The sequence below is a fragment of the Lotus japonicus genome, chromosome 1, assembly GCF_012489685.1.
Source record: "Lotus japonicus ecotype B-129 chromosome 1, LjGifu_v1.2".
In the NCBI taxonomy this organism is placed as follows: Eukaryota; Viridiplantae; Streptophyta; class Magnoliopsida; order Fabales; family Fabaceae; genus Lotus; species Lotus japonicus.
Window position 1 is genome coordinate 7243083 of NC_080041.1, and position 69054 is coordinate 7312136.

At 35.2% G+C, this 69054-nt stretch overlaps 10 protein-coding genes and 2 pseudogenes across 11 annotated transcripts in view; 7 read left to right on the forward strand and 5 right to left on the reverse strand.

Moving 5' to 3' along the window:
* Window positions 1-6425: 6425 nt before the first annotated feature.
* LOC130733315 (vesicle-associated membrane protein 711-like) lies at window positions 6426-9508 on the reverse strand. The gene is made up of 4 exons (XM_057585451.1): window positions 9106-9508; window positions 8839-9029; window positions 8506-8669; window positions 6426-6918 (listed from the first exon to the last, which is right to left on the reverse strand). Exons 1-4 carry the CDS (start codon window positions 9320-9322, stop codon window positions 6831-6833), a joined length of 660 nt encoding a protein of 219 aa, XP_057441434.1. The 5' UTR covers window positions 9323-9508; the 3' UTR covers window positions 6426-6830.
* A 6206-nt stretch (window positions 9509-15714) lies between these two features.
* On the forward strand, window positions 15715-21383 carry LOC130733316 (protein CLT3, chloroplastic-like). 2 transcript variants are annotated; one of them, XM_057585452.1, is made up of 10 exons: window positions 15716-16318; window positions 17685-17830; window positions 18233-18270; window positions 18836-18951; window positions 19174-19273; window positions 19359-19394; window positions 20027-20077; window positions 20190-20313; window positions 20460-20585; window positions 20872-21383. In XM_057585452.1, exons 1-10 carry the CDS (start codon window positions 15900-15902, stop codon window positions 21042-21044), a joined length of 1329 nt encoding a protein of 442 aa, XP_057441435.1. In that variant the 5' UTR covers window positions 15716-15899; the 3' UTR covers window positions 21045-21383. The 2 variants fall into 2 exon arrangements, with proteins under 2 accessions (XP_057441436.1, XP_057441435.1); XM_057585453.1 differs by lacking the exon at window positions 18233-18270 and having other exon boundaries at window positions 15715-16318; window positions 17797-17830.
* A 9080-nt stretch (window positions 21384-30463) lies between these two features.
* Window positions 30464-34883, forward strand: LOC130733317 (rhodanese-like/PpiC domain-containing protein 12, chloroplastic). The gene is made up of 8 exons (XM_057585454.1): window positions 30464-30756; window positions 30891-31016; window positions 31165-31256; window positions 31872-31972; window positions 32163-32273; window positions 32670-32778; window positions 33200-33250; window positions 34472-34883. Exons 1-8 carry the CDS (start codon window positions 30558-30560, stop codon window positions 34550-34552), a joined length of 870 nt encoding a protein of 289 aa, XP_057441437.1. The 5' UTR covers window positions 30464-30557; the 3' UTR covers window positions 34553-34883.
* Window positions 34884-37747: 2864 nt separating this feature from the next.
* LOC130733318 (calcium-dependent protein kinase 17-like) lies at window positions 37748-41144 on the forward strand. Its single transcript, XM_057585455.1, has 8 exons — window positions 37748-38663; window positions 39165-39308; window positions 39461-39613; window positions 39743-39858; window positions 39958-40125; window positions 40222-40349; window positions 40452-40551; window positions 40699-41144. The coding sequence occupies exons 1-8, from the start codon at window positions 37970-37972 to the stop codon at window positions 40792-40794; spliced, it is 1599 nt and encodes a 532-aa protein (XP_057441438.1). The 5' UTR covers window positions 37748-37969; the 3' UTR covers window positions 40795-41144.
* LOC130733319 (splicing factor 3B subunit 6-like protein) lies at window positions 39124-43039 on the reverse strand. Its single transcript, XM_057585456.1, has 2 exons — window positions 42592-43039; window positions 39124-39538 (listed from the first exon to the last, which is right to left on the reverse strand). Exon 1 carries the CDS (start codon window positions 42969-42971, stop codon window positions 42594-42596), a length of 378 nt encoding a protein of 125 aa, XP_057441439.1. The 5' UTR covers window positions 42972-43039; the 3' UTR covers window positions 39124-39538; window positions 42592-42593.
* A 2318-nt stretch (window positions 43040-45357) lies between these two features.
* Window positions 45358-47685, reverse strand: LOC130712771 (probable methylenetetrahydrofolate reductase (NADH); annotated as a pseudogene).
* An 828-nt stretch (window positions 47686-48513) lies between these two features.
* On the forward strand, window positions 48514-50272 carry LOC130733322 (uncharacterized). Its single transcript, XM_057585458.1, has 3 exons — window positions 48514-48680; window positions 49409-49702; window positions 49916-50272. The coding sequence occupies exons 1-3, from the start codon at window positions 48666-48668 to the stop codon at window positions 49961-49963; spliced, it is 357 nt and encodes a 118-aa protein (XP_057441441.1). The 5' UTR covers window positions 48514-48665; the 3' UTR covers window positions 49964-50272.
* Window positions 50046-55660, reverse strand: LOC130733320 (dihydropyrimidinase-like). Its single transcript, XM_057585457.1, has 12 exons — window positions 55484-55660; window positions 55171-55390; window positions 54471-54740; window positions 54175-54386; window positions 53715-53835; window positions 52774-52861; window positions 52584-52662; window positions 51911-51998; window positions 51771-51811; window positions 51608-51660; window positions 51289-51445; window positions 50046-50533 (listed from the first exon to the last, which is right to left on the reverse strand). The coding sequence occupies exons 1-12, from the start codon at window positions 55598-55600 to the stop codon at window positions 50342-50344; spliced, it is 1638 nt and encodes a 545-aa protein (XP_057441440.1). The 5' UTR covers window positions 55601-55660; the 3' UTR covers window positions 50046-50341.
* Window positions 55661-55946: 286 nt separating this feature from the next.
* On the forward strand, window positions 55947-56892 carry LOC130712909 (F-box protein At2g26850-like). The gene is made up of 3 exons (XM_057562741.1): window positions 55947-56135; window positions 56265-56280; window positions 56678-56892. The coding sequence occupies exons 1-3, from the start codon at window positions 55947-55949 to the stop codon at window positions 56890-56892; spliced, it is 420 nt and encodes a 139-aa protein (XP_057418724.1).
* Window positions 56893-65274: 8382 nt separating this feature from the next.
* Window positions 65275-66463, reverse strand: LOC130712985 (dihydropyrimidinase-like). Its single transcript, XM_057562817.1, has 3 exons — window positions 66356-66463; window positions 66044-66263; window positions 65275-65591 (listed from the first exon to the last, which is right to left on the reverse strand). The coding sequence occupies exons 1-3, from the start codon at window positions 66443-66445 to the stop codon at window positions 65275-65277; spliced, it is 627 nt and encodes a 208-aa protein (XP_057418800.1). The 5' UTR covers window positions 66446-66463.
* A 71-nt stretch (window positions 66464-66534) lies between these two features.
* LOC130713052 (F-box protein At2g32560-like) lies at window positions 66535-67766 on the forward strand (annotated as a pseudogene).
* Window positions 67767-68257: 491 nt separating this feature from the next.
* Window positions 68258-69054, forward strand: part of LOC130733323 (uncharacterized) — a 1949-nt gene continuing 1152 nt past the window's right edge. Inside the window, exon 1 of the mRNA XM_057585459.1 lies at window positions 68258-69054. This exon is cut by the window's right edge and continues 826 nt beyond it. Coding sequence (XP_057441442.1) covers window positions 68341-69054 — 714 coding nt within the window. The 5' untranslated portion in view covers window positions 68258-68340.

The window sequence follows — 69054 nt, forward strand, 5'->3', positions numbered from 1 at the left end:
CATATTACTATTGATGAGTTTTCCTACAGCTTTGTATCCCTTGCTGACCTTTTGTCCCCTGGCTTTGATTCGGCTTATCTGATTGGTAAGTCTTGCTATATGAATATATGTTGTAAGCACCTGTATAACTTAATTTTTCTCCTTATATAACCGGTTTTGAATAATGTTTGCAGATGTCATTGGCATTTTGACTGGTGTCGGAGTTGAGAGGGAGATTGTGACTAATGGAAAGAAATCTAAGATGAATGTCATTGAGATTGAGTCTGCCGGGTAATTTTATCAAATCAATGTTCTCTTTTAAACAAACCAAAACATGTTACTGATTTTTTGCATTGTATCAGGCTTAGGGTTGAGTGTGCCCTATTTGGAGCCTATGTTGATGAATTGGCAAATTTTCTTGCCGGTGGTGAACTCAACAACCCGGTTGTCATTATTCAGTTTGCCAAAGTGAAATCATTCCAGGGGAACAACAGTCTTCAGAACGTTCATGGTGCTACCAAAATAGTTTTTGACCCTGATGTTCCTATGGCAACTGTGTTGAAATCAAAGTATGTATTTAATATGTTAATGTATATCATTTGTTAAATTTAAATGTATCCGATGATGAATACTGCATTGTTCATTCCCAGTTATTTAGAAGCTAATGCGAGTGCATCCCATTCACTAAGCCAGTTGTCTGATTCGAAAACCGTATTTGGTGAAGATGACTTTTTGGTCTTGACTAGCCCTAAGTCCATTGCTGATCTGAGGGATATTAAAAAGGTAAACAAGGTGTTATGTTATTTAAGTTTTCTTATGGTTTGTTCGAATCTTCTGAGAACATGTTCAATGTAATCTGGTTGTTGTAGGACTGTGTTTGTGTTGTGTATGGGACCATCCTCCCTATGGAAGAAGGTGTGGAATGGTGGTATACTGCCTGTAGATGCAGCCGTAAGGTTTAGTGCATAACCTTTTTGATGATATAATTCAGTGTAGTTTTACTTAAGTGTGTTCCTAAAAATGCCAGTTCCAGTGAACATGGTTATGAATATGAATAAAACTAAGGTACTTTGCATCGTCAACATGGATTATACCAGTATGGCTGATTTATATGTCTAATGTATACATTTTTTTATATACTAATTTCATTGTGTAGCCTGACTAAGTATAGAGTTGGTTACTTAAATTAAGGATTGATCTGGAAACACTAAATTTCTTACATTCTAACTTCTAATACCTTAATTCCTTACAAAAAGATGGAATAGTGATATCTCACTAAGTAAGTTATTGTTAAGCACAATTGGAGAGTCTAAACGACAGCAATCGTAGTAGCCAAGGCCAAAATGGGTATATGATTGTGATTCTATCATTTTAACTTCATATCAAATCACTAGAATAGACATATCCATCAATAGACATATCCATTCAATTGATGCTTTTTTTTATTCCTCTACAAACCTAAACATGTTTCATTAAATTTAATGAGTATAATTTTATATAGCAATGAACAAACAAGGCGGTGGTTGGTGATTTGATTTGATTTTCGTAAAGCACAATTGGGAAGTATTAACAACAAGAATTTTAGTAGCAATTTCCAAAATTGGAATATAATTGTGATTCTATCTTTTTAACTTCATATCAAAACAATGGATTAGTCATTTCCAACAAATAAAGTTTCCCTTATAATAAAAGAGAAAAAGTTTGATGCACCGACGGTGTAAAGTTTTTTTACACCGTCAACCAATCAGATTTCAAGAATGTGAGAAAATCTCTCTTTTTATTTAATTTCATAAATTGACATGACACATTCTTGAAATCTGATTGTTTGACGGTGTAAAAAAATTTTACACCGTCGGTGCATCAAATTAAACTCATAATAGAATGATTAATTTATCTAACTATGTCAGTTAATCATATCCCACAAAGTATTTTACTGTTCTAATTGAATGATTCACTTATCTAACTAAGTAAGTTAATCTTAAAGTAAGTTACTTTTATCAGATTTCAAGAATGTTAGAAAATCTCTCTTTTTATTTAATTTCATTAATTGACATGACACATCCTTAAAATCTGATTGGTTGGTGCATCAAAATTAAACTCATAATAGAATGATTAATTTATCTAACTATGTCAGTTAATCATATCCCACAAAGTATTTTACTGTTCTAATTGAATGATTCACTTATCTAACTAAGTAAGTTAAATCTTAAAGTAAGTTACTTTTATCAGATTTCAAGAATGTGAGAAAATCTCTCTTTTTATTTAATTTCATTAATTGACATGACACATCCTTGAAATCTGATTGGTTGACGGTGTAAAAAAACTTTACGCCGTCGGTGCATCAAAATTAAACTCATAATAGAATGATTAATTTATCTAACTATGTCAGTTAATCATATCCCACAAAGTATTTTACTGTTCTAATTGAATGATTCACTTATCTAACTAAGTAAGTTAATCTTAAAGTAAGTTGCTTTTATAATAAAATGATTTTTGTAATTTCTCTAAAAACCTAAACATGTTGCATTAACCATGTTGAGTCTAATTTTAAATAGCAATGAACACACAAGGCCGTGAACTTTGAATTATTTATATCAATACATTGATATTTGATGCACTCCTTCAGTTGGGACCAAAAACTGAGCGTTGAATTTTTCCCATCAATAGTTAAGATAATTTTAATAAAATCACCATTGATGGGAATATCTCTGGTTGCCTCCACTGCATTTGCAAATTTTAGTTATGCATCATATCATATAATTAATGAAGGGTAAGAACTAAAAAAATTGTAGCACCTACAAATAAGAAGGGTAGTTGTAGTGTAAGAAATGCAGTTAAGGCTTATGTTTTCCATTCTAGAGTTCTACTCACAAATCCTTGGCTGTTTATAGTGAACCCTCCGCCAAAGACATACTTCGATCGTGTACGTGTACATGCTGTCTATAAATAGTGAAAATGAAGTTTGCTTTTAGTTCTCCTTTAAGGGAAGCTTCGAATGAACAAATGGGTGATGCATCTAATAATAGTATTCTATAGTTCCCGAATCAATATATCTAAGTTTGGCAATTATTCTCCTGACATTTTGCAGCAGTGTGCGGCTGATTAGACAGCCCTGGCCTCCGCTTCATTGGCCCCAACAGAGATTTTCTTGCATAATGCTCTGTTTGCTAGATTTAGTATATGCAAGATCATGTCTCTAATAAATTGGGTTAGATGGGGAGTGATTAGTGCCATTTATTACATTAGTTATGCCTGTAACGTTATACAGATGGGTGGTTGTTAATAGGGAAGTTTGACATTTCTTTTAGTTGTATGATGTAAGTTTTTTTCTACAAGATTTTGCAATTAGTTTTACATGCAACGTGTGACATCCTTTGTAAAATACATTAGATGTTTGTACTTGGGTAGGTTAGAACATTACTCCAATATCTCTCATTCTATTTAAAAAATTTATTTATTTTACTATAGTGCCTTTAAGGTGGGTTCTGAAAAATTAATTCTTGCCAAACTAAATTCCAATCATGTGGTTTTTATTTCAAGGATGCGAATTATGTGTAAAATCTGTAGAGTGAGAAGCAACACAAAATTGCCCTTCACTTGCACACTATTGCTATAAATATGCCCCTTGGTTAAGATGCATCTCAGGATTTTGCATGATACACTTGCTCTCTCAAGTAAAGCTCATTATCATATTTCCTCTACACAATGGTTCACTTGGTGCCATGGGGTGGGTACATGGATGCAATAGGCCTCTTCCCGCACAAACACGACGTACGCGTTTTATACTTGCTTCAACTTGAGATTTTGTTCTGTTTATTTGTTACATAATGGAGTAAATATAACCTTACCATAAACATGGAAAAACCACACATCATGCTTAGTTCTTACTTTGTCTTGAACACTTTGTTTATCATCAAAACGCTATATCATCACCTGTAGGTAATGGAATATAAACTGCCAAAATATCAAATATTTGATAGTTTTTCAAAAGTGTTACAAGACTGTGTATAGAGTCTATTGATGTTTAAGATTACGTATTTCACGGAGAAGATTTATGGCGTGATGCCATTTGTTCATGGCATTTTGTGCAAAAACCTTCAAGACATTGTGTAAATTTTCATTTTCTTTATGATTGTTGTTGTAGGAGTACGTGGTCATTGAACAAGTATTGGCACATCCTGGATTTCTTGGACCTAAGTGGCTGATTGAAGACCCTTTGCAGAGGTTTTATGTGGTGGATTTTAACATGGATTTTGAAAAGCCCGTACTGGCACATGGATGGAGGTCCATAGTTGACGCATATGATTTGGATCAAACTCATGTGTGTATTCTAAACATGTTTGCCCCGTCTCATTTTCATTTGAGAGTATATGATATGTACCAGCAGGAGATAAGCTATCTTCCATCCGGAGCTGTTAGGGAAGGTTATGGAGATGCAAACGAGGAAGAGACTCTTCGTGAGAGAGTATCTTTAGCATCGTCGGAGGAAGAAGAGTTGTCACAAGCAATGGCCTTGGTACTTTACGACGGCCAGCCCTCCATCGAAGTGTCACGCGTTGAGCCCGATCATGTGAATAGCTCTGCTACTGAATCTTATCTTCTGCCATTAAATTTGTTGGCATCAGTTACGTGCATGGTTATTTAATCCTGCCAAAATAGTCAATATACCATTGTCAAATTATATAGACAAACAACTATTTGGAAATGCATTTCATGCTGCTTAAGACTATAACTAAAACATATATTAGGAAATATATAAGCTATGTTTTTGTAATCCACCGAATTAAACTGGTTTCAACAACTAAAAAAGATACCCGTTTTTTTTAATTTCACACCTGGTTGTCAACGGGTATACCTCATAACTTATACTATGCAATACTAACTTACCAAATTTTCCAAACGAGGTATACTCATAACGCGTTTTATATACTATGGTAAACTAGATAGATAAATTTGACAAACTTGGTAAGGTGAATTCAATGCATGTCATACAATGGTAACATATCATTTGAATATCATTGACTTTTTCAAAGCTTCATTCATATGTTTTGAACCATATTGTCAAGAATAATAAAATCGGCCATAATATAGTAGTGTATTGTCGAGTACTTATATATTCAGCTTTAGACAAACGGGATTGCAGGCAAGTGATTTTCAAAGATCAAAACAAATCTCTGTAAATGGAGCTGAATTTCGTTGATGATCTTCTAGGATGTAAAGATTCAATTGCCATTCTATCATTACCTGAGCAGGTGTCTACCATTATATAGCTTAATTGTTTTATGTTCTAATTTAACTAGAATCTGTCAACAGAAATACGTATTTTGATTTTTCAGGAAATAGCATTCGTTTCACCTAGATTTGCTGAAGAATTTGATCATGAACTAACTCAGCAGTGGAAGTTGTTTGATCCCATTGGGAAGATGCATTTGGTATCATATGAAAGAAAAACTGAAAAGCCTTTTTTGGGACAAGGGTTATTGGAGATCCGTAAGTATTATTCATTGGAAGGCCTGAACTAGTGCCTTCTTAAATACCGGGGTTTTTCCAACTTTGATTTATTTATATACAATGAAGGTATTGAGGAAGTATGTTACCTCCCCCCACCTCCACCTCCAGTTATAACTCCCCCTCCTCCTTCGATTTGTGATGCAAAATCCACAGAGTCAGACTGCAAAGATATCCTAACACCTCAGGATCGAGATTGGATATTGTATCCATGCTTCTTCTCTTGCAGACTCTCACGTAATCAATCAATAACGAGTCAGATGGTATTGTGTTACCAATTTACTTTTCATTTGTAGTTCTAAAACAATGATTCTAATATTAATTGTTCTGCTTTGTAGAATTTGCCTGCTCATGTTTATGACTATCTACTTCACGGTAAACTATACACCTGGATATTGAGAGGCCCAGCTGGCAAAGAGGTTCGTTGTAAAATTCTTGGTGTAACAGAACAACGGACATATGCAAGGATTGGTAGGGGTTGGAGGGCTTTCTGCAAGTCACATTCATTGAAAGATGGTGACTCCTTAACATTTTTTTTCACCAGTGAAGAAGTTGGCCTCATTGATGTATTAATACACGACGAGGATCAGTAGCTATCTAGCCCTGAATGTTGTACTGTTATTTTCATTTTGCCATGTAATGTCTATTATGGTGTACTGGGTTGTCTCTTAATTCTATGAACCTACGAAATGGAATACGTTACCCCTACCTAATGAATAATTTATGTTGGGTCAACAAATTCTTTAGAAAATACACACCGTGCAAAGCACGGGCACATATACTAGTTACATGTCAAAAGATGAAAAAGACACCCAGGCCCTAAAAACAAAAATATTACCACCACCGTATCTTTGGATTGATAGAAGAGAGCGGAATTGAATACAATGATATTACATAACTATGTTTGGATGAGTTGTTTAAACAGAAAATGATAAATATAAACAAATATAATAATATATATTAAAGTTTATGAGGTTCACATCCATCAAAAGTTTGCCCTTCGTTCTCTTGATGGAGAGAAGAAAATCATCCATAACTCCATTAATTTACATAAATTAAAAACTCAGTCATTTTTCTTTTCAATCCAACTTTTCTGGGGTTGATGAGAGAATACAATGAAAGACATGATACACAAATTTTCCCTCAAGCATCATAATGAACAATTAAACCAAAAACACTACGAATCTGTTGCAAGGAATTCACCATCACACATGTAGACAGCCCAGCAATTGAACCCGAACAAATGGGAGTCTGCATAACATTTGAAGACAAAAAAAAGGAGCGATCTCTGCAAGCCGGTGATGACAAGGAAGAATATATAAAATTAACTTGCCAACCCTTCACTAAAAGCATGATGGTAGTGCAGGTCCATGGCAAACAAAAGCCAGCACAACATAAATTATAACAAGTATGATGAGTATAAGAGCAATCCTGCAACATACAAGCACTTTGTTAGTGGTTTTGTAACCAATAAGATGAGCATCTTAACTCAAGTTAAAAACGATGAATTGTACTGAGGTTCTATGAAGGCAACAAGTTGTTCACTACTCTACATAATTATAAGTTTCAAACACTTGTAAGGACAATCACTATCAAATGAATATTCAAAATTGCTTAATTGAACTCTAGATGGTCAAACAAACTCACTTTACATTTATTATATGACAAACAATAGGATATTGCAGCATCAATAATAAGAAGTCGGTCCAGGGTATAGGAATTTATGACATGTTATTATAATTTCACTTGATATGAGAATCTAAACCCATGAATCTACAACTGTTTTTTTTCTTGCACATCTTGCTTTCAGTTTCTCATTATTCTCCTACAAGGGATAGTTTTGCTTTAGATAAGCCAATTTGGAATTATAAAGCTTTCTCTAAGGTCCAAAACCTTTGTTTGGACAGCACTCAACAGGATTCGTACTAATGATTTGTTGCAAGTTCCATGCATTCACATAGTTCCCTCTTGTGTGTCACATGAACTTTGCTGCACTTATTTCTCCATTGCTTAGCTGTGCAATAGCTTTGGAGTAAATTTTCTATATTTGGTGAGCATTGGGTGTGTCCTAGTTGAAGTTGCTTTCGTGTGACTAACAGGTCACGAGTTTCAAGTTTGAGTCCCTGAATCATCCTCTTGAGAATGCAAGACTGCCTGCAATGGATCCAACCCTTCCTTGGAACATGCCTTAGAGGGAGTTCCTTAACAGTTAACACTGAGTCAAGTTGCCCTTTTATTGGGTGTGTCCGAGTTCATTGGATCAGTTTATACACATTCATTCTCAAGGGTTCAGTAAGAATAAGGAAAATGAAATATCGTGTGGCAATGTATTTTTCATAGGATTTTGCAGTTGGAAATGAATGCTCTGCATCTTCAAGGATAATCCTCACTGTCGAATTTGTCATATGATAGAATTGTTTCATGATTTCCCTTGAGACTTCAGCACATGGTTTATTCAAGTGTGTCAATATGCTGAATATGCAAGGAACAACACAGCTCTCATACACTGACTAGTTTGTAGGAGTTTCCCTTTTGTCTCTAACTCTATTTTCCTTGACCTGTTGTCATTGTTGCGGACTTCTTATCCTTCAATTATTTGTACTTCTATCCCTTTCCTTTTCTAATAAAATCACTTCTTTTTGATGCAACAGAAAAAAGACTATTAACAATGAAATCATTTCTACTCATTGAGCAATTTTTACTAACACTTCCACCTAGGACCTCTGGCTCTACGGCTCTACCCTAAATGCCCCCACACCCAACCCAACCACCTAAGCTTAAGCCGAGGCCGGCAGCACTATCAGAACCATCCCAAATTCTATAAAATCGTTACATCTTTAACCTCAATGTTTCAAATGAAGTTGGCACATACGAAAATCCTATTGATCACGCCGGAAGATGCAAATTTCATTCAATACAATGCAGCTTTATCACTATATTCACTGTTACTCACTACCACAACAGGCAAAAACCAGAGACATAATAAGATAGCAGTTAAGATAGAGAGATCAAACGCACGTGAGCTTGACATTTCTCCACCAAACAGTGCTTCTGAACCGACGAGCTTGCTTCCTGAATCGAAAAGTATTTCCCTGCATATTAGCAGTTTTATCCACCAGCAATTCCAACCTATCCCCTCTCTCCAAAACCTTGTCAATGTTCTCTATCATCACATTCTTCACCTATAAACCAAACAAACCCAAATCAAAGAAACCAAAATCAAAATTTGAAATTGAAATCACCATACTAAAAAAACCCAAAACCCCAGTGAGTCACTGAATCAAACACAGACCAGTAATCCAAATCACAGAAATCAAAAAAATCAAAAATCAAAAATTGAAATCAGCATACCTGAGACATTTCACCTTTGAGACGATTGATCCTATCAGCATTAGGATCACTAGAGAAATACTCCATCTGCTGACTCAAAACCCTAGAAAATTCATCGTTCATCCCATAAGGCTGAGCAGAGAAAACCGCGCGACCGTAAGTCCTGACGAATCTCTGGTGAATTTCCTCGAGAAACGCAAACGGGATTCTCCCTGCAAAATCAATTAATCGTCAATTAGGGTTTCGTTTGGAAGGGGAAAAAAGGGAAAAAGTGATTTTGATACTGACTGCCGGCGTTATCGTCGGCCATGCAGAGAACGGTGAGGCCATCGGTGCGTTTGAGGTGGAAGATGAAGCGATCTTGAGAGTAAGAGACGTGGGTATCGTTGTTTCCGGGAATTTTGTCGAGGATTTGCTTGGCGATTGTGCTGGCGTTTGTGGCGGTTCCGCTGAATTCAGCTAGTGCCACCGATCCACGTGCTACCAGCGCGTACAGAATACCCATTCTACAACTACTTCTATGAATCGATGGATGGATTGAAGAAGAAGAAGAAGAGGGCAGTAGAAAGGGACTAGAAGAAGAAGAAGAAGATGTGGTGGATCAAGGAATTGAATGTTGTTGTTGTTGTTGTTTGTTGTCCATGCCGACCTCAGTGTCTCTTTCTATTTGCCTTTTTTTTAGTGTTTCACTTGATCATTGACTATGATGTGGTTTGTTAATATTATCATTATTCTTGTTACTTTTATTGCTTACTCATCAACTCTATCAAATCACTTTCAATTTTAAATTTGAAAGGTGATTTGATTTGGGTAAATTGTCACATTGGTCCCTGGATGTTCGCACCGACTTCAGAATCGTCCCTGGATTAATTTTATTAGACTCGCGGTCCCCAGATGTGGCAAAAAATAGTCATATTAGTCCCTGACGTTAAAATCCTTTAACGTCCGTTAACCCAATTAATAAAAGTAAACATTATCTTTCTAATTTTCTTTCACTTTGGTTCCTTTCTTCTTTCTTCCACCCACTTCACCCCCCTTCCATCATTTTCACCAAAACCCACCACCCATCATGCTTCAGAAACCCAGAACGTAAACCCACAATCTTCACCTCCTTCATCTTCATCTTGTTCATCTTCACTTTATTCATTTTCATCCCCTTCTTCCATCATCTTCACCAAAAACTCCTCTCCTTCTTCATCAACCCATTCCCTTTTTTTTTTCTTTTTTTTTCATATCATCATCATCAACACTCTTCTTCTCCTTCTTCAACCAACCATGCCCAAACCTTCTCTCCCAGATTTAACACAAACCCAACTCAGATTTAACACCAAATTTACCCTCCATGAGTAAAATCTCCACCTCAGCTATTGCTATAAAATGTCAAGGGTGACAAGTTCCTATGGTCCTTTGGCTTCATCATCCAGTAAAACTAAAGTGATTTGAGTGCTTTGGTTCATGGTAAAGATCCGAACTTTGATTGACCCTGTCTTTTATTTTCTTTGTCATCACTCTTCTTATTCTAATATCCATATATAACACACACTCTGCATCTTCTTCCACCTCTTCCCATTTTATGGATCTCAGATTCAGTGTCCTTCTTCTGGGGTCCCCAAAAATTGTTTACAGTTACACCCCAGTTAATTTTCTTTCTGTTTTCTTCAAATCATGGACCAAAGCTACCAGCTTTGTAGTCAAAGACTGAGGAACACACATCAAGCTAGTTTTCACCATTGAAAAGCACCCTTTGTATATTGCTTTGGAAGATTTTCTGTAATTTCCAGATACCCTTTGGATCACTTTGATTGAATCTTCTTTCTTATTGAGAAGTTTTTTGCTTTCAATTTTCAAATCTCATTTTGATTCAAAAGGGTGCTATAAAGTTCTGATTTTTTTCTGTTGGGTTTTGGAGATTCTGTGTTGAACATGGAGTGCAGGATCAGAAAGAAGGAATCTCCAGAACCAAACATCTTGAACCAAGCTTCACCTTTTCCTGATGAGGTGTTGGAACGAGTTCTTGGCATGGTGAAATCACGCAAGGATCGAAGCTCGGTTTCTCTGGTTTGCAAAGAGTGGTACAACGCTGAGAGATGGTCAAGGAGGAGTGTGTTCATTGGAAACTGTTACTCTGTCTCTCCTGAGATCTTGACCCGCAGGTTCCCTAACATTCGTAGTGTTACACTGAAAGGGAAGCCTCTGAAGCATGATGGAGGGTGGGTTTTGGTGAAAATGATGGAAGGAGGGGGTGAAGAGGGTGGAAGAAAGAAGAAAGGGACCAAAGTGAAAGAAAATTAGAAAGATAATGTTGACTTTTATTAATTGGGTTAACGGACGTTAGAGGATTTTAACGTCAGGGACTAATATGACTATTTTTTGCCACATCTGGGGACCGCGAGCCTAATAAAATTCATCCAGGGACGATTCTGAAGTCGGTGCGAACATCCAGGGACCAATGTGACCATTTACCCGATTTGATTTCTTTGATAACCCCTTGAATTAGGAGGGAATTGGTAACATTCCTTACTAATTATAGTAATGGTAAGTAAACACGTATGGTTCATTTTTTATTTTTTTAGACAAGTATCTTCATTCGGAAGACAATCCTATTTGAGCCGGAAGCATTCACATCATGGTGGGGCTAATTCTCCCAGTAGAAGTATTTTTCATTTACAAGACTCGAACCGGAAACCTTGTTTAAGGGGAATCAAACATGTGACCACTTGAACCAACCACCCGTTGATGATTCATATAAGATTGTTTAACTGAATTTTATTTACGAAATTATTTATTTGTTTTATAACCCATTTATCCATACATTTGTATCTTGAATCTTGATATAATATAAAGGTGTTCGCATCATATGTATTCGAACAATACAAGATATGTATGAGATGACAACCATTTCGCATCATCTGGTACATGCTATGCAGTCCCTATGGTTACCGGATTCTGTATGCGATCAAATAGACAAAATGGTTCGCAATTGTGTATGGCGGAAAGGAGGAGATGGTCGAGCATGGCATTTGGTAGCTTGGAAGGACCTGGTTCAACCCAAGGCAAAAAAGGAGCGCTCGGTATTAGGAGTGCCAGGAAAAATAATGAAGCGTTGTTGGGATAATTGGTACACAGTATGATGCATGAGAAGGAGAAGTTGTGGGTAATAGCGCTGTCACAAAAATACCTTCGCTCCGGCTCAGTGTTGATGGAACAAATGCGAGGTGGTGTTTCATATGTATGGAAGGGTCTTTTGAAGGCAAGGGACTCTATTGCACATGGATTTGGTCCAAAACTTGGTGCTGGAACATCTTCACTTTGGTATTCTAATTGGTTGGGTTCTGGGCAACTGGCTAGCAGGGTGTCGTTTGTACACATAACAGATATAGCGCTGACGGTGGCAGACATTTGGAACCAAGGCAGATGGAATTTTGATGGCTTATATACTATACTTCCTAAAGATATAAAGGAGGAGATAAGGGGTGTTGCAATCTCGGCTGCACCAATGGGGGAGGATAAGATTCTTTGGAAGGAATCGAGAGATGGACGCTACTCTACGGTTACTGCGTACAGTATGCTATGCGAGGATGGTGGCCACGAATCACAACTTTGGAAGATGATTTGGAGAGTCAAGGCGCCAGAGAAGGTGAGATTTTTCTTGTGGCTAGTGGGCAAAGACTCAATTCCTACAAATGCGAAGCGATACCAGTCATTTAGCAGCGTCGCCAACATGTATCTGATGTGGTGCGGCGGTAGAAGATGTTGATCATGTCCTCCTTCGTTGTCCAGGGTCGGTATGGGCTGGAGCCAGTTTGCGAGGTTAACACCTGGGGTTCCAGCGGCGGCACCTTTCAGACATTGGTTGTTTGCCAAGTTACAGGTTCAAGAGACATGGTTATTTTGTACCATCGCATGGAACCTTTGGAAGTGGCGTAATAGCTTTGTTTTCGACCAGGCTCCTTGGCGATCCGGGGAAGTAATGCAGCGTATTCGTGTGGATGTGCAAGGTTCCAGCGGTGGGGGATGCCGACGGCGCATCCAAGCACGACGACCATTCATGGAGACGAGTGCGTCGTGCTGAACATTGATGGCAGTTGGCGTCGCAACGATGATAGGATGGGTGGCGGTGGCGTAATTCGTGATCACGTAGGGCGTTGGGTTTTTGGTTTTGCAACTTTCCTGTGTGCAGGCAGCGCTTGGCGAGCGGAAGCGATGACGGTCCGTAAAGGGCTCACACACGCATGGGAATTGGGCTTCCGATCAGTGGCTTGCTATGTTGATGGCTAGTATGGAGGTGCAACATGCTTTGAATAGCAGTGGGGATGTACAGGACCATTGGCACAAGGAAGAAATTTTGGCAATCCGGGAGCTACTCGCTAGAGATTGGAATGTGACTATTGGTTACGTTTCGAGGGAAAGGAACATCGTTGCGGATGCTTTGGCGAAGCTGGCTGTTAGCGAAGGCTGGGACCGGAAGGTTTGGAGGATTCCACCATCCCAGGTGGTTCCCCATCTTTGCCAAGATGCTCTAGTTTAGTTTATCTTTCTTTATAATTTCCTTTTGTAACAAAAAAAAAACGAAGTTAGTCCATGTAATGATGTAGCATTTGTAATATTAATTAGCACTCACTTTTGTTTAGGCAAGAAAAAGAGAGCTGCGAATAGAAAAGAGAGAAGATGAATGGAGAAAATGATATCAAAAGTCCAGTAGATTTTGCAGGAACCAAAAAAAGAAACATCATTTCCTTCAATTCTCATCAAATTGCGGAGACCTCATGCATAAAGGTATCAGAACACCCTTTGCAATCTCTCTCACCTATTGTGGTCTGTTTTGTTTTTTTTGAAAGAACCTATTGTCGTCTGTATAGCAAATAAGGTGAGTTTACTTCTCTCTCATAACTCTCTCTTGCCAATTTCTCCGACACCAAACACAATGTCAATGAGAATTCAAACTTTCAAGCAATTTACAAATAAATCCTAGCACATAGTTAGGTTTCCAAAGCATATTGTCAAGGCTTCGAATATTGATCTTTGTGTATGGAAAAACGATTTCTTAGGAAAGGCAAAACACACTTCGATGATCTCAATGCCTCAAAAGGGACCGGCCTATTTGCTGCAAAGCAAACTTCCAAACTTCCAAATACTTATACCATAGAAATGCTAGTAACTCTTTTAAAGACACACTTTAATATGTGATTGAATTTATTTTTTTTTGAAAAATCAACACATTTTTCCACTTCTTAAAAATGTGTTGACTTTTCATTCAAAAAAAAATGTGTTGACTTAAAAAAAAAACTAGTAACAATAAACGTGTTGAAGAATGTCTTAAAAATAGTGTGTTGCTGGCATTTCTCTTTATAATTTATGATATATTTTGTAGGGTTCATAATTAGAGGATTTAGCTAGTCAATTTACAGGCAAGTTTAGCACAGTAATAAAGCTTGCATTATAAATAAAAAAAATTCAGTCCTCATTTTCCTTGACCAGTTCAATATAATTTTTTTTTTGAAACTCAGTTCAATATAATTTAGCTCAACCATTTATTTGTTTTATTAGTACATCTAACCATATTCACTCACTTCAATTCTTCATTCTGAACCATTTGAAATGGTTCTTCATAGCTTAGTAGCTTTCATTAGCGGTCTAGTTGATTATTAGTTTCTATTTCATTTATTTTAAAATTTTCAAGCCACAAAATGACTCAATAATGCATATTTCCAGATAAGAAGAAGCTGCTGTCAAAGTGCCAAAGATCACTGTCAGGACCAGCCATGAGAATGTAAAGTCAGATTATATAAAGAAATTAAACGAAAAATATTATAACAATAAAAGGGACAAAGAAACAAACGCACTAACTGGATATGATGATTACGTTGTTTTAATTTCTAATAAAAAAGAATGAAAATACATAATTTTGATGAAGTAGTAAATTCTTTGCAACATTGGAGTTGATGGTGACCAATTGACCATCCCTTTGGAATCATTCACCAAGAGATGAAAATTTCTACCAGTAGAGCACGTGCATGCATTGTGCTGGGAAAACAAGTGAAGAATTCAATTTGAAATTGTAATCCCTTTCGTTGAACATTGACTGAATTAAATAATTGACATTTGTCAATACATGAACATTGATTTTGTGATTCTCAACATGAACTCTATAAAAGATACAAATCCACTAAAATGGTTTGGAATTTCAACTTTCTAAAGGAAAAAATCATAGTAAATTTTAGTGTTGAGTGAATGATGACGGTGGCAAAGTCAAAATCTCACTTAAAGTTAGAGCTCTTTGGACATAATTAATTGTTGTTTTGCATTCATCAAGTGATCTCAATTATAATATGTCACCTAGGTGTATAACCCTAAATACATGAATCTTAGGCTAAATATAAAACAACTCTTACACATAACTTGTCCAAAAAAGCACGAAATTGCTTAAAGTTGGTAAATAATACATGAAACTCAAAGAGACGATGTATATCCAAAGACAGGGCGGAGGTATCCCACAACATAAGAAAAAGGTCACCGCATGATAAGGAAGTTGCCCCCAAGTAAATGAATCATTCGTCAGGTAGATGAATCACTCGTCAAATAGTAGTGTCTCTCACCTAGTAGATGATACGTCAAAGAGTGCCCAGATCAGTACTCCTAACAGTTCATAAGCCCTTAAAACACGAGCCTAGAAAAACATAAAGACACAATATATCTTCAAACTAGGTTGCCTAAATCCGCTTTCTCATATCATCTCACCATGTTTCAATGCAATAGACTACAAAATTGTAATTGGGAGCACTCATGAATAACATGACCAAAAATACAAAAAACATTATGATTGTAATGTGTAGATTATAAGAAAATGTGTAAATTTGAGAAAATGAAGATACAAAATGCAAGTTGTATTTGTGGTTCATATATTTTAATGTAGACCAGTCTGGTGATGATGTGATCAGTGATTCAGCAATAATCATATCATCATACCATATGATAAGATCACAAACTTAAAAAGAGCATAGTGAAAGGGATAATGCTTCATAATAAATAAGGCCGTGTTTGGTTCATACATAACCATATTCACATTCTCTGTACTATTGATCATGGCCTTATTTTTCCGGCAATTATCCGGCGGCGGCGCCACCACATCGTGCGGCCATGTTCAACTCCGGCAGCCCGCGGTTCCCGCCGGAATTTGCAGAGTCCGTTACAGGCATTCTCCTCCAATGCCGGAACTCTTGAGAATGCGGTTGGTGGCAGTGGGGTCCACCGGCGGCGGCGGCGGCGCGTGGGGGAGTAAGAAGAAGTTGGGGCTCTGCTCCTATGCGGTGGGGGATCGGAGGGTTGACGAGGATGGCGGGAATGATGACACAGCGGAGAGAAGTGTGAATCGTGCGGTGGAGGTGGCGGTGGCTGCCGCCGTGACGGTGGTGATGGGCGTCGGAAACAGAGTTCTGTATAAGCTGGCTTTGGTTCCGATGAAACAATACCCTTTCTTCCTCGCACAGCTTGCCACTTTCGGGTACTTTACTTAATTTTATTTCAAACCTTTTTTTTTACATTAAAATAATTTCATTATGTAATGTTTACATAGGATATACAAATGTGTTAGTGTTAAACAAGTCTTTTTTTCTTTTTAAAGAGTTAAACAAGTTATTTCTAACATGAGTTTGAATAACAAAATATATTTGTTAGGAGAAATATGCTATTTTCTTCCAAACGGTGGTTAATATTGGTAAAAGACTAAAAAAGGTTGATACACGTAATTTTTTTTTACATCTAATTAATTTTCATCACATCAAAAATTTATTTTTATAGCGAATATTTAGTAGTTGTGAATAGTTGATACAAGCAATTTTTTTTATATCCAAATAATTTTTGTCACATCAAAAATTTATTTTTATAGCGAATATTTAGTAGTTGTGTCCTTTTTTTATCATATTATTGAGATAAATTTGTACAACCCTAAAGCGTAAAGGGTTTACTTGTGAATATATGATGCACTATCACATATTCAATCGTATTACTTGTCAATATATGATGCATTATGTCATGAGATAAATTTGACCTTACTAGATTTATTTATATAATGGTGCATTGATAAGATTTTATTTGAATTTATCTTAAATAGTTATGACTTATTTAAAAAATTTTAATATTTATATTCACTTTTTTATACTAACTTGTGAATAAAAGTTTATACTTATAAGTTATTTTAGAGAGAGTTTGTTTCAAGGTCTGCGATGCTATGACATTCCCATGATTAACATTTCAAGAAATGTATTACTTTGAATGTTATTCTCGGGTAGATTTTATAATTACGTTTTTTAAATTTTAAATATTTTTCGGTGAATATTGTTAAATTTTATTTAATTTAAAAAATAAAAAAAGGAAAATATATAATAGAATGTGGTGAAAGTGGATAGTTATGTTTTAAAAAATTCTTTTCTTATAAGATTCACGACCTATTTGATGGGAATGAAATGATAGGGAAGTTGGGGGTTATTTCATTCCTGAGAATAATTGTTACTCGGGAATCTGAATTTTTAACCTTGTAACATACGTGAGAATATTCATTCCCAACCTCAATATATAGTTTTGGTTGACATTCTCATAAGTCACATAAGATAATGTTAGATAAATATACAGATTTGGTTGACATTAAATAGACATATGCATTAGCTATGGTTTTTAAGCTCGGCAAAAATTGGTGGCAACCGCTAATATGTATGTCTATTGAATGTTAGCCCAAAATCGGATGTCTACCTATCACCTATCAGTACTCTATCTTAAATTAGTCATATATAAAAAAAAATGTAAATATGCATGGGGTGGTTGATTGTAATTGGAAACAAATTCAACTGTTATTACATTTTTGTTTGTTTCAGATATGTAATTGTGTACTTTGCCATTATGTATATCCGGCACCATGAGGGTATTGTTACTAATGAGATGTTACATGTGCCTAAGACTCCATTTATAGTTCTTGGTCTGTTGCAGGCTCTTGCTGCTGCTGCTGGAAAGGCATCAGGAGGTAATTCTGCATACTTTCTATCCATTCTTCTATCCATGAGTCATCAAATTCACTTGTCTATTGATTTCACCCGTTCGGATACAAACGAAATGGCACTTATTGGAGCTTATTCAGTACATTTTCTAGTGGATTAGTTTCAATAAGCTCTAATAAATCCGTACCCGAACACCTCATAATTTAGTGTGTATTTGAAAACTTTGTAGGTTTCCAAACCTTTGAGCAAAAAATGATCTTAAAATAAATTTAAATGAGTAGCTTTTGTAAGGGTAGAAATGATTCCTAGAGAATTAGAAGCTGATGCAAATACGTTGTGACACTCATACTCAGGATGCAGATCCAGAAGTTAAAATAGAAGTGATTCTGAATTTCATTTGATATATTTTTGTCTCTTTCTTGTATCAGCAATTCTCTCTGGTGCATCAATTCCAATTTTGTCTCAGGTAAAATGAATTAATCACCAGCAAATTGCTTTTTGTCATTCATCTTTAACTGTTGTGCATCTGACATGATTGATCTAGAAGATGACAACATTTAATTTAAGTCTTCTAAAATGAAGTAATGCTTCTTACTGTAATGGACTATTAAATTACATGGTCTTTTTAACTACATGGAATGAGTTTAAGAATTATTTTCAGACTTTTGACATGAAAGTGAGAACTGAAAATCTCCTAAATAGTGATATCAAATTGGTGCAGGTGCATTAAAATAGAAGTTGAAATTATCAATCAGAATTTTTTTATTACAATCATGATTAGATATCTTAATACATCATGATAGTCGGTTAATTTTAGATTATCAAACATTACATTAGTTAAGTTCTGATGTAAGCTCAATTGATCTATTGCAAAGGGAATTGAGAGTTAAAGCTAAGTTTATGTATGGCTTTGTTCAATATTCACAACTTTTGACATGATCTTAAAAATCAACCATTGATGTTTCTAGTTCCCAAAGAAGCATTGCCCTTGGATATGTTTAAAGTTGTATAATTAACTTAATCTCTTGCAGACTTTTCTAGTGTGGCAAATTCTCCTGTCAATTATTTTTCTTGGGAGAAGATACAAAGTCAACCAACTACTTGGATGTCTTCTTGTAACCATTGGTGTCATTGTTAATGTAGCAAGGTCAGTAGTTTAGTTTTCTTTAACGATTTGAGAACATGATGATGGTTGGGTTTATATATAAGTATTTGCAATGACAATGCACTCTTGAACAATGAGAAAACAGACTACAAAATTTTCTGCTAGGAAGTGTTGTAAAACTTTTGAATCTTTTTTTTGTATCATCATGTATAAATATATGTTTCTAAGGCCTTATTTATGATTTATGCCTGTTTATTATTACAGTGGAGCCGGTGCAGGAAATTCATTAATGGAAGGTGGTATGTTTTGGAGTCTTTTGATGATAGTTTCATTTTTACTCCAAGCAGCTGATACCGTGTTGAAGGTTATTGTGCTTCATAATGTGTTTTCATTTTTCTATCTTTCAAATTATTTCACTGTGGTTAAACTAGCATTTTCATAATTTGCAGGAACAAATATTTTTGGATGCTAACAGAAAGTTGAAGGTCAGTACAATGGTGAATTGTTTTTAACTTTTGACTAATGTCCCCTCGTGGCCTTCAAATGCCATAAGCATTGCATCGGTCATTTGGCAACTTGAATTAGGCCTCGCATGGAAGTGATTATTTGAGAGAGCTTATGTAAATATAGCTTATTATCCTATTTAAATAAGCGCTTATTGAAATATACACATTGAAATAAACACTTACTTCCACTGGCAATTATTTTTTTAAGCACTTATTTCACTAATGACAATAGTTAAATATGTTTTCATTAAGTGTTTATGCGATAAACACTTATTGCTATAAGGGCTTAACTAAGATGTTTACCTAAATGCAACCTTAATCTATACCAGTTTTTGCTAAATTCACAAGCACACTTGCGTCAAACTTGATACAAGTTGGCATCCCTGGTCGACGTGGTTATTGTCTTGTTACAAAACCATGATGGATTGGGATCGAAAACTAACAAGGGAAAGAGGAGCAGGAACTTGAAACAAAAAAATAATATTACTAAACTTTCACTTTGGTGATACATGATGGACTCTTTCAGATGCATTTTTGTAAATTAGTTCTACTTTAAGATTGTCATTTGTTTCCATGAGATTGAATATGCCCATCAATATTATCTGAAACAGGGAGGTTCTTTGGACCTGTTTGTTGTCAATTCATATGGATCTGCATTCCAAGTAGGTATCCTACAGCTTTTTATGAAATTTCCATCTCTTTTTTATTACAATAAAAAGTTTGACATGTAAATACAAATAAAATCCTGAATGCAAGAAATTATGCTTAGTGTAGGCACTATTTATATGCCTTCTTTTCCCCTTCTTGTCAAAATTATGGGGCATCCCCTTCAGTCAACTGCCAAACTACCTTAAAGATGGTGCAGCCTGCTTCATAAACATTGGTACATTATCAAATGGTAAGCTGTATTTTCTTTCCATATTGTGATATCTTCTAGGGGCAGATAGAATGCCAAACTTAAGAAGTGAGAAGTCACAATTAATATATATAAGTAAATTTTCTTTTGTTATTTTTGTGATGAATAAAAAGGTTTTCTGCTTCCAGGATGTGTTGGTGCCCCTCTGCTGCCATTGCTGTTCATTATTGTAAACATAGGTTACAATATTGCATTACTTCATCTCCTCAAGATCTCTTCAGCTGTTGTATCTTGTCTTGCTTCTACATTTTCAGGTATGCATATATAAATAGGGATTGGGATCAATCGTGCCCAAATGATGTTTCATTTCCTGTCCTAACTAATGGTATTGTGACATGTCAATTAAAAAACACATGAATATGACATTTATAACCTTACATGAGTAGTTTTTAATTGACATAACATAATTTTATTGGTGGGACAGAAAATGAGACATCATTTGGGGACAAATGATCTTGATAAATAACAAATGTACGCATATGTGTGAAATTATGACTTATGAGGTATATCCAATTGATGAATTTTTTTCTTTTGTGGCAGTCCCAATATCCATCTATGTGTTCACTTTGCCATTGCCATACCTTGGTGTTGCTTCCTCCCTTCCTAAGGGTTTTCTGGCAGGGGCCATCATTCTCATTATTGGCTTATTAATTTATGCTTGGGCCCCTTCAAATGGTTCCTTGGGTGCTTCTAGAGAAGCCAGGATGAGTTAAAATGAGTTGACATTTCATTGGAGAGGATATAACACTTCAAGTATCAAATTCAAGTCCACCCTAATGTGAAGACTATAAGGAGAAAGGAAGAGATGTTGTATATAATTTGTTTGTTCAATGAATTGCTAGTAAGCATTCTTGATGAGTGGTCAAGTGATCGAAAGAATAGGATATCATAGAAAGTCCCAAGTTCAATTTTCGTGTAGCTTAGAAAAAATAAATGGAGAATGATGAATGTAAGACTCATCCCAATCATGTCCTTATTCAAGAAGAATAATATATGAGACATACAAAGAAGCTACGTACATCGATAATGATGAATGGAACACCTTTACAATATTCATGTGGCAAGGCTTCCATTCTTTATAATGGAAAGATCTCCTCACATTTTGTTTTTTCAATATCACATTAGTTTTTCTCTCTAGCTTAATTATTTCAACTTCCCATTGATTTATTTTGAACAAAAAGTGACTAATTGACAAGTAGAAAATTTATTAGATACATAATTTATTAAAAATCTATATCTATCTATATCTATATCTATATATTATATAAAATGTGAGGGATCTCTTCTTGCAACATGGTAAACTGACTAATGTTTTTCTGCAACGTAAGAGGAATAGAGGGAGAAAATTTCGGTTTGGTTTCGTCCGATACGCCAACAAGGAAGATGCGGTAAGAGCCATGGAATCTTTGGATGGAGTCAGGCTTGGAGGCGCTTATTTATCTGTGAAGCCTGAAATTTCTGCTGGTAAGATGAAGGGTGGGTCTCGAAAACAAAGCTATGTTTCAGTGGCTCCTCCAGCGACGGTGAAGGATTCTCGTGCTAAGGAGCGGCTGCATCTTTCGGGAGGATTTGCGTCGTCTTCTCGATCCTGGTGCGACTTGTTAAAGGGTTGTTCGGCGAAGTGGATTGAAAAGCAGCCATTGTTGGATTCTGAGGTTATGCTTATGGGTGTTGGTGGCTGTGGTGGTTCAAATCGGATTTCTGATCACATCTTTTTCCCTGAATTGGAAGCTGCGGGAAGAAGGAAGGGTGAAGGGATGCATCGCGTTTCTGATGCCCTGCTATTTCCGGAGGTTGCTGCTTGGTCTTACATGGATGATTAGTCAAGTTCAACAATATAGGAAAAAGGATAATTCTCTTGCTGCCACAAGCAATCAACCCATATCACTTGCAAAACATTAACACAAAATATGATCCGTACAAAAGATAGAAATCTGATGTCAATTTGCAATATGTAAATCACTAAACCGTAACAGCTTATCCTAAGGCATGAATTTGATGCTCTGCATGTACATTATGTCATCAAGCAAGCTAGGAAAGTTCTCAGCTACTAACACTCAATCACATGAAAGTTCACAAGCTGCAGATATCCTTGGGCTCAAAGCGAACTCTGCCAGCAGCTCCATCACCTCTTCAACTGATCAAGGCGACACACGAAGAATCTTCATGGATAGCAAAATTGTTGAATTGTGCAAAATAAATTTTGCAAAACGGAGATCACTTCCAACCCCTCCATAGCATTTGAGATGACACTCCGTTAAAGTGGATGTAAGACACTCAGGAACATGAGGGGAAGGTGAAACACCCTCAACTCCAAAAAAAAAAAGCCTTCCAGTTTCTCTACTCCATGTTCCATAATCGTGTTGACCCAAGTGTTATATCGGTATTGGCACCACCGACATCAGAATCCGGGTGAACAAGCCCATACTTCATACGGAAACTTGTGATGGGGAGTTTTGTAGGGTAGAAATGTGTTTTTGAAAGCAATATATAACATGGAATCTATAACCATTCAAGAGGTTCACTAGGTTCGAATACGTCGGATTTTTTATAGTTTGTTGTTTGTGATTTGTATCTAGATAATGTCACCTATATTTCTTATGTATGTTCTTTGTATAACAAGTACAGTTTGATGCGGTTGCTGAATTTCCTCATTTAAGACATTTTCCCATGTCATTGCACGAGCATATATTAATATATTTTTGCAGTAAAATAATATTTACTTAAAATTAAAGAATGTAAAACTTTGTTGTAATAAACTCTTTGTAATAGTAGAAACAACAATTGTGTCGTTTCTAATATTTTGTTGTTTAAGGTAGCTAAGCACACAGTTTAAGAGCATATTAATTATATATAATTTTATTAAAATGTCCTTATTTAAAGGCGAGTTATATTAAAGAAAGATGATGATAGTAATTAGTAAGTAATTAGAGAGAATTGTGATGACTACAAATACGATATGCTAGGTGATAAATAATAAGTTATAGATAGAAGAAAATGAGATAAATAACATTAAGTTTATAAACAATAAAAAATTGAAAATATGTCAAAAGTTAAAAAACCAAAAAATTAGGAAAAATGAGAGTATTTTTATTTTTTGAAAGCATTTTTTACGATACAACTTCTACTTTATACCTATTTATAGTTTTTCATCATCATATTTGGTGCACCCATGATATGTTGATTGTTAATATAATACAATTGTTATTTTCATCATGATAAAATCATGTTTTATAAGTATGGACTATTGTGTTAGTCATCATAAAATAAGTATTGTGATGATGAGGTTCAAATATGTTAACATATAATCAAATAAAAAATCATGTTTTATAAGTATGGACTATTGTGTTAGTCATCATAAAATAAGTATTGTGATGATGAGATTCAAATATGTTAACACTAGTCTTTTTTACCCGTGCGATGCACGGGGATATTCATTTTTTTTTAGTGTAAAATTTTTTAAATGTGTGTTATTTTTGTTATTTTTATCCAAAGGAAGTTTATGAATTAAAGAATAAAACTTCATTTAAATATAAGAAAACTTAAACTGGAAAGTGATTTTTTTTTACGATGAACGTGTTTGAGTTTGTATTGTGGAAGCGTAAGAATTTTTTTTTTGTGTTTTTTTTTCTCTTCTTCTATGACTGTATGTTTTTTTTTTGTTGAGTAAATTTTATGTTTGTTTATTTAAATGTTGCACTATTTAATTTAGTTCTTATATTAAAATTTAATAGTCTCATGCTGTTGTTATTTTTAAAATTATTAATTTAAATTATTTTTAATCAAGTTTTATATATCATATATGACTCTTATAATTCTAAATTATCGAACATTTTTGTATATCTCTTTTATTCTATCCTTAACTGGACCACTGATGTATCCTGAACAGGTTAAAAACCCGTCAAGCAAAACAAAATTAATTACTCATAATGTATTACAATTATTAATCATAAATTGAAACTTGAAGATTCTATATTTTATCGAAGCCACTTTATTTTGTAACTTATGTCCCTTTATGCAATTTGGTAAAAGAAATATTGATTTACAATTCTTCTCTTTCTTGTTTGTAGTGACGAACAATGGCATTGGGTACAGATTGTATCGTACAATCTTAACGCGCATATGAAGCTTACTTTTAAAAAATTTGGTGCAATATTGAGCATATTCACACAACTATGGCATATGGTAGAGGAAAACAATAGCAAAAAGAGATGACTTCATATTTACTTTGTTAGCATAATAATGAAATCTGGTCTATGATCAGGAAGCATATGAATTTTGAGGTAGCCTTGTACTTAAGAATGTTCGTCTCTTAAATTTGCACCCAAGAATAATTACATAGACAGTTCATGTTATAGGTCTTTTATGGTCCTATTGGCCTAGCTTACTTTTCTAAATGACTTCTTTAGAAAGAAAAATGTCTTTTCTACCTGTGACAAAGTAGTTTCAACAGATCTGTAATACAAACTTCTCATTTTCTCACTTCTCCGCCAGGAACCCCACTTCCTGATCATATCCCTTGTGCATCACATGTTGAAGGAGAGGATGGTTAGCCCTTGGCTCGCGGAAGCCCTAGTGTTGAGAGACGTACGTGTTAGTTTACACCTGGAATCGTGGCTCAGGAAGGTCTTATGTGAGGTTGATTGTCGGATGTTGACAAAAGTGCTTGTGGATGAGGAGAGGGTGAAGCTTCATTCACATGTTACTCTTTTGCTTGAAATTAAAAGTCAGTTTGGCAAGGGAGTGGACACCCAGGCTAGCTTGGATTCGTTAGGAAGCTAATTTTCCAGCAGACTACCTAGCGAGGCAAGGAATATCTTCTTTGGAGTTGAGATTTCGTGAAGTGAGGAACCCCTCCCTAGATCTTGATCTCCTTTTGTTGAAGGATCGATTGGATGTGCCTTAGTTTCTTTATTTTGTTGTTTTGTTTTCCGATGTAAAAAAAAAGTATACATTCACATATATTTAATCATTAACTATGTATTATTTTAAGATATATTTTACTCATAAAATCATTTAAAAAACTACAAATAAGAGTAAAAAGATAAAGAATCTTGGAAGATTATTTGTATTGTTACAAAAATAATCATTTTGAAATTTATTGGAAAAAAAACTAAGAATAAAGAAACTTCGTATTGGTCCACTAAAAAAATACAAAAATTGTATTAGGGTATATTTTTCTATGTTTCCAATGAAGGAAAAAAAAGTATATTTTTTCTTCAAACATAAAAGTTAATTTAACCACTCCATCCTTATAATTAACCACAAACTAAATTACCATCTAACCAACTAATTAACCACTTACAAAAAATGATACTATATAATTTACATTTGATCTCTCAAGGTATGATAAAATCTCCCTTTCAACTTATAAAAAAAAACACCTCTTAAATGATAAAATTGTATCTTTGTCAATTCACCATGAATAACCCAATTAATATCGAATATAAGGGCATACATTGCAATGGTGGCTAAACAAACTAAGAAAGCTCAAACTTTCTAATGCACTAACATGATGTTCATAACATACCATTAAATTAAGTATAGCAAACAACACTTGGAAACATATCAAGATAGTTGAAGAAACAAAGAAAAGTCATTTACGACACTATTGTCTATCAAAAAAAAAAAATTACGACACTATTGTTGTCCTACTTCTCAGAATCTTCCTTTTCTTCTTCCTCTTTAATAGGAGTTGTACCACCTGGTTTAAGCCTTTCCCTTCCCCTTGCCCGCTCCTGTCATTATATACATTCAACAAAAAATTAGCAGTTGTATTGAATGGCCACAAAGAGAAGAAAAAGAGTTAGGTAAGAGAGTTAGTCGAAAGTTAGCACAAAGTTTTTATTGACATTGATATCAAATTTAATGTTTAAACTGTCAACTTTTAATTTTTAGGAATTATGTACTATATAAATCCTAGCTAATTAATTATGCCTTATGGAATTCCCTATCTGATATGAATTACTAATATATAACGACTAAATTATCCAATAAACACAATAAGCACATGTAAATTAAAATTATGATGTCACCTTTGACCTTATAAGAGAGCTTTGTATTGAAAGTTGTAAATGTATGAATGGAATTCTTGGCCACCTCACTGAAAAATTGATAAGAATAGCTTTCTAATATAAAGTAGAAGAGAGGTTTTGTAAATAATTAGGAGAGAATCAATTGAGAAAACAGTAGCAAATGAGTGAGAGAATAAAACGAATTATAGTATTGGGGAACTTCTTGAGCAGGGGACTACTTCATAAGATGTAATTTTTGAAATTATGCACTCATATTTCTCTGTGGCCCGTCTTAATTGCGCTGTCACCAAATCCATCTAGAAACGTAGCTAATATGACTAAATGAACTTGCAGGTAATGAATGAAAAAAACACAGTTATCAGAGTCCTAATTGTTCTTTGACTTCCTCTAGTTTGTCTAAATCATCATATGGTAAACTGCTTAACAGTTTTCCAATTCCCACATCACACACTGAAATTGGTAGACAATGGTCTTGGTCATTTCATCCTTAAATCAATATATATAAAATTATAGAGATGTACATAGACGTTCTTTTACGCACATAGAAGTTCAGCAATCGTAAGATTCCAAAGTTTCATGATCTTTGAAATGCAAAATCATCTCTATTTAAGAACAAAAATCATGAGGTGGAACTGATCAAAAAGCACAAAGAAGGCAAACAAATGAGGTCTCTTACTGGAGCGGAAGAGGAAGATGAGGAACCCGTTCTGTTAACGAAAATGAAAAGGAGAAAATTGGGAAACATTAAATTTGAAGGGGAACACAAAACTAACATTAAACATCACAAAATTCATAGAAGGCAAAGCAATTACAATTTACAAATTGTTTCTGTAGGAAAACAATTGAAAAATAATCATGATATGTGTTCAATGAAGGACAACATCTTGCGGCCAAAACCATGAATCGAAATTCGCCAGCAATTTCAACTTGAAGGAAGATAGAAATCAGAGCTCCATCCATAACCAAAAATTGTAATCTTCAGTGCAATGTATGCTTCCTTGGCATGCACAAATCTATTAGCAAAGAAGAAAAATATTCAGAGATGAAGTTTCTCTCAGCCACAACACAAAGCATAGTGTAAGAACCTAGAATACTCAAGGGAGTGTCCGTACTGCACTCACCGAATAGCAAGAAAGTAGACAAAAAGCTACACAATGGACTCCTTGAGGCAATCGACTGTATCACCGTTTTCCTCTTATGGCACAAAACACATCCTCTGGCAAGCAACTGAATCCGTATGGGAACAGAGGGGCGAAAAAACTATTCTTCAATTAGAGGGACTTGATTAGCTTGAAAAAAATAGGAGATCAAAATCAATCATAGTCTAAAGTAAGGAGATAAAAAATGCAATTAAGCTTTCAAGTTTGATGTTTGGAATGAGAATGCTAAGTAGTGGTGGATTGGTGAATTTGAGAGATAGAATGACAATGAATGATATATTAGAAGTAGACCCCAATATACATTTTAAAAAACATGGAATTAGATAGAATTTAAATCTTATGTAGAGATTTTTCCGATGGAAAAAAAAATCTTATGTAGAGAGAAATAATTAAGAATGACAGAAGTATTATCAAATAAGAGAAAATCTATTTAGATATATAAAAGTCATTTATCAATTAAGTTGGTAAAAAGACTAAAAGAAGATCAATTTTTTTTATAAGCCATAAAATTACTAGTATGTATATTCGTGGCGATGCACAGAGACATATTTCTAAGTATATAATAATTTGCTTTTAATATATAGAATTATTTATTTTGTATAAATGAAAAGTAAATGTAAATATTTTTTTTATTTGATTAATTTGTTTATGATATAATAATATTATAAATTTACGCTGGCCAATCTATGAAGCTATAGCATGAGGTGTTTGTCCAAAATACTCCACGAAGTATGATGAGGATCAAATAAATGGACGTGTAGGCCAGGGAGAAACTTTGCTGGAAAACCTATGGACTAGGGGCACGTGCAACAATTTTGGATGAAGGGGTTATACTATAAAAGAGGGAGGCAAGTCAGTTGATAAGAAACACAAAACATTGAGACACGTTAACTACTAGTTGTGAGTGTATTAATCTTTAGGGAAAGGTCTTGAGTTTATGGTTTGAGTGTGAGAAGATATTGGAGTTTTGGAAGCGGAAGCTAGGATCTTGAAGATTAACATTTTCAAAAGTGATTAAGTTTCTAAGGTAAGAGCACTTCGGCCTCAGCCTCGTTATTGTTTGTGATTGTTTATGCCTTGCTATGGAATGTTATAATGAACATGATAGTAGGATTATCAATGATCGCAAATGCTAGAGGGTGAATTCTACCATACCCTCATTGTATGGTACACGACTGACGCGATTTGACGTGTACCAATAGGAAACCGACATCTGACAGTGTATTTGAATTTTTGTTTCATTTTAAAACATATATGGGAAAAAGAAGAAACACCCACTTAAATGTTATTGGTCCACGTCACATCTTGTATCATACCCCAACTAAGTGTTGTGGTATCCTAGCAAGCACCGTGCCAGAGATGATATATGAATATTGTTGCAAGAAATACTATTTGTTGTCATTATGAACATGCCTATGTGATTAGGATGCTAGCCTTATTTATTGATATGCATGCAAGTTATATTTCAATATGAGATGGTGATCATGGGATGAACATGTAAGGCGGGGAGCCTTGTGATGATTACTAACTTGCCTGGCATGTGTCTGTTATCAAGTGACCGGGAACGGGCTGGAGGGCCAAGACTGGTGACCTGGATTGGGCTAGTCTATGGCGAAGTTTAGGGGATGGACGTGAACGAGGACAAACGTGAAACGACAGTGCGTTAGCGAGCGGCTAACCCTGATCGTGGAGCTGTGGGACAGCGATTCGTTGGCTGAGAGTCGACCCCGATCGTGGAGTTGTGTTTGTCCTTCCTTTCCATGAGGTATAGTTGAATAGATATCCAAACCGTCTGTATGTATATACACGGGCATCAACTAACTATAACTTAGAACTATTATTTAGTTCCCCATGCTTGTGCAATCTAGAGCTGAATATAGTTCCCCTATTTGTGAATGTTAGTTTAGGAAAAAACTTGTGATTAGTAGGGTAGTATACCATACTTATGATATGTGTGTTAGAAGTTGACCCTTGCTTGTTTGTTGTTTGTTGTTTGGGACGCTTAATGCCCAGACAACGAGCATGCTTGTGATCAGTCAAGATGCGGCCTTATACCTGCTTGATATGGACAACGACAAGACTAAGGACACCGACCGCGTGACTGGTGGTTCAGCTAAGGGATCAAGGAGAGTAGAAGATGCGAGACGATGTGATGCAAGTATGGGATAAGGCCTTGGGGGCACGTGGATTATGAGTCCGACATTGGCTGTGATGATTGAGTCTGTTCTAGGGGGTGAGCCGAGTTTGTTTATAGGTTCGAACCTACCCTAGAGACCTTATTGTTGTGTTGGCTCGGGGGCGGTCGAACACTAGTTAATAATTATGTTTCAATTTGAAAGAATCATTGTACGCTACCGAAGCTTTTATTAATAAAATGAAATTATTCAGTCCATTTGCTCATGTTACTACTTCTTTGTTAAGCTATGTTTCAAAAAGGTTTTATTTCGGCTAAAATTCATCCACGTTTTTGAAAAGGTTACTAAAGTGACCCTCAAGAAATCGGGGCGTTACACCTTCACTCATAATATATAGGTATGATTTTCTCTCCTAAAAAAGTGGAAGAGTTTTATATTGCTTGTTGTGGTACCTTAAGTTGGAGTAAGGCGTGGTACCCAAAATGAGTTGGTTTGATTATAAAGACTCATGTACTAGTTAAAATTTTAATTTTATTGTATCGTAGTAATGCATCGTTCCATTCTTAGGGACGTGAGATTTGTGAGTTGTGTTTTCTAAGTTTTGTTCATTCGTTAACCATAATCATTTTACGCGCATCTCGATCACCATCATTCGTTTCCACCACTCATTTATTTTTTATTAAAAAATAAATTTTATGAGACGAAGTTAATTTATAAGTAAAGTAAAATCTAAATACGTATTAAATTACTTAATATAAGTACCACACCAAAATAAAAATTCATGGTAACCACATAATTATTTACCAAGTTTCATTTGGTGATTGATCTTGTTTTAGCCACACTGTGAGTTTGATATCTCAAGCAGAAGAACAAGAAGCAATTGCACCATAGCAGCAATGTTGAGAATTTCTCATTTACGAGTGGGAGTGGCAATTTCAAAACCCTCTTCAATTTCCACTCTTCCTTCAATTTCCTTCTCCTCTTCTCCTTCATCTTCTCATTCCCACCTCACCTTCATCCCAAAAACCTTCCTTTTCCGTCCACCTTCGCTTCCTCTCTCACCCTTTACTTCCATCATGGCTCCCAAAGCATCAGGTACTCGTTTTATGCAAACCCCACTTTTTTTTTTCCTTCTTTTTGGTGATTTTTGTTGAAGAATCTCTTAAACCTGCATTGTAATGCAATGAAGAATCAGAAAACTGAATAAAAATCTGATTTTTATTTTTCAGCTTCATATAGCACTGGGAGTAGTAGTGGTGAAGGTGGTGGTGAAAGGGAAATATTGGTGCAGCATTTGTTGGTGAAAGAAGAGGACCAGAAGCTTCTGTTGGATCTTCTGCAGAGAATCTCTAAAGGTTAATATTTGGATTGTAAAATCATATTAATTTATGATAAACTGGTTATACCAATTAGTGAATTGTGTTTTTTTATTGTAGTGTTGGGTTAGGTTTTAGAAGAGACTTGTTTCTGAAGTTTAACTTTCTAAGGATTTTGTATGGTCAGGTGAAGATTTGAGTGATCTTGCTGTGGAGTATTCAATTTGCCCATCCAAAGATGAAGGAGGGATGCTTGGGTGGGTGAGAAAGGGACAAATGGTACACTGTTTAGATTATGTTAAACCTTGTTTTTGGATTTCTCAATTTGCCTATAGTTTTGCTATTTTTTTTTTTTTTTGCTTTTTTCCAAAGGTGGTTACAGTTAGCATGCATCACTGCCTGATGTAAATGAAACTGACTTTGTCTGTTAGAAGAGGAACTATAGTTAGTGTAAGTGTGAACTTTATCTAGGTAGGTGCGAATGGGGCAATAGATAAAAAAGGGCAAACCTAGTGTTATAAAGCTCCTGTTATGCGCGAGGTCCTAGGAGGGGCTGGACCCACTTTTTGGATCTAATGCATGCAGTCTTACATTGCATTTTTGCAAGAGGCTAATTCCACGGCTCGAATCTGTGACCGTAAAGTCACATGGCAGCTGGCTTACCATTGTGCCGAGGCTCGCCCTCAATGGGGCAGTGGAATATGCATTCTGATTTTTTCTTGTATTTTACTTAATTGATGATAATTCTGCCATATGACTCTGTAGAGGGAAGCAGATGAAGTAGAGATCTAGGCCTAGCTATAGAAGATTAGAAATGCATTTTTTTTTCAATTAATTTGACTACAATAATACACTTATGTGATTGGGCAAATGTTTGATGGTGAAATGTGATAGGTTCCTGAATTTGAGGAAGCTGCATTTGGAGCACCTTTAAACAAAGTTGTAAGGTGCAAGACACAATTTGGATGGCACCTGCTGCAGGTTTTATCTGAAAGGTATTTCCAGGAAATATAAAATTTGTATAGTTCCAATGAAAATTTATTAAAAACTTGGTTATTGATAAAGCCTAATATATTGTTTGATCCAATTAGCCAACACCACCAAGTGGGATAAAGGTTAGTAGTTCTAGTTATTTGTTTCGATGGTTGTTCTTATGCCTTGTAAATTTTCTCCTTTAACTGTTAGGGAAGAGTCATTACTTCAAGACATTCAACCTGCTGAGCTGCATGCAAAATTTCAAGATCCTAACTTCTCAGAGGAGGCACAGTTAATTGATGTTCGAGAGCCTGAAGAAGTGTATGCTCATATTTTCTACTTCAACTTTAATAAGTTTTGGAGGTCACTGAGATGCATTCTTGTATGATTTGCATATGGCTTGATACTCGTGAATATGCCAAATATGTGATGATAAGTTGTTAAGGAAAAAGCTGGAACAAAAGAAAAAAATCAAGCTGATTATGAGTTTGATTAGAAGTTTTTGAGAGCATTTCAACATTAATGCTCTTTTGACATCTCACAGACAAGAACTATACTTTTGGTTGCTTATATTGATATTCATTTAGCAGCCGTGTAATCCTTTATCGATTTTTCTTTTGTTCTTTAGTTTTCTGATTGTCCTCCTATATTGCTTCTGTTTACTTTGATAGCCGATTTTGATTTTTCTATCTTAAATTATATTCTCATCATACACAGGGACAAAGCATCTTTACCAGGATTTACAGTTCTTCCTCTCCGACAGTTTGGAACCTGGGGGCCTGAAGTAACAACCAAATTTGACCCTCAGAAGGATACATATGTTATGGTAAGTACAGTTTTTCTTCCAAATACTGTAAATTCTATTAGAAGCTATCAGTAAATTTGATGTTGCTTTGCTATTTTCTGAATTGGATCAAGTATAGCTATTTATTGTTCTTGTCTGAAAGATCTGTTCGTGTTTCTGTTTCCTCCTGCTCCTCCCTTATTATTGTAGAAGTTGCTAGTTGAAAAATGAAGCTGGAATTCTTTGAATAGGTTCCTGCTTTAGTGTTGAGTTAGAAATTCTGGAGGCCTTTCTTTTCAGATGTTCAAGGAAACATGGATATTGGCTAATTTTAAATTTGTTTATTTTTCATCAGATTTTGTAGTCTTATTGTTGTTATTGTAGTTGGATTGGCTACTTAGTTATCCTGGTTTTGGTATGCAATTTTTTAGTGCATATTCTATAACTTGACTTCTGAATGCAGTGTCACCATGGCGTGCGGTCATTACAGGTGTCCAAGTGGTTGCAGTCACAGGTAAACAAATGTTTTTTATTGTGTGGTGAAACAACAAACTTTTAAAAGCAGTGTTAAGTAAAAAAAAAAATAGAAGTATGGATAACTTACCATACATCGCCAGAAGTCATTATTTAAATTAAAGAAATATGTACTCTTGGAGGACCATAGATTTTTCCTTGGTGATTTGCATGTGTGTGTGTGTGTGTATATTGCCTTGAGATTTGTTTACTTACTGATATCATGGTGTGACTTCCAAGCCATGCAGCCAACTTTTGCTCTATTGCAAGATTTTTAAGCATGGAATATTTGTTTGTCATTTATAAGGATTTCTGAAGACTTCACGAAAGTGGTGGAGTAAACAGTTTTCACTTGATCAAAGGAAATTCCATGATATTTTTCATGTCTATTTCTAACCAACAGTTGATAGGAATAGGGGAGTGACAGTTATGGGCTGAGAGAGGTTGTTATTGTAATAATAGCTACCTAACCTAAATGTGAATGGTTAGTGAGTTAGTTTGGAAGTTAGTAGAGTATAAAAAGGGAATAGGGGCCTCATTGTGAGGCATCTAGGTAAGACCAGGAATGTTGGGGAGAGAAGCTGAGACTCTTGAAACTCTCAGAAACTGTATCCTTTGTTCTTTAAATAACATCAATTCGTTATCTTCTCTTTTGATACCAATCCTATCAACAGTCTCCTAAACAAAGTTCCTATGCACGTTTCTGGAAGTGGATTTAAGTTTTGACCAAATGAGGAATAAAATCCTCATTATCACAAGTAGGCTTGAGAGAATGGTCATTTTTTCTAATTTGATGAACAAGGTAAACCACCATTGACATAGGAAGAAAATGATTTTGGCTCCATTTTTAACAACTTATTTTAGCTCATCTTATGGCATAAGTGCTTATGCAAGTGTTTGGGTAAACTTATGACCTAACTATAACCTTTCTGAGCTTATTTTCATAAGCTGTTCATATTTGCTTATGAATAAATGCTTTTACCTACAATATATTTTGAGCTTATTTCTGTAAACTTCTCAAATAAGCTTATGAATAACCGCTTATATGACTTATGATTGATGCCATAAGGACTTAATTTAGCTATTTACCAAACACATCCTTTTTAAATGTCACCTATATTGTCTTCTATATGATTTCCCCCTTTCTCCCTACCCCTTTTCATTTTTCATATATAAGAAATCTAGGGGGGAATTGTTGACTGTGCTGGTCTCAATGTTTCAGGGTTTTAGGAAAGTATACAATGTTTCTGGGGGAATCCATGCCTATGCTGTCCAGGTTGATCCATCAGTCCCCAAGTACTGATTTTACATCATTCTGCCATCAATGCATTCCTTTACTTTTCCCCTCCCTTCATGTAACAAATGTTCCATGTTTTTACATGAGAGCCAGATTTTGTGGATGACCATGTCACCTATAGGAATTGGAAATTTTTTATGTGAACAAATTACACTGAAGGAAACACTTAATTATTGCTCTGATGTGCTCTCCTTGACTTCTAGACCAATAAATATTGGTATAGACATTCATTTGTTTATTTTTTGATCAAGAGTTGAACTAGAAACCTTCTTGTTTCAATTTTAAGGGCTACAAATTTTGTAGAGTTGGTCTTGGCAGTAAAGGTGGTTTGTTTTTACTTGTTTTATTTTATTTTATCTAATTTTGTATTTTATCTGTAGTTTAAATTTTAGTTCTTATTCTTGAACACACATTTTTCTCATGAAATTGTGTGTCGTTATTATATTGTTGAGCCTGGCTATGTAGTACGAATATGGAGATGCAAGAAACGCATGGACAACATACTTTATAAAAAGCAGAGATCTCCCATGAAATATGCCTAATACACTACCTGTTAAGAAATTAAATTCGACTAAATACAAGAATTAGTAAGAGTAGTTTTAGAGAGAAAAAATATTGGCATTTAAAACCATACATGCCAAGACTTTACTGAAAAGTTGAATTGCCATTTAACATTTCTTGTATTTGGTTGTTGAATTCCTTTCTAATAATAAGCAATTTTCAGATTATTGACATGTATAATGAGCTTTCATGCTAAGTCAAATGCAAATTAATATTAACTTTTTAACTATTTTTGTCAATACTTAAATTGTCTTAATCAATCAACAATATTAATATTAATTATTTTTTTTAAAAATAATTACTTAGTTAAAGTATATCTTTTTTTTTTGAAAGGAGTTAAAGTATATCTTACTAAATTTCAATTTATTTAATTAATATTTAAATTATTCAATCATAATTAAACAAAATGAGATATAGGTCATCATTAAATCAATTCTTTATGATTTATATTATTTTTTAAAACAAAATTAATCAAAAGTTTCACACACTTTATGTTTTAATTTTCTTTTTATTCAAAAAAATTCCATAAAAATGATCATACATTTCACATGATATCTGCTAGTATCTAGAAATGGTCTTTCTCCTCATTCAACTATGATCATGCAACCAACCTGCAGCTACATCATTTATATTTATATCATCAGAAACTTCGTGTAAAGGACTTGATATTTTTCTGACATGCAAAATAATAAACGTGCAAACATTAAAGAGTACGTTCTTTAGGAAAGATTCATGGTAATACACGCGATAACATTGCTTCTAAGATTCAGCAAATTACATAAGATTTGCCCGTGAAGAACGTAATTGAATATTATTGTATAGTTTGCCATTCATATATTGTTTATTGTGGAAAAATATTTGATTGGTTTAAGTATACACTTACTTTCAAAAAAGATCAAGGTTTAAGTGTACACTTCTCTTTTTCCTTAAATGAAGTTTATGTTTGAATTTTATGTATGAAAAAAAAAAAAACCTCATGAGTAGCCTCAATGGGATGTGGATGTCTGAGACTCATGACAATTTCATGCAAGTTAGTTTTAATATCGTTCAATTACACCATGATGAGTTAGAAAGTGAAAAGTTGAGAGCAATTATCACATTAATAAAATATTAAAAAGAGTAAAGTACACTCTCTCCCCTCAAGGTTTGTTAGAATTACACTCCACCCCATTCTTATCTAAAATCTACACTCCACCCCATTTTATATAGAGGCAAATTTAGTGACGAAAAATATTCTTCATTAATAATTAGTTATTATTTAATTTGTTAATCAATAATTTTAAAAAATATTTTTAATATATTCCAATAAATTTAAAATGGAAAACATCACAGTCCTCCCCATTCTCTCAATCGCGTTCTTCCTCCTTAAATTCACAATGTAAATTTTGTAATAGCACACCTGACCGGTTTACAAACCATATCTCGAACATAATGAAACATGCTTGTGTTTTCATATTTGATATTAATTCAATTTTAATCAAAATAATCTATTTATACCTCCAATTTTCAAAATTGGATTGTAGACCCAAAAAGTAACACAAATAGGTGAAGAAAATAGGGAAACAAAATTAAGAAATATGAAGTGGATCGGAGGTTATTAGAACCCAACGATGCGGTGGAGCACCGTTTTTAACAAAATCCAACAACATCTTAAACCAACAGAGCGTTCACTCACAACTTAAAGAGGTGAAGTTCACAATAAGTAGTTGAACAAGTGGCTTTGAGGATGTGCGATTCACGTTCTGGGGTTCAAGTCGCAACAAAACTTTGAGGCATGGTGGTGCCATGGGGTTTCACATTCTGGGACGGTGGTCGCCATGTTAAAGAGAGCAAAGGCTTGGTGGTGACCGTTTGTGGTGAGAAATATGATTTGGAGATAGATGGGACGTGGACTTAACAGACAGAGTTGATAGTTTTTTTAAATTTAATTCAGTAAAATTATTTTTATAAATTAATGTATGATAGTGTATATGCATTAAATTTATTTAAATTTTCACTAATTAGTAATTATTTTTTATTAGTGACGAATTTGTTTTCGTCACTAAATTTTGTCTTTATAAAAAATGGGGTGGAGTGTAGATTTTAAAAAAAAATGGGGTGGAGTGTCATTCTTGCAAACCTTGAGAGGGGTGAGTGTATTTTACTCTATTAAAAAAAGGTGGTGGACAACCTTCCTCAGAAAGATCTTCTGACGCTCCTACTTAGGAGTGAACGTCTGCTAATTTTCCCATGTTCTACCAATTTTGTAAAAAAGTTAACATTTATTTTAGTTTTGTCCTAAATATATTGTCCATGGACTCAAATATTTATTTAAAGACTATTGATTAACACAAGACACGTTTAGATTTGCACTCTTTTGCTACAAAAAGAAAACTATATGATGTTGTTAGTAACAACTAACAATTTAAGTTACATAACTCATTTGTAGAATGTTATAGCAAAGATCCTTTGACCTTTGTAACTGTCCAAAATCCATTTTTATTTTCCCTCCTCCGAAAATCCCTCCTCACCCTTGTCTCAACAAGCCACCCCCAAAAATTTCCATCATTCCTAAATTCTATCACTGGCAATCCCTACCTCTAAATTTCCTCCCTCATCATTCCAATCTGTAAATACTTAACTGTCCTTTTTAACACCCTTTAATTTCCTTAATACTTTTTTTTAGATATTTTTTTTGTTCCCCAATGCCTCTTTCTTCCCTGCATGGAACTTTTCTCTCCAAACACAAAAACAACACAATGCCCTGATATACTTTTCTCTCCACCACCCTTACCATTCCTATAATCCATCTCTCTCCATCTTCTCAGTTCCTTCCTTTTTCATAGTTTTTTCCTTTTTCTGCTTTGATTTCTCCCTTCCACCATGGGCAACTGTTGCTCAGGTGGTACCAATGACCCTGAGGAAAAGGGAGAAACCAATAACCAAAATAGCACCACCAACAACAATGCAAATGCAGGGGCAGGAACAGAGCACTCTGCCACCACCCCACCACCATCAACAAAACCATCTCCTCCTCCATCCTCCAAGAATTCCAAGCCTGCCGCGGTTGGCCCGGTTCTCGGAAGGCCAATGGAGGATGTGAGAGCAACCTACAGCATGGGGAAGGAGCTTGGAAGAGGGCAATTTGGTGTGACTCATTTGTGCACACACAAGGCCACAGGGAAGCAATTTGCCTGCAAAACAATAGCAAAAAGGAAGCTTGTGAACAAGGAGGACATAGAGGATGTGAGGAGGGAGGTGCAGATCATGCACCATCTCACAGGGCAGCCTAACATTGTGGAACTCATTGGTGCCTATGAGGACAAGCAATCTGTTCATCTGGTCATGGAGCTTTGTGCAGGGGGTGAGCTCTTTGATAGGATCATTGCCAAGGGCCATTACACTGAACGCGCCGCAGCTTCCTTGTTGAGAACCATTGTTCAGATTGTTCACACTTGTCATTCCATGGGGGTGATTCATAGGGATCTTAAGCCTGAGAATTTCCTCTTGTTGAACAAGGATGAGAATGCACCCCTCAAGGCCACAGATTTTGGCCTATCAGTGTTTTACAAGCAAGGTTTTCTAATTTTTATTATGTCCTTTCTCTTCTGTTTTCTCTCTATTAATTCACATCATAATTATAATCAGAATTCCATGGAAAACATTACATATTTACCATTTTAGAGTCATAGGCAATATGTGTTTAGCATGAAATCATTGACAGGTTAATTTGTTATTTTCTTTCTCCTTTTTCAATGAAATTCAGCATGTTTTCATACAAGATATCAAGGAGAAGCCATGAACATTTTCTTTGTTTTTTTAGAGTTTTACAATTGAGCAAGGGAAATGGATAAGATTGTGTCATGTATAGCGGTCATTTCTTGACACCGTAAAAAATCTTACACAAACATCCAATCATATGTTTCTTTTTTTGGCAGTTTCTTAATTTAATTAATTGATGTGACAAATAGTGAATCCTGATTGGATGATAGTATAAAAAAAATTACATCGTCGGTACATAATTATTGAACTCCAAATTGAAATGAAATTTTAACACGAAGATTAACCTTTTTTACAGGAGACGTGTTCAAAGATATTGTTGGCAGTGCATATTACATTGCCCCTGAGGTCTTGAAGAGGAAATATGGGCCAGAAGTAGACATATGGAGCATTGGTGTTATGTTATACATTCTTCTGTCTGGTGTTCCTCCATTTTGGGCAGGTTCATATTCATTCACTCAACTTCAAAGCTATTTCTAAATTATCTATCGTTTATAGAGCTTAAATAGAACAAGAAAAGGATTCCTCTAGAATCTAGTGTATCTGCATAATATCTGCATAACTTGAAACTGAAACCAAGGCTTGGTTTGACAGAATCTGAAAATGGAATATTCAATGCTATCCTTCGAGGCCACATTGACTTCACTAGCGATCCATGGCCCTCACTTTCACCTGCAGCAAAAGATCTTGTGAGGAAAATGTTGAACTCAGATCCCAAGCAGAGGCTAACAGCACATGAAGTTCTAAGTATATATATTCATTGACTTCCTTTCTATGAACAACTTAAGTTCAATTTCTTTTACATTAATTACAAATACAAATGAATCTTTTGAGTTCAATGGAATCATAACAAAGCATTTCTAATGAAAAACATAGATCATCCATGGATCAAGGAGGATGGAGAAGCACCAGATAAACCACTTGACAATGCAGTGCTGAATAGGCTCAAACAGTTCAAAGCAATGAACCAATTCAAGAAAGTTGCTCTAAGGGTAATGCTACTTTGACTTAATTTCTTTTGTTCATTTTGGATAAATCATTTAGTGAAATTGTATAAATTAAGCAGTATGTTTAAATTTACACATGGTTAGGTCATTGCTGGTTGCCTATCCGAGGAAGAAATTATGGGGTTGAAGCAGATGTTCAAGGGGATGGATGAGGACAACAGTGGAACCATCACAATAGAAGAGCTCAAGCAAGGACTTGCAAAACAAGGAACAAAACTGACAGAGCAAGAAGTTAAGCAATTAATGGAAGCTGTAAGTTTCTCTCTCCTTCATTTTTGCATGCTCAAAAGTATCTTCTCCACTACAAACTACTAAGATGGTTTTTCTTTATTCTTCTGCAAAATGCAGGCAGATGCTGATGGTAATGGAACCATAGATTACGACGAGTTCATCACAGCAACGATGCACATGAACCGGATGAACAAAGAAGAACATCTTTATACTGCTTTCCAATACTTCGATAAAGATAACAGCGGGTAAAGAAATAAAACAAAATCAACTAGATTGAACATATATTTGCCACTCCTGAAACTAATTGGTGTTGAAGGTTCTAATTTCACTGCTTTGCCATGAATCAGGTACATTACCATTGAAGAACTAGAGCAAGCTCTCCACGAGTTCAACATGCATGATGGCCGGGACATCAAGGAAATCATTTCAGAAGTTGATGCCGATAACGTAAGCCCTGAACTGAATAAATTACATTTACATGTATTGTTGAAGTTCTAACATGAAAAAAAATCTTACACATATGGTTAGTATACTGTACAGCAGATTTGAGTGTTGATTTTGAAAAATAATGAGGAAACTTGCATGTCTCTACAGGATGGCCGGATTAACTATGATGAGTTTGCTGCGATGATGAGTAAAGGAAACCCAGAAGCTTTTACTAAGAAGAGGCGTGATTCAACCTTGTATTAGAAGGGACCATGCAAAGATATTTTAAGAGGGATCATAGTCTCTCTTTCAGACGTGTGTTTTTAAACAGTGCAGATACTGATGAGTGAAAGATCAAGGATTGTCATGCATGATAGCTGCTTGGTTGGGAGGGGGAATATAGGTGAGAAATGGGTCAAGGTGGAAACAAACACAAGAGGGAAAAAAAAACTTAAAACTAACCTTCGAGAAATGTAAAGATATGCTACTAGGTATTTTGCTCGACAGGTTTTATTTTTTGCTTTTCCTTTTCTTTCCTGTGAAAGCTTGTAATAAGCCTTATATTGTAATTGCTGCTCACTTAGAAATCAAATCAAAAGAGTGTTATTTATGTACTATCTCTCTTGCAAACTAGGTTTAATAGTATGTGCACCATTAATATATTTGAATACACTTTAGATCACACCAGCAGGAAAAATAGAGTCATGTATGTCTTAGATGTTTGGCTAACAGTAAGCACTAAAACATTATATGAACTTTCTACTCTTAGATGACACTACTGAATTCAGTTTTGTATCAATATTTAATGTCAAGTAGTCACCTGTGACAATTTCTCAGGCTTACACATTCCAAAAGGAAGTACTAAAACTCTAAAAGGAAATTAACACTTACAACTACAATCGCGGTAGAATTCAATGCTTACACATTCCAAATTATCACAAGTTTGTAAAGTATGTTTGGGTCCTTCAAAAAAATAACCTATAATCTAAATGATGAGTCTCCTATGAAGCCGATAAACAGAAACAGATTTAGTCAATTCAATTCCATGAAATCCAGAAACTTCAAAATTGCTAGTATCGATTTTTGTCTCCCTATGCGATAGAAATACACATACAATACTCGTATGTATCTAAGAAGCATCCTCCATATTTTTTAAGAGAAAATACTTTACTGATGTTTGGGATCCAATTCAATACAGTAGGGATACATGCAACTCCAAAAACTTGCTTTAAAACTTTTTGTCAAATCTTGATTCTCATCATATTATGAGAGCAACGGGAGTACACACTCCTTCTTTTATTCTTTGAGGAGGTTTAATCCAAAAAAGTGTAGAGGCTTTGGTTTAATAGAGGATTGACAAATTAGTAGAGATGCACACAACCCAATTTCTTCAAATTGCGGAGTTTTACCTTGATGAACAAAACCTGAAACTAAATCATTGACCTAAGTTAAAGTATTTTGTAACAAAAAATCCTAAGGTGGATACACCCTCACTCTCTCACTTTACCGACACGCTCGCTCTAGAGAAGCTTTTTCCACTAGAACAAAACACTTGCTATTACTATTAGAAACTAATTTTTTACAGGACTAATGATACATATACAGATATGCATCTATGCTCTCTTTGGTTGTGCTCCAACGTAACTTCTTCGGCTATATTTGGATACTCGTTAGCACTCGTTAAGAGAACTCTTATGATAGACAACATACAGTTGGCAAACCATGACCATCACCTACTAATATAACTATCTACAAATCAGAAATTTCAACGTCTCTTCACAATTATCATGTGCCCTAAACCCTAACCCACAAACACATCAATTTCAATGTCTATCCAGCAACGCACGATATCGAATCTTCATAAATTCAATTCAATAGAACAACAGAAAATTGATAAAATCATCCATAATAATGATATTGCTTTGATCATTATAGTTTACACAGTTCAACATAAGCATAGTTCCACAATCAAATCAAACACAGATATAGATATACATAGCGATAACAAAACCCTAACACAACGATCCTATCGAATTCAGGAGGAAGAAGAGTGAGTCTTACATCTACTTGACGTCTTTGGTGGAAACGCCATACTTCTCCTGCATCCTCGCGATCTCATCCTCCTTCTTCTTCTGGTCAAACTTCTTGCTCATCTTCGCCTGCTGGTAATACAACACGATGAGGTAGCGGTTGGCGACGTTGAAGCCGGAGAGGTGATCGACGGCGGTTTTGGCGTCGTAGATGTCCTCATACACGACGAAGGCGGTGCCGCGCGTGTCCTTGGTGGTTCCGATTCGGATCTGGCGGATTGCGCCGTACTTGCCGAAGATATCGTACATCTCCTCGCTTGTGATGTTGAATGGGAGGTTTCGGACGTAGAGGACGCGGTTGACTTCCGGTGGCAACCGTGTGTTTCCCTTCCGGAGGCTGATTGTCGCCATCGCCGCCGCGGTTGTGTTTGGATTTGCGAACGCAGAAAGTTGAAGGAAAAGAGAAGAATTCTTATTCAATTGATAATTTTATGTTTATATAATACTTCTGTTGGGTTGGGCTTTCATGTTGGGCTCTTATCAATAAGTTTTTATCGCCTATCGTTATAACTTATAAGCGCTTAATTAAGTTGTTTTTTCAAACGCACTTTGATACACTGCTGAAATAAGCTATTTCAAATAAGATTGGCGGACTGCTCAACCGTGGCTATCACTCCAAAAACTCACTTTTTGTGATGAATTTTTAATGTAACAAAGTGAGAAGTTTTAAACTTTTTTTTTCTACTCTGTACTTTGTGGCGGTCTTTAGTGGTTTGGCTATGTTGAGTGGACTATGAATCGTTATTGTTTCAATTTCAACCATAATTGATCATGTAGCTATTTACCGGTCACCAATATGAGGAGTATTGGTAATACTTATTTTAACATTCTTTTCTCAAAACTCTCATTTACAAGTTGAAAATTATGAGATTCCAATATATCAAAACTGAGACACATATTTTCAGTAACAATACATGAATTTCAACGAATAAATGAAAATTGTTATTAAAAAATTTGATAGCATTCTTGTCTACAAAGAAAAGAAAGAGGAGGGAGCCCAACTTTGGTTGAAGCTTTCATGTGGCAATGTCTCTCTTCTAAATGCTATAAATTAGTTAGGGGTGGCAATGCGGACAATTCTTCCCGCTTTCAACCCGTCTAAAGTAGGTCAAGTCAAGTTAGCCCGCTAGAGAATATGAGTTGAAAATGTCAATCAACTTGCACCATTGAGTGCTGGATTGACGAGTTTGTCAGTTGGTTCATGAGTAAAAAAATATTAAAAATATGATGTCAAGACATTAAGGAAATAAATTTTTAAAGGTTGGCGAATCAACTCATGAGTTTGCTTGATAAAACTCATCCAAAATGCTTAAAAACATATTTTTTTTAGGTTGGTTTGCAGGTACTCGCGGAATAGGCACACCCTTTATAACACCTTTCAGATGTTGATAGTGTTATTTACCAGCTAATTCATTAGTTAAGCAAATGTATTTCAGCAATAGAGTTATTTGCCAACTTTTTTTTTGATAAGCCGGTTATTTACCAACTAACTCACTAATTAAGCAAACCTATCCATTGAAATCCTAGTCTTAGTTAGTGTCAAAATGAGCATTAGTGGACATACTCACTCAATTATACATAGCTAATGCTCTTTTCCTATCATAAGACAATCTTTCCTGGTGGTGAATGATGCATTGGTGGTTTCCTACTTTCCTTCTTAAATTTAACATACCAACTTTTAAATTAACCCCTCAAGAGTTAAGATCATCACATAGCAACAGATACTTAGAGAGAAAAACATAACACCATCTAAGGCATACATACCAAAGACATGAGAATTTTCATATATAAACTAAGTCAACACCAATTCATATCAACTTTTCAATAATGTTTACGAATTAATAAAAACCTTAAAAATCATTATATATTATGACCATTAGAACATTAAGCATAAATAGAAACACCAACTAATGAAAGAAAGTCAAATGCATTGATGAAAGAGTGTGTATTGAACAAACAAAAGAAGAAAGGATTACATCCAAAACTAAAAGTCCTATTTAAAGAAAATCAGTTTTCTGCGACGTCAACGTTGCTGCGTTTTCATCTCTCAACGCCGGAGTGTTGGCCGGTGCTGCTGCGTTCTCATCTCTCAACGCTGCAGTTTTCCAATACTTCAGCAGCCACCTCAGAAACTTGTGGACAATTTGCTCTATGATAGTTGGATAAAAAAGTGAGATATTGTTCAAACAAATATTCTTTGGAATAAGAGAAAGGAATATAATTGAGGGAATCATGTCCATACACCTCTGTTCAAAATGGGAGAGCTGAGAGGAAGCATAGACATATTGTAGAACTTGGTTTGACACTCTTAGCACAAGCCAAAATGCCTTTATATTATTGGTGGGAAGCCTTTGCTACTGCTGTATTTCTCATTAACAGGCTGCCAAGTCAAATTCTACAAAATCAATCACCATATGACTTGTTGTTTCATAAAACACCAGATTATAAGGCTATGAAGACTTTCGGTTGTGCTTGCTATCCATGCTTAAAGCCTTACAATCAACATAAATTGCAGTTTCACAGCTCATATATAGTTGTTGCTTATGTACCAACTGCAGATCAAACTGCAGATTGTCTCACCAAAGCTTTAACTCACACGGTTCAGCCAATTAAGAGACAAGCTAGGAGTAGTGCTGCCACCCCTTAGCTTGAGAGGGGCAGTCAAGGAAGTTGGAGTAGCAGCCCGAGATACTCGCGAATCAAAAAGTATCTCGGGCTGTTACTCCAACTTCCTTGACTAGACATGGCAATTGCAAAGTTGTACCAAAAGATTGGATGACATCTTCCCTAACACGGAGGATATTTGCAGGGAGTCTCCAAGGTTCTGCATGCAATAACATTGTATCAACTTTAAGAAACAAAGTTTTTGGAATATTTGGCTAATCACAATATAAATATCACAAGCTAGAACATCACATGAAATAGGAGACAACCATTAGTATTGTCAATGCTGATTTCTCCTTATTTAGCGTATAGAAATGCAATGTCTTAATTCCATGAGCTAAAATTTTTCTGCACATTTCAGTTCCCAGGTGAATTCCATAAGTCTTAACAGCTTCTTCATTGTCTTTGATAGCCTCTAAAGCTGCCATAATGTCAGCAGGTATCTACATTACTTCATTAACAAAAGAAACATTATATTAGAATCCATGATACTTGACTAACATAACAAATTGGTAAAGAAGTAAAACATATAATAGAGATATGTAGTGTGAAAATTTTCATTGACAAATTTATCTCTAATTTCAAGTAGGGTGTTCATCGGTTCAGATCGATCTGATGAACCTAACTAACTGCAAGTAAAATTTTACATTGCACTTTCTGAAATTTGATTACTTTTAATGTTCAACTTTCAAAAGGGCAAAACCAAGTTTTTCTTCCAGATTACATGTAGACATGGATATCAATACCAAACATTGAGAACATTTAATACCAGAAGTCCTATACAAGTTTTTCTTACCTTTGTTTTACAACGACTAGTCATGCGTTTAAAGCCCTTGTAATCATTAATGGGCAAAATGCCAGGCACAATAGGACAAGTTATTCCAATTTAGCGACAGTCATTCACAAATTTGAGGAATATATCCGTATCATAAAATAACTGAGTGACAATCAGATCTGCTCTGGCATCGACCTATAAAAAGAACACATACTTAGACAAGGAAGTGATGAGAAGCCTCGCATTGACTAAATATATAGCCGAATAAGTGTTTAGTGACGGTACCTTGCTCTTCAGGTAAGTAAGATCATTTTGATAACTTTCTGGTGTAGCCACCCCATCACTTCCTATAACATCCGGATGTGCCTCTGAAGAGAAAAAACAATAGGTAATAAAGGGCAATTGGTTTTGGACAGAGGAGTAGCAACAAAAATGATAGGATTAGGAAGTGATAACAAAGTTGAAAGCAATGATAGAAAAATCATGAACCTGGATAACCAGCAACTGTAATGCCAAAGTAGTCACCATATTTGCCTCTGATATGTTTCACCTACAAAAACATCAGCATTCATAAAGTCAAGACTCAAGACCATAGCAACTTTAAAAACGAGTCCAAAATAAATGTGAAGCCAAAATCACGGAACAGTTGCTTCTGTCCACTATGATTTTGCTTTAATGTGTTTTTTCATGGTATATCCAAACATGCATTTAGGTGCTATACCAGGTATCGTGCAGAGGCAAAGCCACCTTCGATCGGGACAAATTTTTCGTCGCCTTTTGGGGGGTCGCCACGGAGGGCTAGCACATTTTGGAGGTCATTGGACTTGATGGTGAGGAGAGCATTGTCAATCTTGTCAATAGGCATGTTGATGCAGGTGAGGTGCATCATGGTTTCCACACATGCCAAGTTCTGCATCCTTTTGGCAATTTCCAATGTTAAATCAGCCTTTGAGCCTCCAGCACCCCAAGTGATAGCACAAAACGAAGGATTGTGGGCCACCATACCCTTCATCATCTCAAATACATCATCCACCCTTTGTTCCTTCTTAGGGGGAAGAACTCAAATAAGAACACCACTCCATTTGGATCAGCAGCTGCAGCTGCTTGTAATTTATCTATCACCTTCATTTTGCTTTAATCCTCCTGAGGCCACCCACCAACCAATACAGCAATGGATCCAACAATTAACTACTCAATTCATGTGACCAAGAAAAAAATGCTCTCTATGTTTTAATGTGTGGAAACAAAACAGTCATCGGTGAGTCCCTATGACTTAGTGCGTTGACCTGAGGGATTAGTCTCACGACCGTGGAGATATCGGGGTCAAAACCAAAAAAAATGTGTGCTTAGAATGATGTACAAGAGTTACCAGAAATAGAGGGAACCCCACCACCAACAAGTTCTACTTACCTCTTGGGATATTGAAGCAGAATGATAGTAGTCGTTAGTGAAGGTGTGAGGAGAGGAAGAAACTTGATGCAAAAGAAAAGAGACTCCATTGCAGGTGATAGAGTTAGTTATTATGAGGGAGATTCTGTTATCTTGGTGAAGATTGCATGCTAGATATAAGGATAAATTGTTATCTTGGGAATATTTGAATCAATTTATCTCCATGTCGCACCTCAACCAAATTCAACTGCAGGAGTATCAGTCCAGTATCATCTAATCTTAACAAAATTCAAGTGCCTATTTAAAATTTCTAAATGTTTATCTTTTTTTAAAATAAAATAAAAATTATTTTTTAATTGAAAACAAACGGTAGCTTATTAGGATTTTAATCACCATCCCCGTCCCCGATGGATAACTCAAATGTAAGAACAATGGGACATATGGATTGGGTGGGGGAGGTAAATGGATCAATTACAATTTATTTTTCGGATGTTAAAAAAAATTAATCACCACTTAGGGAAACTAACGAGTGTGACTAAAATTGGTGATGTGGATTTTACTTTAAAGGTGACAAAATATAAAGAAAAAGATTTAGAAGGATCAGAGGTATTATACATAACTAGGAGTCCTAATTATAGGAAACATGATTAAAAAAAGAACAATTCTCATGAATGAAAAAAATACTCCGTATACCTTTTTTTTAGGCAAATGTTAAGTTGTTAGTAATGCTAGTAAATTAGTCCGTTTTCAGGGTTCGAACCCTAGACTATTCACCTTTCATATGACTCATTTCTTATGTCTCATAACTCTTGCAATTTGAGTTAACCATCGGGGATAAGACTCTGCATACCTAATGTTGCCGTTGCCTAAAAGATATTTAGGTAAAGGAATAACAATTATATATGTTTTAATTTGCCCAAGCTCATAATAGAAGGAAAGTAGTAGGTGGACAACCACATTTTTTTGTCCTACTTTTACTCTTTTCAAGATTTCTTATCTACAATTCCGTTAATTACGTTAATCTTTCCTTGAAGCTAGGATTTTTAAATACTCAGCAAAACAAAATATAGCCAGTTTTATCCTGGTTTCCCCAAGATAAAAATACCCCATGACTAGAACATCCAAACACCCTTCAATTGGGCATAAATCTTGAAAAGGTAGCAGGAATAAGCACCTTGATTTGTATATTCCCAGGTCCCTCACCTCTCCATTCAGCCATGGAACAGGTGCAGGTAAGCTTTTAAAAGATATAGGGAAAATGAACTTCTTGACCTTCCAAACTATGAAAAACTATGTCTTTTGCAATAATTAGAAATATAATATAAAATATTTCTTTTGTATTCATCTAACAGCTTAAGCTTTTGGAATAGTTGCTTCATGATAATAATAGTCTTAAACCATGGTAGGATTCAGGAAAGAAGAATAAGGAAAAGGACATTTTTTATGCTATATGGTTATAAGTTGTAGTTCTATTTGTTACAAAGCTCCTTTTTTATTTCTTGTTTATGTAGACATTTCAGAGTTTTCTAGTAATTGTTCAATTTTGGTACATTGGGGTGTTTCTAATTTACTGGATTCTGCATGATTGCTGTATAAAATACATTTTGAATTTCTTAAACTTATCCTTATGAAACAAATTCCAGACTCACTCCCTTTGCACACAAGAAAAATTGGAAGCTTTTGAAATCATGAAATGGTTAATGTGCATAGATCATTGGAGGTGTTAACCAACACAAGTTCAGGAAGAAATTTCCAATTCTTCCACCAAACAAACTGTCTTTTCTATGTAAAAATAATGAATGCATGTTTAGTATTACAATTTGTACAACATCCAAAATACGTTTACTCAAAAGTTGAGACGTGTAGCTAGCTTATAATGAGAATTGATTTTAAAATATTTCACCATGAAATAAGATATGCTATCAAGTGCCAACTAACATTATTATCCTATTATATGCAGAAAAAGCATGGTGTAACAACTGTGCCTCAGTTTGGAGGGTGGGACCAAAGTGCTCCAGGAGCTACAGACTATTCAATGGTGTTCACACAGGCTCGAGCAAAGAAAAAGCAACAGAAGATTGATCTCACTGATATCAAGCGCCACAGCCTTGGGAATGAACGGGAGTTCATCAATGCCAATCGTGGTCATCATCATGCTCATCAAGGTCTTGGACATGCTCATCATGGTCATGGTCATGCTTATCATGGCCACGGACATGGACATGGACATGCTCATGAAGAACCTATAGTCATGGTGAGACCATAGTTCTTAGTTCTTATTCCTATGTACAAGTGCTGTTTTTTAGTTTATGCTTGTATACCTGAGCTACACCCATTTGGTGTTTCTATTAACTTGAAACATCCACATTCACACAAAGAGAGGGGCATGAAAGAAAAATGGCAATACTGTGGATTGTGGATTCAGTGAATACAATTACTAACTCATTTGTTGACTATTATTATGCAGGGGAAAAAGAGGATCCTTACCTACATAAATTGTTGCATTAGGCCTTGAAAAGATTAGAACCATACTGCCATAGACATTCCATTTTCAAGTCATGGACATGCTACTTGTAGAATATTATGTAGATGATACATTCAACAGGAACCTGACCAGCAGCTTTCATAATCTGAATGCATTATTGTATTGTACAGCATCTTATTATAGCCATGGTCTCTTTTTCTCCAATTGTTGTAGACAGTACACAGTCTAGCAATGTACTTTACATCAGTGGAAAAGGAAACATGAAATATATCTATTATAATATATACATACAATGCTTACCAGCATATGAATATACATTTTTTTTATTTAAATAGACAACTGGTCTTTATTGTTTTTTTTTTCTTAGTAATATGTTGAAATTTTCCTAATAAAAGATACAGGAAACTTTTAAATGGTGGATTTGGCTCGCTTTACTGGGGCTTGAAGGGAATTCAGATAACTGGCATCTTTCTTGTCCAGTCCATCAAATAGATAATTAAAAGGAGGCGTTTTTATGTATTTTCCAGTACCAGGAGCAACCTTCAGTTCATTGTTTTCCCAAACAATTCTTCCTCCTGCTATAGTCACTTCAACTTTGCCCTGAAATAAGATAATTATAGTTTGAATCGTGATATCACACGACAAGGCTTCAATTATTGAACAAAATACAACAAGCATGTGTTGAATGGAGCCATAAGACACAAAAAAAGGTAAAAGAACAAAGCATGAACAAATCAGTCAATGGGCCGTGAGAGACTCTGCCCAGACACACACACACACACTTAGTGATATGCTTTAGCAAACAAAGCCTAGATTAGCCCAGTCAATGCTATTTGCAGTGCAGTGCCCAAGTGCAATTCAAGATGCAGTGTGACTTGTTAAGAATAACTTGTTATTTCCCAATGATAGCCAATAGAAAATGTCCGCAATATAAAATTATTAACAAAGAATCTGCTTAAATCTGGAATTAATTTTAGCAGTCAAATGTTAAGCCATTAACAATTGTGTTTTACGATATGCAAAACCAGTGTGCACTACCTAATTCAGAACTCAACACAGCCAGATCAACAACATGCCTTTAATTGAATAGGACTGTATACAAATTCTTACTTTACAATAAAGTAATATACCATTTGTACCTGACTACCTGAAATAGCACAAGATTAATTTAAAAAAAAAATTTCCTTAAGTCAAGTCATCATACCAGAAGCCCAGAGAGAACTTAAGAGAAATGGGTGAAAACCCCATAGTAGGTCAAGACATGGAGATCTGTTTCGTGCTCACTGCTCATTTTGTCACTAAGCAGTTAATTAACTTCCATCCCTAAATGGACCATATTATAGCTAAATCAGTACCTTTCCCCTTCTTCCCTCATAGACGTTTGTGTCCAGCCTGGAGTGGTGTGACTTCACAGTTATCTCAAAGCTTGAATTTGGATTGAGGATGATAATGTCTGCATCAGATCCTGGAAGAATAGCTCCTTTCTTTGGATATATATTGAAGACTTTAGCACTGAAATGAATGCATAAACAAAAGCAAAAAAAAGTCATTCACAATTTTTGGCATCTTTGTCAAATAGACTTTTCAAATAATAATAATAAATAATACTATGAACTCCTTTTTATTATCATAAGAACTGGATGGCAATTTTACTTTGATTAACAGAAAATATACCATTCGGTGCTGGTCACCCGGACATAGTCAGTGACAGATATCTGGCCAGAATCCTGAGATGTATAACCATAAACTCTAGTTAGAAGGTTATCATCTTCCTCTCCTCCATTTCACCCCAATCTATCAAGAGAGCAAAGGAGAAGCTGGAAATTTATTATCTTACCACCATGATATCCCATACTATATGCATCCTTTCTTCAATGCCTACAGATTTTGGATTGCATTGCATATTAGTAAGGAAACATTTTAAAACCAACCACAATGTATTTAGGCCACAAATATCCAGGATCATTATGTGATTACCATTGACACCATTAGGAATTTTCCGGAAGTCATCAATTCCAAAAGCTTTCTGGGTGGAATTAAAGGCACAATGATCAGTTCCTACCAGCTGCAAATTTGTAAAAGGTACCCTTTAGTCAAATAAACGATCCTAGTAAAGAGAATAAAATTGGGCTCAAGGCAATGGTAATTCTTAGAACTTGGGCTCAACCTAACTCAACCCCAAAAGCTAGCTTGTAAGGTAAGGATTTTGCCAAAGCCTTTAATAAGGAGTTAAAGATTACTTTGGTCATATCTCTAGTCAACGTGGGATTTTAATACACCCCTCGTGCACAAAATTGAACATCTGGAGCGTGAAGTTTATAGAACTAACAGCTGCATGCAACAAAGGCATCCCAGGGTGGCCGAATTTAGAATCCAATATCAGATCTAGGACATGCTCGGATATCATCTTAGAATCAGGCCAAGTCTAAATCCCAAAAGCTAGCTTGTAAGGTGAGAATTGTCAAAGCCTTTTATAAGAACTATGTTGGACATGTCTCTAGTCAATGTGAGGTATTAACAATAATATAGAGATTATAAATAGAAACAAGTGTTAGGATGCATGCCAGGGCAAAGGCCTAACTACTTCCACAAACTCGAGCCCTTATCTTTAAATGATTAGTGAACTTAAGACTAACTCATAATGTGAAACCTGCAAAACTCCTGTTGATAGGGCTGCTTGAAGGGCCTTATCATGTCCTCGTTTTCTAATAGGGGGACTCATGACATACCTGAAACATAAGATGGAATATGGTTTATATTCTTAAAACTGAATACAACAGACAAAAAACAACACAACACCAACAACGACAGAAAACAATGAAACAAGTGAAGGCCCTTGCCTTGCTGCAGTCTCAAAGTCAGGATGCCAAAGCCAAGATTCATCAAGGGCTAACCCAGAGGCAACAGGCTCTCCAATTACCCGTTGTCCTGCAGTATGAAAGCAAACAGGTGACCTTACTAAAACAAAATTATTAGGGAACAAAAACAATTAAAATGTCAGAGGAAACATATAAACTAATCCTCTGTTTTGAAGTTTCAAAAGCAGGGAAGCTCGTAAAAACTAAGCTATCAATAAAACTTAAAATGTCACACTTGAAACACATCAATTATATGTAAACAATAAGGACATCAATCCAATTCACTTGTACTGTGTTTAGTTCATAGAATGAATATGAACAAATTTATGAGCTTGAAAGTGAGGATGAAGCATGATTTATAAATTTAATCCATCTTTATGGCAAGAAGGAATTAATTTTCCACCAACAAAGATACTTTAATTCATCATGGACACGTGAAAAAAAAAAAGTAAAACAGGGCATTGGTCATAGAATAAGACAAGTATGACTATCATACAAGTCTGTAAAATATAATTAAAGTGTCATAAACCAACTATTATAACAACTTAAGCTTTTTGGTGAAGAAGACACATTACACATGAATGATTTATATTATATTTGTAACATGCCCCCTCACGCAAGATCTCATTGGGCTTGAAGCGTGGACAAAGCACAAATCCACCTACCTTGTACTAAATTTCAACTTTTCATAAGACTAATGAGGGGCAACAATGATTGTACTTCAGAGTCATGCATTTATACCATATAAACCAACTGTCTCAAAAGTTTAAGCTGTTGAGTTGGGTGAAAACATGTGAATGGTTTTATACTACATTTATACACATATACTAAAGAGTTGTCCACTTATATCATTTGCAAGAGTCACCTCCCCGCTAACATTAATGAAAATAAAGAATAACACTACAAGAATTCAAGTTAAGAACCTGATTTGCGGGCCTTTGCAATTTCTTCCATTGCATCAATGCTCATTACATGAACCACATACAAAGGAGTGTTTACAAAATCTGCTAAGCGAATAGCACGGGCAGTTGCCTCTCCTTCCAACTACACAGGAACCCAAGTCCAATAGGTAAATGTTCTATAAATCACACAGACAGAAATTTAGACCTCACAGTAATCAAACCATCACATATTAACCAAATGTGGTTTATCAAAACAGATGTAAACTGAACACGACAAATGTCAACCAAGTCTGGTTACAAGTGTGTGAAATTTGACACTAGCAGCTAAAAGCAGTTTTATTTGACTTGAGTAACAAGTGAAAATTGTGTATGCTATGGCTTCTTATGACAATGGAGAAGATGGAATGAAAGCAGCCATGATCAATATTTCAATTCCATTATTCAGTGAATTCTTTATGGAAGAACAAATTTGAGAATTTACCACTGCAGGCCTTGAAAGAGCATGCCCCTCAGGACCTGTTATTCCAAGCTCAATCATTCTATTTTGACCTTCATACACAGCATCTCCATTTTCTGCATGGACCATGGCTAAGGCGCCAAGGGACTTGCATTTTTTAAATGCTTCCAGAAGAAGCTCATCATTGATCATGAGAGCTCCTTTGTATGCCATGAAAAACTTAAAGGAGTTGATACCTGCAATTACAAAACACAAATGGTTATTGCTGCATAATCAACCCATTTCCCAATTCAAAACGCAACAAGGGAATAGATTACAACCTTTCTCCTTGACCATGATTTCCATTTCTCTCGAAACAGTTTCATCCCACTTGGTGACAGCCATATGGAACCCATAATCCATGCAAGCCTTCTTCGCCTTCTTTTCATACGCTTCAAACCCAGCCGTTAAACTCCCATTAAGCGGTATAACGAAGTCAATGTGCATAGTTGTCCCGCCAGCTAATGCTGCAGCTTGACCACTGAAGAAGTCATCTACTGTCACAGTATTCATAAACTCAAACTCCAGGTGGGTATGAGGATCAATGCCCCCTGTAAGTCAAGAAAAACAATCCTGATTTTTAAGAACCTAGACAACATAGACACCTTATACAAACCCAATTTTTCATTCTATCTATTTCTTCGTGTCAGATCACATGTATCACTTATCTCTCTTCTCTTCCTTTCACTCAATTACATTTGGGGTGTCTACACAGTACACCCACTGTAAGTCGAGAAAAACAATCCCGATTTTCAAACACACAAATAGTACAAACACCTCCGCTCCGCCTCACTTATACCCCATTTTTCTCTTTATCCCTTTCTTCCGATCACATCATATCATATATCACATCAATCATCTATCTGGGTGTCAGACACTCATTTCCCAGAGAAAAAAATATGCATTTTCAGAGTATGCCAATTGCCAAACAAATTATGATGACCATGATTGTGATAACCATAAAAGATTGGGCTAACTAACCGGGCATGATGAACTTCCCGGTGGCATCGATCACTTTGATTTCATCTCCAACGTTGATGGTTGGATTAACAGCAACGATGATGCCATCTTCGATGTAAACATCAGCAACGTGTTGGTGATGAGCATTGACGACGGTGCCACCCTTGATCAGCAACTTGGATGATGATGGGGTTCCAGTTCCGCATGAAGATTCAGTGTGTCCAATTCCAGCTTCACAGAACTGAAAGAAAAATGGGGAAATTGAGAAATTGAAAACCTAGAATGAAGTCAACGATTGAGGTGAAGTGAAAGTCAACTCTGATGATGTAGGTACCTGGTTGTTGTTTGGTTGTGAGAGTGAAGAGGGAGTGATGATAAGGAAGCAGAAGAGAAGAAGAGAGAAGAAGAGATACGAAGTGAACACCATTGCTTCACTGCAATTCAGCTGCATCAGGTTGCTATCTGTGGTGAATCATCAACCTCATCAACCTTAAAAAGTTTGATGAGGTTGATGATTCCATGGGTGTCAGTAGCAGTGGTTAAATATTATTGTTTTAGACCCTAAGGTCAAAAAAATTAATTCTTATTAGACCCATATTTAGAGAGACATTTTACATTTAGTACACACGAGAGTCGGATAAGACTGTCTCAGTGAAGATATTGGTGGTTAAAACGAAAAATTGTGATAATGGTGATGATGTCAAATTAAAATTAAGAAATACTTAATTCCTACATGAATGTCTCTTTTAAAGAAGACTCACACTTCAAAGGTGGAGAACGTTTAGGACGCTCAAGAGATGTTAGTGTTGGCCTTGCCAGATTTGGTGTTGGAAAGCATACTTGAGAGAGGCTCCCTCCATCTTCACTTTGTCAAATGTCATTCCATGAAGGAGAAATGGGGTAGAGTTGTTGGTTCAGTTGCTTATAGGGAGTGGAAATGGCATGTTGCTTCCAAAAGAAATGTTGGCAGTGTTTTTTTAGACATGGCAAGAAAAGGAGCTTGATGAGGCTCGTGCCGCTTCGTTGGCCTTTTTCATGGATGAGAATGAAGGTGGAAACAAGTTACAGCAGCAAGCAGAGGAGTTATGTGCATCCTGATTGATTCATGACTTTAGTATCTTGCTCTTGAGAGTGTATATGCCCTATTATTTCTCAGAATCAATTTTGACATTCAGAAGGTTATCATGGAAACTTCTTCTTGAAATTGAGTTTGGCTTTGGAATCAATTCTAAAAGTAAATAGATGTGTTTTCTCACAAGTTACATTTTTGGTGCATAATGGCCATGTTGGATTTATGTTATCATGCTATGAGGTTGTGATTAGCTATGATCTAAGCACTAACACCTTGAATGCCCAGTAATTGGACATGATTCTTGGTGATCTTGCACTTTTATATAATCATGTTCCCATTTAGCACAAAAGCAAAAATTCTACCAGAACTTTTTGAGGAGTTTCCATTAAGAAAATAAAGGACTTAAAAAAGGAAGGAGTAATTGAGGCCTAATTATTGATTACATGTCTATTATAGGTAATAGGCATCCACCACATGGAAGAAGGGTAACTACAATAGAGCATGGTGTCCCATGGGAAAGGCTAAAGGCACCACCTATTGATACTCCTCCACATGATCTTCATATCTTTGATTGTGTAGGTGATTTGCTTCCGGGTGATCACATAGAGATTAAGTGGAGGAGAAACAAATATCTTCCTTATGGTTGGTTCCTTTATTCATTATGTTCTTAAAAGTTAAAATATACCACAACTAGTTTGCATTTTGAATTCATTCGAAGTCTTATGTTCAATTTAAGACAAAGAAATAATATGCTTAAACAAAATTAGAATTTCAAAGTTTATTTCCATCAAGTTTTCATCTAATACCAATTTGAAAGTTCTTCTTCTCTTTCAAAAAAAAATTGGAAAGTATTTTCATTTATAATAAAATATGAATTAATTTAAAGGTTGTTGTATCATGTATGACAAGCACTTAAATTAACAATCAGACAGTTGGCCTTGGAAACCAACTGCAAAAGTAACTAACTAGCTCAAGTAAAATCAAAAGAAACTATAAGAAGATTATCCGGTTCATGCTGTAACTATAACTAGATAAAGTAACATCAAAAGTAACAATAACAAGATTATCAAGCTCCTGCTGTAACAGGATCAAGCTAACAAAATCAACAACAACAAGATCAAGTAAAAAAAAAATTATCATGTCAGATGTAAAATCTATGCAGTTTAATACCTAATTAGAAGTTTAATACCCCATCTCTAAAAGATATGCATAGTTGCATAATAAATTAATGGTTTTGCTAGGCCACCGTGGGCCAAATTAGTTGAATTGATTTTGCTTCGTTGATACCAACGGTTGAAATGAAGGAGTGGTTAAGGGTAACAGAAGTTTAGAGTAACATGAAACTGCAACAGCACCCTGCCTACTCTTCCCCACCAGCCACATCTCCATTTCAACACCTCATCCTCCTCGTCACAAAGAGCAATGCCGCGCCACATAAAAAAATCCTTCTTGATAAGGTCAACATGCAGCGGAGTGAAATACCAGGAAATTGATGTATTTATCATTTATCACACCCTAATGGATAAGATCCTAATGGATAAGATATAAATCTTATTCATGAGAGTGTGATAAATAATAAATACATCCTTTTTAGCCTGGGGTGATGTGACCGTTGCCATAAACCACACTTTTGATCTCAAGGTTCCATCTCCCTGAGCACATTGCTCCTTCCCTTACAGTAGCTAGCAGCGCGGAGATCCTCTGAATATTGAAGTTTAGGGTGTAGTCAAATAACTCCCCTGCTATTCCAGCAGGTTCAACAAAGTGTGCGTTCCCTTGGAATTCCTGAACTAGTTCAGGATAGATAGCAAGTGAGGGCAGATATCCCATGGAGCCCGGTCATCTATAGCTGCACAACACGATCAAGAAAAGTAAATAAACTCGACAAAATTAATGTTGCTAATAAAAGAAGGAAGAAGTAGTTTTTTCATTCACGCACACAACCTACATCTATCTATATACTATAGAAAAGAAGAACTCTGTGAGACCCACTTAGATGAGTTGGCACTCCCAGGTTCACTCTTATCCACCCTCCCTCATTAGCTGACAAGTGTCAAGCTCTAAATCATTCTGACAAATTTATGGTGAGACAATTTCTCCTTAATTTTGGTTTTGTGGCCAATAATTGACAATCTATTGAATAATCATAAAAAATCTCATTAATTGTTGATTAATTTTTTTTAACTGTCCATTTATGCTGAATCAAAAGTCATCACCCATCATTAACTACTTATGGAATAGTCAAAATATTATTAATTGTTGTTTAATTTTTTTAAACTCTCCATTAATGCTGTAACAAAAGTCATCACTCATTATTGACTACCTATGGAATAATCATTTAAAATCACATTAATAGATGTTTAATATTCTTATTCATACATAAGGCTTAAAAACAAAAACTTTCTCACTTTTGTTATACGTATTTTTCTTTTTTTTATGTGATTAAAACTGATTTTGCTAACCTTTCAAAAAGTACGTTTTTGACATCAAGATTCAAATTTTAAAATTTTGACAACCTATAAATTCAAATTTTGAATATTCTTTTTGGAACAATATTCTCCTTCCTTTTTTCACATGCAAACAACATAAACCCTAATTGTTTTCATCTATATAAACTCTCTTATGTAATTATTCTCCTCTATCATTCCATTATTTAACCATCATCTAAGAGTTTTGAAATAACTATTGTTGTGATGACTGGGAAATTGAGAAGCAAATGTTGAAAAAGCAAAAAAAGTTCAGGTATTGCTTCTGATTCAACCAGTTTCTTGCCATATCATAAAGGTATAGTTACATTTCTATGAACATTATGAAATGATCTGCAACGTGTGTGATTTATTGAAATGATTTTGATTGGAGTGATACTTTTTTACTTTTTCTTCTGTAATTTCATAGGCCTCATCACCATGGGACTTTTATTGCGAATTGGAATTGGGGATGGTGAGCTTATATGGAAGATTCTTCAAGAGTGAATACAACATGTGAGGTTTTTTTCCCTCTTCCTACTTTTTGTTAGATTTCGCTGAATTTTTTTGTTTGTTTTTCCAGAGTGGCTTGGTTGAGTTTTGTTCTACAATTAAAAACCAAAGAAGAGATACGAGGAAGGAGAGGTAAGCCTTATGAATTTTTTGATTCACATTTATTTTGAGCAAAGCATATTGAAACATATAACTCAGGAAAACATATACATCTTTATATTTTAGGCATGAATCTTCATCTACTGTCTACTGACCTTGCTGCTTGATTTAATGTTTAGCATGTTACAATTTGGTTATACTCTTTTTCTTTTGGTGTTCACAGATTTTGGTTGATGATGACAGTGTTGAACAGTTGCGGCTTACATAATTAGTATTAAGTGATGTAAGTTAAAATAAAATTAAATACTATTATATATGCACATGCTATCACTATAGATAGTTATGTATTGTGAATTTCAATTTTACTCTTATTTCAGGATAGTTCAGATTCGTTCATGACAACTACTTCTAGATTAAAGGCTGATGCATCTTCTTCCAACTTAGCAAAGATTGTCGTTTTATGTTGTACTTTATTTATTTATTTATTTATTTGTGCACTTTGAGTTATTTACTGTTTTGCGTTTAGATTATGGTGTGAATATTATATTTTTTAGGTCATATAGAATTTTTTAGGTCATAATATTATATTTAAGTTAATGGAGTTCTTTTTTTATAAAATGTAAACAAAAATTGAGATTTGAGTTTGAAATTTTAATTGAGTACTAAATAATAGTAATTGGAGCCTAATTTTCAGTCAGATTTTAAAACACTTGATACTTTTTTTTAACAAAATAAGCAAATCAATAATAAATATAATGGGTAGAGATTAACTTTCTTATGCAAAATCAGATTTAGTTTGTGATCAATATAAATAAGAGAAATCTGTTTATTTAATGAAAAGGAAATGACTAATCAATTTAAAAAAATTATTTTGATTGGGATACATTTAATTTCAAGGTAAAATAAATTAAAAAATGTCAATTCTGTTTTAGTGAATAAATTTGATTTCTCCTTTAATAATAATTAATGGAGTTTCTTTAACTTTTTTATGTAATAAATATGAAATTTAGAATAATTCCATAGATTATGGTGTGGATATTCAATTTAATATTGAAATTTGAGTTTGAAATTTGAAATTGAAAATTGGTTGTGAATAATAGTACTTGCGTCAAAATTTATGGTGTGATATTGAAAAAATGTAAACGCTTAATCCTTTAGTTTTAATGAAAAAAGAAAATAAATATTGAATTTAATGAGTGCAGTACATAATCAACTTTCTTAAGAAAAATCAGATTTAGTTAGTTATGAGTATAAATAAGGCAAATCCGTTTTTTAAGTAAAAAGGAAATGAATAATCAATTTAGAAAAAAAACATTCTAATTGGGCAACATGAAATTTCGGAGTGGAATGATGAAAAAAAGAGTCAGTTCCGTTTTAATGAGTTGATTTTGATTTTTCCTTTCATAATAATTATTGGGGTTTCTTTTACCTTTTTTAGAAAAAAGGTAAATAATGGAATGATCTCATAGATTAAGGAGCGAATATTTAATTTTATTTAATTAATTTATTATTTTTAAAATTGTAAAAAATAATTTTGCGATTTGAGTTTGAAATTTAAAATGGATACTAAATAAAAGTAATTTGATCCAATTTTTCACTCGGATTTTAAATTATTTTGCTCAGACACAAAATACGCTTTTCTTTCCACCCTAAATCATTTGTAAATTAATTCAGAATAATTAATTAGGTTTCTTTTAATTTTTTAAGAAATAAATATAATTTATAGAATGATCTCATTGATTAATGAGTCAATATTCAATTTAAGTTAATGAATTTCCTTTTTTAAAAATTGTAAAAAAAAATTGAGATTTGAGTTTGAAATTTAAAATGAGTACTAAATAATAGTAATTGAGGCCAAATTTTCAGTCAAATTTTAAAACATTTTTCTTAAATGAGTACTATATACTTATGATTAGATTACATGGTAAAAAAGTTCGACGGGGAAAAACATTCTACACAAGAAATAGTTCATGTAAAAACTAATAATTTTTGCTAACTCTTCATTCCCATCCTTCCCTTATGGCTCCTAGCTTTTACCACTATTGCTAACTCTTGGGAACAATTTTTAATCTAATTTAAGTATATTTTTTATAATTTTAAAAATATTTAGAATTAAATGTATATAAAGTTTTTGTCAAATTTTGCAAGTTGTGTAATACTCATTGTGATTTTGTTTGGTTGAATGCTCATTTTTCAATTTTTCATATCTTAATTCAATGCTTAATAGCTTTTTTGGTCCCTCACTTATCACAGTTTTGCACTTTTGGTCCCCAATAAAAAAATTAGCACTTTTGGTTCTCCACATTGCTTATTTGTTTGCAAAAATGATCCCTATTTAGACGAAAACTGCAAAAGTGTGTAAATATGAGGGACTAATTTTGCTAATTTTTTCCTAAAGGGACCAAAAGTGAAAAATTGTGATAAGTGAGGGACTAAAAGAGCCATTAAGCCTAATTCATTAATCGTGCTTAAATAATGAGATCAATATTCGCCGTGCAACGCACGGGGTAAAAACGCTAGTATATAGAAGAAAGTATTACTTCGGTGTATTTCATTGACTGTGAATGAATATACATGTTGTTGCTTATGCCTATTTATAGAATACATATCTAAACCTACTGCTACAATACTTATTAGGTAAGTCTCGTGATTCAGGATGGAAATTAAACTAAGATAGCTAGCTAGCCGCAACAGCATGAGCATGTGCCAGAGGATCAGCCCATTTTTCAGTGCTTTTATTCCGTATATATATACTTTTGGAACATGATAAATACTTAACTATGAAGATATAATTTAGTCCAATAAAAGATTTGCATTATTAACCCAATAATTGATTTTTCTAACAAATAAGTATAGAGAAGCAAAATTAAATTACACATTTACTTCATGTATACACCACTGTTTTGTAGAATTTAATTGCAAGTTGTTAATTCCAGGTCTTATAAAAGTGTCATAGAAGCAGAAGCTCAAAAAAACTTAATTATCGATTAAAAGGGAAGAAAACATATTGTAGTCGCCGGAGACAAAAAGGACGGCAGGTGGTGGTGGTCGCCGGAATCTGCGTTTCACGACAAGGCTTCTCCTCTTGGCGTTTTTCCTTAGTATTTTCGCTCATAGCACTACTAATGAAAATACATCATATTTATAACACAGGTTCTGCAACACGTGATGTGTTTGATTGGCCTAGCTTTGAACACGCTAACTCCTTGGAAGTTGGAACGCGTCTAAGGCCATTGATGTTGGAAGATGGGTCAACAGTATCTGTTGGTGAGACTGTGTTGTCCTTTTCGGCTTTTCCTATGCAGCTGGAGAGAAAGCAGGGGAAGGAGAGTTGATTTCTTTTGCAATTATTTCCAGCACTACAAAAATGATTTTTTTTTTGATAATGATACAAAAATGATTTCATAAACCTATCGTTTTATTTATTTATTTAGAGTACCTTGATTTTAGAATTGAGTAGAGTTTTTAGTGTAAGATATGCTAAAATGGGATATAATATAAAACTTGGATACTGTTACGCTAAAATTGGTTTTTGCAGCAGCTACGTACTTAGGCACAAGTTGTAAGATCAAGTTTTGATCGTGTAGTACAACTCTTATGTTTTGATGATTAAAAGTTAACATTTTGATATGAACAATTATGGTACTCTAACGTGTTTTTCTGAGTGTGTTATTTACAGGCTCTGACCTCTATTCAATCTCACACAAATCAGAAGCACTGTGCTTAAAGAGTGACCCAAGCAACGCTTTCGCAACATCTATGTTCCCTATGAACAGTAGAAATGCTTCAGAAGATCTGAAGTTATACAAGCTCTGATAAGGACTCAGTCACTAGAAGTTCTGAAGATCCAGAAGTTCTGATAACCAAGAAACACTGAAGGTTCAGATGTTCTGATAGTGTAGAAGACTCTGAAGATCCAGAAGCTGAATAGTGGAAACTCTGATGTCCAGAAGCAAGAAACTCTTAAGACAATGTACTTCCCTCTGAGTTCAGAATCAGAAGATACAACGTCCAGAGGATCTGTGCTTTCCCTCTGACTCTGATCAACCGGCTTCACAAGTTCCAACATGAAGCATTCCCCTGATCAGAAGTCTCCTAGGTTTAAAGGTCAAGTCACTATCCAAGTACAAAAGCGAATGTACTTTCCTGACGACCTACCTAACGTTCTCAGCCACAGCAGAAGCTGGAATTTCCAGAACTGCCCTCCAACGGTAGCATTTCCATGCAACGTTCAACCCTAATCCTTGGAGTATAAATAGTGACTGAAGATTGAAAGAAGCGGCTAGAAGCTTTCATACACGCGCAAGAAATATTCGAATCCTTCTAAGCTTTCTTTCATCCTGAATTTCATTGTGTTTACTATTAGCTTTTTAGAAGCAAATCTCTTGTAAACATTCTTTGATAAACAGTTTGTTTAGTTCCTTTAGGAGATCAAGGTTGATCGGATCCTAGAGAAGACTAAGAGAGTGAATCTTAGTGTGAGCTAAGTCAGTGTATTGTTAGTCACTTGTAGGTTTCAAGTGCAGTTGTAACACATACCTGATTAGTGGATTGCCTTCATTTTAAGAAGGAAGAAATCACCTTAACGGGTGGACTGGAGTAGCTTGAGTGATTTATCAAGTGAACCAGGATAAAATCCTTATGTGCTTTTCTATCTCTCATCTTTAGCACTTAGTTCTCGAAAAGATTTGTTAAAATCTTTAAGGTGGAAGTTTTATCTTGAAAACGTTATTCAACCCCCCCCCTTTCTACCGTTTCTCATACCTTCACAAGTGTCTGTTTCTTCTCCAGTTTTGGGTGAGGCCTTAAGTTTAAGATGGGCTATTGCTATCGCTATTGATCTTGGCTTTAGGAATGTGGTGCTAGAGACTGATTGCTTGCAGGTGTTTGATATGTGGCGAAAAGATGGGAAAGGTTGTTCTTACTTGGCTTCTATGGTCCAAGAGGCGCGTGCTTTGTCTTGTTATTTTTATTTTCTAGATTTAAGTTTTGTTCGTCGTAGTGGTAATACTGTTGCAGACTATCTTGCTTTTCATGCTTTTGATTTTGGCCATTGTGTCAGGGTCGTGTATAGAGATTTTGAGGCCTAAATAGAAAATGTTAAAGTGATTTTTTTTACAAGAATCTTAAATAGATATGATATATCATCTAAATTATCGATTTTTTTATATTAACCTTCTAGATTTTTTAGAGAAGAAACAATACTATAGATACACAAGTCATAAAAAAAAATTATCTGTTATTAGTAACATATATTAATTTTTTCAATTTTGAAATGTAAAAATAACGGTTATTTTATTTACTTATTTTTTAGAAAATGTAAATTTGCTAATATAAAATACTACTACTGATAACTACCAAAGTTGCACTTCTAAGTTCCCATGTTGCATTTCTTATTTTTTTATTAATATTATCTAATTTTTCAATGTTTTATAATCTCTCTCAAGTCTCAGTAGTATATTCTATACGTGCTAATTTTTTTGGGGGCCTAAATTTTTTTGGTGGCCTTAGGCGGCCTAATTTCTCTAACCATTTACACGGCCCTGCATTGTGTCTGGGTGGAGGATGTTCCACCGGCTATTGAGTCTCTTGTATCTAAGGATTTGTTGGCCTCCGGGCCTTTGGTTTAGTTCTTAATATATGATCAGTTTCAAAAAAAAAAAAAATTGTCTGAGTTAGCAAACTAACTTGGTTGATAAAAAAAAATAGAAATATGAATGGAATGAGAAGGTGAGTACTGGTATAGATGGCCTATGTGAAATTTAATGGAACAAAATTTCTTACAAAATTTAAGTCAATTAAATCTGTTCGGTTTCGGACAATGTTTTGGTTGGATCGACCGCGATGATTGGGTTATTATTAAAATAATAGTAGAAGAAGCTCATCATTGATCATGAGAGCTCCTTTGTATGCCATGAAAAGCTTAAAAGAGTTGATACATGCAATTACAAAACACAAATGGTTATTGCTGCATAATCAACCCATTTCCCAATTCAAAACGCAATAAGGGAATAGATTACAACCTTTCTCCTTGACCATGACTTCCATTTCTCTCGAAACAGTTTCATCCCACTTGGTGACAACCATATGGAACCCGTAATCCATGCAAACCTTCTTCGCCTTCTTTTCATATGTTTCAAACCTAGCCGTTAAACTCTCATTAATCGGTATAACAAAGTCAATGTGCATAGTTGTCCCACCAGCTAATGTTGCAGCCTGGCCACTGAAGAAGTCATCTACTATTACAGAATTCATAAACTCAAACTCCAGGTGGGTATGAGGATCGATGCCCCCTGTAAGTCAAGAAAAATAATCCTGATTCTTAAGAACCTAGACAACATAAACACCTTATACAAACCCAATTTTTTATTCTATCTATTTCTTCGTGTCAGATCACATCTATAACTTATCTCTCTTCTCTTCCTTTCACTCAATTACATTTGGGGTATCTACACAGCACCACACCCACTATAAGTCGAGAAAAACAATCCCGATTTTCAAACACTCAAATAGTACAAACACCTCCGCTCCGCCTCACTTATACCCCATTTTTTCTCTTTATCCATTTCTTCCGAGTTTCAATCACATCATATTATATATCACATCAATCATCTATCTTAGTGTCAGCCACTCATTTTCCAGAGAAAAAATATGCATTTTTAGAGTATGCCAATTGCCAAACAAATTATGATGACCATGATTGTGATAACCACACAAGATTGAAAATTTTGAAGTTCTAACTAACCGGGCATGACGAACTTCCCGGTGGCATCGATCACTTTCACTTCATCTCCAACGTTCATGGTTGGATTAACAGCAACGATGATGCCATCCTCGATGTAAACATCAGCAACGTGTTGGTGGTGAGCGTTGACGACGGTGCCACCCTTGATCAGCAACTTGGATGATGATGGGGTTCCAGTTCCGCATGAAGATTCAGTGTGTCCAATTCCAGCTTCACAGAACTGAAAGAAAAATGGGGAAATTGAGAAATGGAAAACCTAGAATGAAGTCAATGATTGGGTGAAGTGAAAGTCAACTTTGATGATGTAGGTACCTGGTTGTTTGGTAGTGAGAGTGAAGAGGGAGTGATGATAAGGAAGCAGAAGAGAAGAAGAGAGAAGAAGAGATGTGAAGTGAACACCATTCCTTCACTGCAATTCAGCTGCATCAGGTTGCTATCTGTGGTGAATCATCAACCTTTAAAGAAAAAGCTGATGAATGATGATTCGACGGATGTCGGTCGTAGTGGTTAATTATGGTTGTTTACACCCTAAGGTCGAGAATTTAAATTCTTCTGAGCCGCATTCTTAGGGAGACATTTTACATTCAGTACATGAGAGTCGGATAAGACCGTCTCAATAGAAGATATTGGTGGTTAAAAAAAATGTGATAGTGATGATGATGTCAAAATAAATTAAAAAGTACTTAATTCCTACAAGAATGTCTCTTGTGAAGAAGACTCACACTTCAAAGGTGGAGAATGCTGAGGACACACAAGAGATGTTAGTGTTGGACTTGCCAGATTTGATTTGGTGTAGGAATGCATACTTGAGAGGCTCTCTCTGTCTTCACTTTGTCAAATGCTATTCCTTGAGGGAGGGATGTGTGAGAGTACCTTTGGGAAAGGCACATGAATGAAGCAGAAATGGGGTAGAGTGGTTGGTTCAGTTGCTTGCAGGGAGTGGAAATGGCATGCAATTGCTTCCAAAAGGAATGTTGGCAGTTTTAGACATGGCAAGGAAAGGAGCTTGATGATGCTTGTGCGGCTTCGTTGGCATTTTTCATCGATGAGAATGAAGTCGGAAACAAGTTATCAGCAAGCAGATGAGTTATGTGCATCTTGATTCAATCATGACTTTGGTATCTTTCTCTTGAGAGTGTATATGCTTTATTATTTCTCAGAATCAATTTTGACATTCAGAAGCTTATCATGGAAACTTCTTCTCGAAATTGATTTTAGCTTTGGAATCAATTCTAAAAGTAAAAAGTTGTGTTTTCTCACAAGTTACATTTTTTATGGAGAATGGCCATGTTGGATTTATGTTATCATGCTATGATGCTGAGATTAGCTATGATCTAAGCACTGACACCTTCAATGCCTAGTAAGTGGACATGATTCTTGGTGATCTTACACTTTTATACAAGTATGTTCCCATTTAGCAAAAAAGCAAAAATTCTACCAGAACTTTTTGAGGAGTTTCCATCAAGAAAGTAAAGGACTAAAAAAAGGAAGGAGGAATTGTGCCTAATTATTGATTACATGTCTGTTATAGGTATCCACCACATGGAAGAAGGGTAACTACAATAGAGCAAGGTGTCCCATGGGAAAAGGCTAAGGGCACCACCTATTGATAGTCCTCCATATGATCTTCATATCTTGAGGTGATTTGCTTCCGGGTGATCACAAAGAGATTCAGTGGAGGAGAAACCAAGAACTTCCTTATGGTTGGTTCCTTTATTTTTAATGTTCTTAGGGGGCGTTTGTTACAAGTTTTACAAAAATATTCCCAGGAATCTCATTACCAGCAAAGACATTCTTGGATAAAATGAAAAATGTGTTTGGTTAGTATACGTTATTCCCGGGAATGTTTTTCAAAATCATTTAATAGAAAAAATGTAAAAATATAAAATAACTAGTGAAAGAGATAGTTAGTGGAAAATAACTTCCATTTCCATGGGAATATAAGATTCCCCTTCTTTGAGATGGAAATGAGATTCAAAAAATCATGTGTAATTACTTACCTGAGAATCTTTCATACCCGGGAATAAAAATGTTAGAGTACATTGAGTTTGTATTTACTATGCTGCTGCATCATCTTTTGAGTAGTTATGACAGCTGACATATGCAGCTGTTTGTATTCTCCTATTTATGTCAGCTGTTGGCATTCTCCTGTTCTTCTATATAAGGATATCACATCTTCTGTAATCACTCAGATTATCAATAATACATTTTCTGTTATATTTCTATTTCTCTCTTCTCTCTCTCATTGCTTCTCTAATTTTAACATGGTAATCAGAGCTTCAATCGGTCCTTGATACATGGCTGCTGCACCTGCTTCCGTTGTCAATGTTCTTGAGTCTCTGTCTCGTACTGCAACAATCAAGCTTGATGATTCGAATTTCTATTCTTGGCGTCAACAAGTTGAAGGTGCGATTCGATCGCATCAGCTTCATGATTTTCTGGTTGATCCAGAAATTCCACAACGTTTTCTGACTGAAGAGGATCGTGTAGCAGCGACTGAGAATCCAGCTTATACGACTTGGATTAAGCAAGATTCCATGGTGTTTACATGGCTCTTGACGACTCTATCTCCGTTTGTTCTTCCAACGGTGATCAACTGCGAGAGATCATCGCAGGTTTGGCGTGAGATCCTTGACTTTTTTGAGAATCAGTGTCGCGCACAGTCTGCTCAGCTCAGATCTGAGCTGAAGAACATAACCAAAGGTTCGAAGTCGATCACTGAATATCTTCGACGCATCAAGACGATCGTCAACACTCTGGTTTCCATTGGTGAACCCGTAAGTTTTCGCGATCACCTTGAAGCGATTTTTGATGGTTTACCTGAAGATTATAGTGCTTTAAGCACGATTATCTTCACTCATGCTTCTTCGAGCACGATTTCTGAGGTCGAAGCGATGATCATTACTCATGATGCTCGCCTGGAACGATCACGGAAACGTAGCCTTAGCGATTCTACTGCTTCTGCGTTGCTTGCGCATACACATGCGTTCGCATCGGTTCCTGCTCCGATT

What these genes read in the sequence shown, in the direction of transcription:
- LOC130733315 (XM_057585451.1), bottom strand. Translation starts at nt 9,322, where the DNA reads ATGGGTATTCTGTACGCGCTGGTAGCACGTGGATCGGTGGCACTAGCT. An exon ending in GGCCGACGATAACGCCGGCA is followed by an intron (nt 9,030 to 9,105) that starts GTCAGTATCAAA and finishes TTGATTTTGCAG; the next exon opens with GGAGAATCCCGTTTGCGTTT. An exon ending in TGGAGAAATGTCAAGCTCAC is followed by an intron (nt 6,919 to 8,505) that starts GTGCGTTTGATC and finishes TGTATGTTGCAG; the next exon opens with GATTGCTCTTATACTCATCA.
- LOC130733316 (XM_057585452.1), top strand. Translation starts at nt 15,900, where the DNA reads ATGGCCTTATTTTTCCGGCAATTATCCGGCGGCGGCGCCACCACATCG. An exon ending in TGCTGGAAAGGCATCAGGAG is followed by an intron (nt 17,831 to 18,232) that starts GTAATTCTGCAT and finishes TTCTTGTATCAG; the next exon opens with CAATTCTCTCTGGTGCATCA. An exon ending in CAGCTGATACCGTGTTGAAG is followed by an intron (nt 19,274 to 19,358) that starts GTTATTGTGCTT and finishes CATAATTTGCAG; the next exon opens with GAACAAATATTTTTGGATGC.
- LOC130733317 (XM_057585454.1), top strand. Translation starts at nt 30,558, where the DNA reads ATGTTGAGAATTTCTCATTTACGAGTGGGAGTGGCAATTTCAAAACCC. An exon ending in GGGTGAGAAAGGGACAAATG is followed by an intron (nt 31,257 to 31,871) that starts GTACACTGTTTA and finishes GAAATGTGATAG; the next exon opens with GTTCCTGAATTTGAGGAAGC. An exon ending in GTTCGAGAGCCTGAAGAAGT is followed by an intron (nt 32,274 to 32,669) that starts GTATGCTCATAT and finishes CATCATACACAG; the next exon opens with GGACAAAGCATCTTTACCAG.
- LOC130733318 (XM_057585455.1), top strand. Translation starts at nt 37,970, where the DNA reads ATGGGCAACTGTTGCTCAGGTGGTACCAATGACCCTGAGGAAAAGGGA. An exon ending in TCAAGAAAGTTGCTCTAAGG is followed by an intron (nt 39,859 to 39,957) that starts GTAATGCTACTT and finishes ACACATGGTTAG; the next exon opens with GTCATTGCTGGTTGCCTATC. An exon ending in TTAAGCAATTAATGGAAGCT is followed by an intron (nt 40,126 to 40,221) that starts GTAAGTTTCTCT and finishes TGCAAAATGCAG; the next exon opens with GCAGATGCTGATGGTAATGG.
- LOC130733319 (XM_057585456.1), bottom strand. Translation starts at nt 42,971, where the DNA reads ATGGCGACAATCAGCCTCCGGAAGGGAAACACACGGTTGCCACCGGAA.
- LOC130733322 (XM_057585458.1), top strand. An exon ending in ATGAAGAACCTATAGTCATG is followed by an intron (nt 49,703 to 49,915) that starts GTGAGACCATAG and finishes ATTATTATGCAG; the next exon opens with GGGAAAAAGAGGATCCTTAC.
- LOC130733320 (XM_057585457.1), bottom strand. Translation starts at nt 55,600, where the DNA reads ATGCAGCTGAATTGCAGTGAAGCAATGGTGTTCACTTCGTATCTCTTC. An exon ending in CACAACCAAACAACAACCAG is followed by an intron (nt 55,391 to 55,483) that starts GTACCTACATCA and finishes TTTTTCTTTCAG; the next exon opens with TTCTGTGAAGCTGGAATTGG. An exon ending in CGGGAAGTTCATCATGCCCG is followed by an intron (nt 54,741 to 55,170) that starts GTTAGTTAGCCC and finishes CTTGACTTACAG; the next exon opens with GGGGCATTGATCCTCATACC.
- LOC130712909 (XM_057562741.1), top strand. Translation starts at nt 55,947, where the DNA reads ATGTTAGTGTTGGCCTTGCCAGATTTGGTGTTGGAAAGCATACTTGAG.
- LOC130712985 (XM_057562817.1), bottom strand. Translation starts at nt 66,445, where the DNA reads ATGGTGTTCACTTCACATCTCTTCTTCTCTCTTCTTCTCTTCTGCTTC. An exon ending in TCTCACTACCAAACAACCAG is followed by an intron (nt 66,264 to 66,355) that starts GTACCTACATCA and finishes TTTTTCTTTCAG; the next exon opens with TTCTGTGAAGCTGGAATTGG. An exon ending in CGGGAAGTTCGTCATGCCCG is followed by an intron (nt 65,592 to 66,043) that starts GTTAGTTAGAAC and finishes CTTGACTTACAG; the next exon opens with GGGGCATCGATCCTCATACC.